The following is a 70232-nucleotide window of genomic DNA, read 5'->3' on the forward strand; positions in this document are numbered from 1 at the left end:
TGGGGTCATGTTCCTTACACGGGGGATTTTTCACTCTTTATTAGTCCGGTCGGCTAGATGCGAGTTAGAAGTTTAAGTATTGTCCCTTGGCACAAAATATCTTGTAATTAATCACAAATTGCATAATCTTCTGCACCTGCAACAACAACTGCGACATGTCAATCTACAACCTCCACAGGACCTGCCCGGTCTACGACTACAACCTCTGCATCGCCTTGCTGCCCGGAGCTCCGCAAGTGGAACTTGTGATGGCGGATCTATTTATCTCATGGCTAATTCGTTGCAGAAGAGGATGCACCATTGCTGCAGGTGAGCCTTGGACATTGTTTGTCTTCCTCAAGCTCATCATGGTTAGAGGAGGGGCAACTGCCCTAGTTGTGGTGTCCGCCGGACTTAGAAGAGGGAGGAGGGGCTAGTAGGGAAGACCGTCGGTAGTGGAGGATTGAGGGGTGGCGATGGTCAACGACGGGGACGCCGCCGGTCAGGGGCGGTGCAGGGCAACCGTGATGGGTTAGGGACTGGGTGGGGGTGCTATTCTCTCAAGCGGGGGCGGCACCGAACGGCGGATCCGGGGGCAGGAGCCGCTTGAGACGGGAAGATGACTAGCGGTAGGGACGAGTGGCACCATCCTTCTTCAGGATGGCTCACCTCATACTCGCACGTGCGAGAAATACAGGCCCTCGACATGCGAGGCAACTGCCAGCACATCAGTCACAACGAGTACCCCGACTTGGGGGCAGCGACGCTGCATAGCCTAATGATCCGGCACCGCCGTCGTCAGACTATCGGGACGCTACGATGGTGATGCCTAAGATCCTGCATCTTGTTCAGTTGGCTGGAGCCAGCCACCAGCGTTGGATGGAGCACAGTGCGTGTGTGGCAAACTGACTCGGCTCGCGTCTGTTCTGGCCCCGTTTGGTTGCTTTACGCTACTCGCGCTACAAAAAGAATCTTCCATGCATAGAGTACTAAATGAAGTTTATTTGTAAAACTTTTTCACGGATGGGTGTAACTTTGCGCGACGAATCTAATGGTGGTAATTAATCGATGATTGGCTACAGTAACTATTCTCTAATCGTACAGTCAAATGTCTCATTAGATTCGTCTCGCGAAGTAGCACAGGGGTTGTGGAGTTAGTTTTGTAAACTGTTTTTATTCAGTACCTCTAATTATTGATTAAAGCTTGCTACAATATCGTGCGCTACACAAACCAAATACACAGCACGTGAACGAGCTATTCCAGCCAGCGCTGGCGGCTGGCACCAGCCAACCGAACAGGGCCCTGGACGATTGAGTGATTTTTATGTACATGGACCCAACGCAACGATGTTAGCACAGCAACAAAACAAGCCGAACCAGGACTGGAGGTGCCCTAAACAATGCGATACCATTTGAAAGAAACGCAACACAAAACTAGAAGGAACACTACATTCCATATTCTATATGATTGGCAAATTAACCAGGCATTCGCTGCGCGGACTGAATTACCTTACCTCGTCATCATCTTTTGATCCCCGCAGGAGTTCGTCGCATGCTATCGTTCATCATCCCCAAACTGTTGGGCTGTGGACATTCATCCTGAGTTTTCAAAGCTGAAACTTTTCCTTAATCTAAAATCTAAAAAAAATCATCCCCAAACTGTATCCTGAACCACGATCCATTTGGCTGGGCAGCACGCCAGAGGTCTCTCCCTGAGCCGCCGGTTGCTTGATCCCAGACATACGCTCTTGCCGGTTTCTCGTTGTTTCTTTCCTTGGAAAAACTGAACAATCAAGCCTCCAATTTAAAAAAGCGTAAAATATCCCCAGCTCTGAAATACCCAGAATGCCCTTGCCGGTTAATATCTCGGCTTGATACGGTACGTGTGGCTCAGAGGGCAGAGCCGGTCGCCGATAAATATCTCCGGCACCCTTTTCGCCTTTAACCGCGCCTATCTGGGCATCTGGCATCCCGGCAGGTAATTTTTTGGTCATGGAGTGCAGTGTCGTGCTTCCGCTCCAGACCGGCGCCGGAGGAGCCGTCGTCGGGACCCGCCCGCGCGGCGGCGTCCCCGTGCAGGCGTTCTGGAGGGCTGACCGGCGGCGGCGGTTCGCGAGTGCCGTGGCGCCGGCGAGGTGTAGCAAGATGTATGTTCCGGGTAATCATTCGCCTCCATCTGCTCATCTCTGTTTCTCTACTGTCTGCTCCGATCCCTTGCTGGTCATCGGACAGTCGTCGGTGCCTTGACGAACGTGCAGCTACTAGCTGCTGCGAGCGACTTCACTGCACTGTGTGTAAAGCGAGATCAAAATCCTGTTCGGGACATGGGAAGAACGACACCAAGAATTTCTCATGAAACTGGCCTGGTTCAAGTAGTGTATGTTTTGCTCACTCAGTTTGGGCGTGCTGTGCTTGGCAATGGTTACTCAGGCTTTGGAGAAGGTTCGCCGGAGAGGAAGGCGGCGACTAACCTCCAGCACTTCTTCAACTACGTCGCCGTCAGGGTTGTGCTCGCACAGCTTGAGGTTGCCTTCTTTCGATTATCCTTTTGACGACTGTTCCTTTTTCTTCGACGCAACTCACGTTAGTTTGGACGATAGTCAAGTTATAATCGATGGAAAGTTACTGAATTAGTAGTACACAGCAATGGGAGGTCTAACCATATTGTTATAAACACACATAAAGAACTGCAGAGCAAGCTTGCCTTCAGTTCAGCAAACAAGAAAGAAAATTATTGCCGCATTTAAAAATAGTAATAACCAGACACTATTTCAGCAGCTAATCTGTAATCCTTTTAATTACTTGGTCTGTATGCATATGTACACACCAGACTCTCGACTCTAGGGTGTCAATATCTCAACAGATATCTGATCTTTCCTAGAGATACTTGATGTTGTGCTGGTGATATAACATCTGCTCTTTTTTTTAACCTCCTTTTCCTTTGATTAAACAATTGATAAAGAGTTACAATCGGGAAGCATATTATGAGCTGAAGGAGTTCGTCAGCCGCACCTCTCTGAATGACGCTGAAATTTTCTGCAAAAAGCTGATACGTGAGTCTCCAAGGCTGAAGGGACTAGGTGAGCCTGCTTTATTAGCTGCACGCTGTAGTTTCAATTCGCTTGATTCAACTACGAAATTCAGAACTGATTGTTCATCTCTTGTTTCGCCATGTGGAAACAAACAGCTATGAGGATTCTGGAGGTGAGCATGGAGAACATTCAGATTTGAGAACAGTCATGTTCTAAACTTGGAAACTTTTTACTCACTATTTTTCAAAGAGTTTAAGATCGACTGATGCAATACTGCAGGTCCGATCTGCTTATGTTAAGAGGGATTTCGAGTGGGACAACCTGAAGAAGTTGTCCTTCAAGGTTGGCTCAATCTTCAGTTTCATCTTTTGCTAGACTTCCAATTAATTGGTTAACAAATTATGACATCACTTTTTAATGATGCCTCAATATAACTGTACTACCTGTAATATCATTTTTTTTCTCCACATTCGTTGCTTGAAAAGCTATATTCAGCCCTCCAAGTTAGATCACATTCTTAGAATATCAGAAAAGTAGCACAGTTTCCTCTTTTTGATGCTATTTTGTCTTCCACTGTCTGCAGATGGTTGATGATTCTAATACGAAGCTCATGAGGGACTATGTCCTGGAGGTCAGCCACATCGAAGACGAAAACCATAACATCAAATGATTTTTCTTGAGCCTTGTTATGGTATTCCATACATAGAAGCCTTGTATGTTTAATTGTATATAAATGTGTGTAAGTTATGGAGCACTTGCTCATCAAGTTATGGAGCACTTGTTCATCAAACTTTACTACTGTACAGATACTACGCATAGCGGATCAGCAAGTGGCATGCGTGTACATTACTTGAATAAAAGTCCGCACACATGCACCATGTTACATTGTTACTGTCTCAATCACCCACACTGTTACTATTTGACACCATGAGGCTACCGAATATTTCACTAACATAACAAAAAATAAATAAAGTAACAGAGGAGGGAGAGACATCTATCTGCCTTAGCCCCTCAAGGCTATCCTAAACCTGGATAACAAGGCACACACGCTTTGAAAAAATGTTACTGTGGATCTGCTTGGTTGGATATCAAAATGCTGGCATGCTAAAATATGGGGATGCCAATTTTTTTTATAGCAAAATCGTCTTGGCATGTTTAGAATAGCACTTGATCAGGTGGGCTACTTTTTTAGCCTTCAACCAAACGATGCCGGTGCTCGAGCAATAAGCAATGCTAACTCTGATCAATTTTTTCATTAAAAAAACACATTTTCTCTGACAAATTTACATCATAAACACACTAGCTAAAGACTAGAACAAAATCTACATGCAGCTTCCGATATCGGCCTTTGCAAGCTGAAACGGGTCATCCCCGTTTGGAAACTCTAACCTGCAGCTTTCTACATGAACAAAACAATAGCTAGATTACACGACCAAACAAACAAAAAAAAAAGTTAAATCATTTCCTCTCCTGCACCCCCTCGCTGTGCAACAGCGCGAAGACGCCGACCATGGGCGCGGTGTTGTACGTGCACGCCTCCGTCTGCATGTAGTTGCTCCGGCGGTCGCCGAACCGGTCGTGGCGGTCCGGCCCGCTGACGATCGACCACGTTCGGGTTCGCCGCCGGCCGCCTGAACCAGTGGTCGTAGCCCTGCACGCACCCGACGAACCACCCGTCGGCGCGGCGCGACACGATGGACGCGGTCCGGTGGTGCACCCGCCGCGGGAACCGCCGGCCGTACCCGACCATGTAGCTCAGCCCGGCCGGGTTCGCGCCGAGGACGTAGTCCGCCTGCGCCCGCGCCAGCGCCAGCAGCTCGCCGGCGCCCACCGGCCCGTCGGGGCACCGGAGAACGGCGGGTTCGGCCGCCGCCGCCGCTCCTCTGGAGGCAGTCAGGTAGCGGGAGTAGGCGGCGAGGAGGAAGGCGGCGTTGGTCACGTACTGCATGTTGTTCCACTGCCGGACGTAGAGCATGCCGGCGGCGGTGCGGTTGACGTTGCCGGCGGCGCCGTTCTTGCCGAGGCACGCGCAGAGGTAGTGCTCCGCCTTGGACCTGTACTGCTCCAGCGTCGGCCGGTGCTCCGGCCGGTGTCTCCCTTCCAGTAGCAGCTGGAAACGCAGGGACGCGGTGCACATTAGAACGTGGTCAGGTGTACCATCTCCTACGACGTGCGCGGCGCACGGTCGTAGCAGATTCCTTGTTGTCTGTGATCGATCATCACCGTAGCGTGTACCTTGGCGGCGAGGATCTGGAGGCCGGCGTACTTGACGTCCCAGCTGAACTCGGCGATGGCCCAGCTGGTGCTGCCGAACTCGTCGGCCATGGCGACGGCGTAGTCGAGGTACTCGGCCCTCCCCGTGGCGCGGTGCAGCCACAGCGCCGCCCACAGCATCTCGTCGCCGTACCCGCTCACCGACGCGTAGTAGCGCCAAGCCGCGCCGACGCTGCTGTCGTACTTGCCCCTGTACTTGTCCCCGAACTCGAACAGCTGCTCGGCGTGGTGGAGGAGGAGGTGGGAGTAGTGCGGGTTGGAGCGGCGGAAGATGATGGAGGCGGCGGCCATAGCGGCGGCGGTCTCGCCGGCGAGGTCGGACCCGGGGTTGTCGCGGTCGACCATGTAGGCCTGCCGCGACGTCGTCATGTCCTCGGGCCGCTGCCATCAGTAGTGGTCGGTGTCGCCGTCGCCGACCTCGGCCCAGAGCACGTCCGGCTCGGTGTGCGCCTTGACCAGGTAGTCGGTGCCCCACTTGACGGCCTCCAGCACGTGGCGCCACTCGCTGGCGGCCGCGACCTCGGCCCCGAACTCGATGGCGCTCCACGACAGCATGGTGACCGTGAACGCCATCGGCCGGCCGAACTTGACGTTGTCGCCGGCGTCGTAGTAGCCGCCCACTAGGTCCACCCCCTGCTGCAGTGCAGCCCGTCAGCGAGGCCCGAGTGACCGAGTGGCCGCGCCACCGCACGCGCTGGTTGTAGGGGAGGTGCCCCGACCGCTGCGCCTCGAAGTAGAGGAGGCTGCTGTGGAGCGCCCTCTTGTAGTCGAATGACGGCCGCCGCGCGCCATGGCCGCCGCCGCCGGCGGCCGCCACGAGCTGCAACTGCAGCAGCAACAGCATGAGCACGGAGCAGAGCGACGCGAGCGTCTTGATGCTGCCGCCTCTCGCCATTGTCGCGGAGTCTCAGATAGTTTCTGTGCTCCGGTATAGCTAGCTAGTCCGGTTCGTCTGGTCGATCTGCTCTTCTGTTCTGTACATCTCGATCGTGGTCTCTCGTGCTCCTTTTATGCTGCGCGTCCGCGTCGTCAGCTCTCGATCATGTGCTCTCTCCTCGTTGACTATCGTGGTCAGAGCTCTGATGAGCTCATCTCTAAGTGAGAGAGTGATTTGGTTGCTAATTAAGAGTCTCGCCTGTGCCTGTCTTAATGGCAGGTGCTTATCTAATGCAAAGCATGCAGTGGTGGGGCCCGCAGTGTCAGTGAGTAGTGATGCATGCATCCATCAGCATGACTTGCATTAGCAGTGTAGATGGGAGCTGAGGAAGACAATGACAAGTTTGGGAATAAACTGCCAGCAGTGCTTGGTAGGTGGTAGGGTTGACTTGCATTAGCAGACTATGTGTGTGTGGGTGCCTTGCACATTCTTTAGTTCAGGCAGAAGCAGAATATGTTTGGGTCAAATAGGTTGTTGTGCATATGGGGGTTCATGAACCTAGAGCTAGAGCTGGAGAGTTGAGTTCATCCATTGATCGACACCTGGCTTGTTTAGGGTTAGGGGTTTTACTCGCCACTTCCCATAAAATTTTTTTCTTTTATTCTTAAAGCCTCATACTTTTGCAGAACTGAATCTCAACGGATAGCTCTTTTTTATTCTTAAAGCCTCTTAATTTTAATGGAACTCTTTTTTTTTTTTGCGGAAAATGGCACTCTATACTGAGAAAGTTAAGGACCGTTGCAACCATATACTGATATGGCATCAAACATTATTTTCCACTTTTAGGCATAACTCGTGTTCCACACGTGAAAGAATAGTTATGTTCTGATCTCTCACTTTCTATCGTGCTATTACTAATTGGAAACTCCTTTAATTTTGAGCATCCACATGAAACTACCTAGGATTTTAGGTGGACACTTTAAAAAAAAATAGGAAAATCCTTTACTAGTACTAATTGGAGGCTCCTTTTGAGGCTCCCGTGAAGCCACCTAGGATTTTAGATGGACATGCTAAAAAACTAGAGAAATCCAAGAAATTCTTATAAAAATCAGAAAGTCATCAATTCGACAACTCAAATCATAATAGTCACTGAATCTATTATCTTTCCTAATAAATTATCCACTTTTATAATATTAAAAATAGACTAAAGTAACCTTGCATCTAAATTACCCACCTCTGTAATTATAAAAAATCAAATGTAACCCCCTAATCTTATCCACCTATACCACTATAAAAATAAAGACTCTAAAATAATGCAAATAATCCCCTAAATTTGCATATAAATTTTCCAACTATGTCATTATTAAAAAACCTTAAATCTGAATCTAAATTATACAAAATATTAAAGTGCACCAATATAAAATTCTAAATTATTGTTTCTATTATTATATATTATTTATATAAAAATACTTAGCACGATATGTGTCATCATGTGTTCATGTATGATGTCTTTCATCAATTCACAAATAAATGGTTCAACTAAATATATATCAAACACACATGGAGGTGTGATGCAAAATGAAACCTATTGCAACTAGGTAATGATAAATATGTATTTTATGGTATATGTTAGAATTTAATAGATGAAAGAGTGTGTGAGATAGATAATTATAATTATTAGCTATAAGTTTTATTTTTATATTAATTCTAATTAGCCCGTGTGGGAGCAGGGTTGATAGGCTAGTTTCAATAAATCACCTAGAATTATTCCAGCAATGCTACTAAAGTATCTGTTCCTGCTAGGAATATGCATTGATTAATCCAACAAGCAACACAGATTGATCCGAACGGTGCGCTGTTCCCTTGATGCCAGCAGAGGATACCAAAGCTACAGTTGACAAAAACTGGAAGTTTGTTGGGTTGCTGCGTCTTCATCGTCGTTAGCATATTAACAAAACAAGGGAAATTAACAAAAGGGTCAATTGCAAAACTGCCCTTATTTTGAGCTGTAACTGCACGTTTGCCTCTATTTTTTAACTTTGCATGTTTGCCCCTGTTTTTTGAATCTGAAAGTTCTATTTGCCCCTGTTCCGTGAAGGAGAGTTAACGGTGTTAAGTACAAGCTGAAAAGATAAAAATGCCCTCAACATGTCAATTGCCCCTATTCCGTGAAGGAGAGAAGGGGGGGCTTTTAAATAAAAGAAGGAAAGGGCAGGGGCCTTTGGGCAATTTTGCCCTTCTTCCTCCTCTCTCCCGTGAAACAGAGGAGGGGGGTGGGGTGGGGCAGGGCGCCGCCGGCGGCCGGGGCTTGGGGGGAAACGGAGACGGGGCCGCGGGGAATCGATCCACTCCCTTAATTTGGGCGGAGGCGGCCTGTAGGGGTGGTGCGACAGCGGCGGGCGGAGGTGAGCGGCAGCGGCCATGGTGGCGGAGCTGCAAGGTTGGGGATGGGGCTAGCGGCGGCGGACGAGCTTGAGGAGGTGGAGGGGGTCCTACCCTTGCCTTCACCTCGGGCGGAGAGGCAGCGAGGTGGCCTGACCACGGCGGCGGGCGGCGGTGGCCTCCGCCTCGCTGAGCGGCCTGCCTCCGCACGAGTCCCCGCCCGCCTGCCGCCGCGCCGAGCAGCCCAAGCCGCCCGAGCTGCGCCAGTCCCCGCCGGCCTGCCGCTGCACCGAGCAGCCCGCACCGCCTTGGCCCCACCCGCCTGCCGCCACGCCGAACAGCCCGCGCCGCCTCGGCCCTGCCCGCCTGCCGCCGCGCCGAACAGCCAGAGGTGCGTCGGCCCCCACCCGCCTGCCGTCGCGTCGGTGCCCGCCCGCCGTCGCGTCGGTGCCCGCCCGCCGCTGGGCCCGTCGGGCGCTGGGGCCGCCTGCACCTCGACAAAGAGCTCATGCACCCCGCCGTCGACCGCGTCCACCAGGAGGCCCTACATCCCGCCATGAACCCTAGCACCGGCGAGTGGAAGCGTCGAGGCGCAGTTGAATGTCGTGGAAAGAAATAGAGAGGGAGGAGAGGAGATGTGTTATTTGGATAAGGGGTACTTTAGTCTTTCTCCCTTTTTCTCTTTTTTTGAAACATTTTTTTGGTCCTTTATTAAACTTCAGCTCACGGTGATAAGAAAGAGGGGCAGACGGTGCCTTCGATTTTGAAAAGCAAGGGTAAACGTGCAAAGTTTAAAAAATGAGGGCAAACATGAAATTGAAGTTCAAAACAAGGGCAGTCTTGCAATTGTCCCTTAATAAAAACGGTCAGCACATGTTGCCGCATATATGTACATACGAAGACTAGCTAGGGACGAAGTGGGGGAGCATAACCAGTGCAGATATGTCTACATTATCATTGACCAAAGAGCAATGTATATAATTAGTTTCACATATGAGTTTGCTTTCCAACATGGAATCTTAGCTGGATTATTTGTCAGAGATCTGTGCAAATAATTTTTTCACCAGTATGTGCTTAAATAATATTGTCACTTGCCCGTAAAGAAAATAATGTTATCGCTGGAGGATTATTCCATTCTTATTGATCAATCAAATTTGAAATCACCGGGGTAATAATTTCTCTGTAGCCATATTAGTTCTCGTGAGACAGATTATGTCCAGTTTTTTAGTGACAATGGTTTAATTAGAAAATGTGAAGATGTATCCATACATCATAGGTTAGTTTGCTGTTTTAGTTTAACAGGATGGAAATTTTGTCCTTTTACTTGAATGGCATGTTGATCTGTAAAGTTTTTTTTCTAAAGAATAAATTATGAAGCAATGTTACTACTGGGTTGCAGGATTTGTAGCATTTGAAAGTATAGAACTACATAGATTACAATTTGTTTTAGGATAAATTTTCAGATTAATATTCCTAACATCTAAAATTCTGAAAACAGAAAAAGATTAATATATATACCTGAAAACACCATATATTTTTCCATTTTTCTTGTCGTTTGTGTACATTCCTCGGATGCTAACCAAGATTTAAATTAGTAGATTGAATATGAATATAGTAAAAGTTAGGATTTGTGTAATTACATAAGTTTATTCTAATGATCCACTAATTGTTTTCAATATGCAATATGGTCTAAGCATTCTTATTTTCTCAATCCATTAGTTGTATCGGTAAATTAATTAATATTTTCTAGATCCGCTAATTGTTTGCACTCGGCGTATAGCCGATTTCTGGTAGTGCATCTCAATCATCACTCGCAAATTACAGAAAAGAATTTTCCATTTTCTTCCCTACCATATTTTGCACCTTATCATCTTCGCGAGTCAGCTAAAAAAATGGTGGAGTCCAATGTTGGTGCAACAGAAAAACTTCATTCACTGTAGTAGTATCTGTACTAGATAAGTATCATGGCAGCACCAGATTAAGCAACTAGTTTGATTCAGATTAGCAGCGGGTTAAGAAGAAGTACTTCAGTGTTCACGGGAGCCACAGAGATCCATGAAACATTTGTTAGGCTTGTTGCAAGGAATCTAGACATGTTGCTTATTATGACAACTTTAACATGGTAAGGAATATCTGATCGTGCGTGTTCATTTAAATAATGGTAAGTCAAATAGAATTCTGAGCAAGGCCACGAACCAAATTTATTTCTTTGATCTACTCTTGTGTGTTGTTGACCAGTTGAGCTAAATGTTCCAACTAATTAATTTTCATGCTATACATAGTTCTATACTTTGATTAGCTACAAAATTCTCCGTCTAGCTTAACTTTTCAGTTTCAGTGCCGGTGAGAGAAGTCAAAGCCTGGGAGTTGAGTTTCTTGCATTGATAAGTTGGACAGATGCTAAGTATATAGTTATCATGCTTTTCAACTGCATTGGAATTAAGAAATCTGGTACGTATTAGTGAAATGTGGTCTGAACACTGACCCAGCTAGCTATGCCAACTACGCATTTTGTAACATTTCAAACGATAAACTATGCAAGCGCATATATTTATATCGTGGTATCGATATCACACACAAGAAATAAAAGAAGTGTAACCCGACACCCAGGGGCGGATCCAGCAATCGATGAAGACTAGGGCCAATATTATGTATTGGGTTGTATGCTTAATGTGTTTCCTACGCGCACGGATGGCCGGTCGATCCAGGCCGGAACCCCCGTGACCTGCGGCGGCGCAGCTCGCCGCCGGTGGGATCAGAGCGTCACCTGCGCGTGGCAGAGCTCTCGTGTGCCAGCAACGACGCGCCATGCGGCGACGGCGCGAGAGCACATATGCGCATGCAGCAGGCGCCGTACGTACCCGAGAACCAGTGATAGTAGATGAATTAGCTCATTGTAGTACAATATAATTTTGAGATGTAAAGTTAAAATAATATCTTGGAAATAACTGAAATCATTATGAGATTATTATAAACCTTGAACCTTCCAAGAACAAACAACCATTGCTTGTGCGATGCATTCTGGGCCCAAACGCTTTTCAGCACTGGGCCGAATCCATTCTTTTCTCGATCCTAGCCCGTGTGGGCTCTCTATCTACTCATTCGTTCATTTCTCCAAAATTCCAGAAAAGCCGAATTGAGCCCAGCATCCTTTCTCTTTGAGGCCGCGCCGGAGAAGACGAGGAAAAAATATTGGTTCAATATTTTTGAAATATTAGTTTAATATTTTTTAATAAATGAATTTTAATGGATTTTATAGATAAATTGTTTACACAACGCAAGATATAAAAGAGCCCCTCCCTCCGCACTGTACCCGGGTGCGTCCGCCCACCGTGCCGCCGGCAACCCGTTGAGCCCATCCTCCGGTGAGCCTCGCCTCGCCTCCCCCATCCGCGCTCGTTTTCTAATTGTTTGCGGATGCCGGATCCTGTTCCCATGCGGTGACGGAAATGCTGCTAGATTTTTTTTTCGGTTCCATTTCGTCTGTACGTGGGGGGAACGTGGGGTCTTCGTGGGGCTTGGGGGTGTTGGTGCGTATTTCGCACTGTTGGGCTAGAGCCTCGGTGGGGGGGATTAGTTGGGGGTGTGGATTTAGGGTTTTTGTTGGGGTTCGATTGGGGGAGCCAAAGAAATCATTCCGGTTTGGGGTGTTTGTGTACGTTTATTCCCAGGTGGGGCCGCCATTGGCAAATGCTTCGGTGTTGTATTCGCATAGTTTCCATGTGGAGGGAAGTATTATTTAGATATTTATCAGCTCTCTGCATGCGCTCTTCTAGATTTAGTAACATTATTCATGTGTTGATTAGGCAAAAGGTGAAATCCTGAAGATCAGAGTCATTCGCTCCCGAAGGAAAATGGCTTTTGGATTAAGGGCTTTTTCTCTCAGTCTCAGAGAGAACTATTTATGCTTATAAGTTTCATTCAGAGCTTCCTAACAAGGTACATGGAAGGGATATTAGGTACATGGAAGAAAGAAATTCATTGCTGGCAAAGTGCAGAATATACCATTGTAGGATTTATACTCTATTAAGGCTGATAAAAGAGTAGTCCTATTGTAAGTCCTCACATCATGGGAAGGCAAGATGAGTATATTGTTTCTTGGTTACAAGCAGTTTTCCACAATCGTCTCTGATGATGGGGCAGCAATGCAGCAACTGCATTTAGGGACAGGCTGCTTATGGTCCCCAACCTTCTGATACTTGATGAGGGTCTTACACTTAGAAATCAGGACTGATGTACCGTGAAGTGGTTCTTTCAGCTACACTTTTCCAGAATCACGCCCGAGGAAGTGTTTAGCATCTTGAATCTTTCTTCACCCGAAGTTTCTCAAGATGGAATCATCCCATCATACTGTTACATGGATAATGAGTCAAGTAGTAATGTCAGGTAGAAGATCAAAAGGGATTGCTTACAGTGCATTCACTGAGTCAGTTGAAGAGACCTTGTTGATGTTGAATGATGATAACTTCAAGAGAAAAGCTCATGTTGCAGAATTGCAGTGGACCAATTTAACAACTCAGCATGTGCAAAAGTGATGTTCCGTTCTATTAGGTCATGTGGCAAGGGCATCTCTCTTATCAGCGCATCGAGAGTTTGTTACTTTATATGTTCACATGAACCCATCTGTCATCTGTTCGGTACTGGCCACTGTACTACAGAGGACTTTAATCTTGGTCAAGTTGATATTAATGACTCTAGGGATGAATTGGATCCTAAAGCAATGCGCCAGGATATCAAGGTGCTGTGTTGAAGGTGAACCCTTCCTCTCAATGTCTCGATATTGTTTCCCATACTAGTAGTCTCATCTAGAATTTGTCTTTTTAGGTAGGTAACAAGCTGTGGCCACTGGACACAATGCTGATCTTCCGAGCTGATCTTTGATCTGAAGTAAGCTAATAGTGTTGTTTCTGTTACGAAAATAAAACGATTCAGCATCTGTTTCGACTGCCGCCTCACAAGGATAGTATGGGCAACAGTTCACACAGCATGGGGGCTATGCAAACCTACCAATATAGACATCTATTTAGCGGGTGGCTTAATGGAATACCTAAACCTTATAAACCTCTTATCCTTGTAGGTGCAGCAGCCCTTTGTTGGTCTGTCTGGCTCTACAGAAACGCTGTTGTATTTGAAAAACAAACAATCTTTCTTTTTGCTAGTACTCTACATGACTACGCATTGGCTACGTACTTGGGCTACCCTACAACAACCTACTTCCATGGAGACGCTTGTTGCGGGTTCTCATTTATTGGAGCAAGTGGCCAAGGATGTTTTTATCCAGGCACATGGGTGGCGATATAGTCTAAGGATTGATAGTCACTAGTGTGTCGGTTATCTAAAACTCTTGTAAGGCTGTGTGCATTTGGCAGAGGTCGGGAATATTTTAAAGAGTTGTATCCTCTCGATGTAATGACTTGAAATTAATAAAAATTTTCATTTCCAAAAAAAGTAAGCAGATTTTCCTATAAGAATCACGCTTTACATTACATCATGATAACATTGCTCCCTGTTCTGTTGCACCTTGTAAGAGCCATGTTTTGTCTGCCGGGTGTTACGGTGGCTCCATTGTGGTGACTGGTGACAGACCTGAGTCTGCTCTAAGCTAGGAATTTCTCTACATTATGGAATGGCTCTTTGTAGTATGCGGCAACTTCAGATAGCGACTAGCTGATCCCATTGACACTTGGGTCAAGTTTCTGAGGATTAAAAGCCATTGTTTTCCCTCCTAAATTTTCGCAGGCAACGATAAACAAACTCTTTCGGTGATTGTCTGTGCGCGCTTGAATTGTTTCGTTCTCGAGTGTTGGAGGTTATGCAGCTGTTTTGTTTTGAGGTGTTGGAGCTACAGAGCGCCCTTTTTATGATGCAGGTCTCCTGCTATGAATGCATACAAATGGAAGATCTCTTTTTAATTATCGTTTCCTTTTCTGGGATACGTAAAAGAGATCTACAAGTGTGAGAGAAAGTGGTATGCAGATCTGTCTTTTTCTATGCCATACAGGAAAAAGGTAAAAGCAGGGGAAAAGGAAAGACAGGGGAAAGATGCGGTGCAGTGCATGCAGGTGACTAGGTGAGACCCTCTTTAGTTGCGCGTGCAAATTTTTTGAAATAAAATCTTTTCACATTTGAAATATTAAATATAAATTAATTACAAAAACTAATTATTGAATTTGTCAGTAAATTACGAGTTAAATCTAATGAGCCTAATTACTGTAGCAATTTGGTGTCTAATTATGATCTAATTAGACTCATTAGATTCGTCTCGTAATTTAGAAGCAAACTATGCAATTAGTTTTTTTATTTTATTTAAATTTAATACTCCATACATATAAAATTCTAAAATTCTTTTTTAATGTGATAATTTTAGAATTTTGAATTTTGCAAGGAGAGGTCACGCTCCTCTGTCGGCACGATTAGTACGTACTGGTCGTGTGTTGGCTGACGAGTGACGACCGGTTCCTTCCACCATCTCAACTCTATCGCTTCAGCTCCTGCTCAAACAACCACTTCTGAATTCTGACTCGTGAGAGCTGAAGCCGTGAAGATGTTGGCTTCTGAGTTCAGGTAGGCTGCATGGGTTGGGTACTATTAGCACCAAGCTTGCAACAGTGGTAGGTTGGCAGGCACTCCACTCCGAAGCACGATTGGGGTCGAACCAGCAGCCCTGAACCCGGAAGACCTCACCTCACGTGCCACCATCTTGCATACGACAAACAGTCGCAAGCATCCGTAGCAGTGCCATTTTCTTCGTAGAAACCAAAGGCAGCATTTTTCTGAAATACTAAAACCAAAGGAAGCATGCCACTCCGACTTTTTCCACATTAGATCTGAACTAATCTATTAATAAATACTGAAATCCATCCAGCTGCTGCTGCGGCAACGAGTCCACAGCAACACACGACATCTCACACGGAAACAGGGCGGAGCCTGCGGATCACTGTACTTTCCAGGCCATTGGCACGAGAGTCCTGCACATTTTACCACAAGCATCCAATTTGCACCAAGGCAAATTCAAAGGCCTGGCTCTGAGATAACGAAATAGGCAAATCCCTGATGTATAAGGCTGCGTTTAGTTCCCAAAAAATTTACGCAATACCGGTCATATCGAATTTTTGGACATATACATGGAGCATTAAATACAGTTGAAAAAATAACTAATTACACATGATGAATTTAATGATGCTAATTAATCCATAATTAGTATTAATTATCAAATAACAACAAAATGTGCTACGGTAGCCAAACTCAAATTTTTACACCAACTAAACACCACCTAAGATGAGGAGAAGCAGATCTTTCCAAAAAAAAAGGAGAAGAAGAAACAGGGGAAGCAGCAAGACGAAATACTCAATAGACAAGCATCAAACAGAGATCAGAAACTGAAGAAATGAACTAATTAAGGTATTATATATCGTTGTTCCTTCGCCGTATCAGTTGAATTGAATTCAGATTCACAAGAAAACAAGAGCAGAACTAAACAGGGCAATGGGCGAACCTACTGTTCGCCACACGCCAGCCCCGGGCAACCAACAAAGCTGACCAAAATGAACCTGAAAGGATCCGGTGAAGCCAACCGCCGCATCCTGATCATCCTCATCAGCCTCGCACATCGCAATAATCTATGAAGGCCGCTCCCCTCAGCAGCTCCTCCCGACTGGCCAAGCCCTCCTTTATGTACAGCTCGAGCGTAGGGTTGGGTTTATTTCCACGAGCGCGAACTCTTCTTCGTCGGCAAAATTTCATCCGGGCCCTGGATCAGCAGGCGTCCGGACAGGCGTCGGCGTCGGCCTCCGGCGGCGGGAGGTTCAGGTCGAGGTCGAAGGCGAGGCCCTTGGTGATGGATGCGCGTGTTTCGCTCTGCATACTCGGTCCCTGCACGAAACCATGCAAGGTGGATTTCAGTTAGGATAAGGAAACATACACTCAACCGACTGGAATTCATACAAAGCAGATTCATACAAAGCAGATGCTGAAAAGGAAACATCGCTAGATTTTAATGGAAAATCAATGGCATGGAGGATAAAAGAACAATGAGTTCGTCGTCGTCATCCGACGATGAGAAATCCAACACATATGGCATGGCTGAGCAGGGATAACTTAATTTCTGATTTGATAGAGGAGCACTTTCAGGAAAAAAAGTTAAGTATTTCGGCAATGCTAGAAGCTGAAAAAAATGTCCAACAGCAAGCAAACTATTGCAAAAACAGCAGTCAGCTTGAGCTGGCATTCCATCAAACACCTAAATCTTAGCAGCCCAGGGCAACAAACAGAGCCAAATCACCACCGAGCAAGCAATCATCAAACACCTAAACCTTAGCAGCCCAGGGCAACAAACAGAGCCAAATCACCACCGAGCAAGCAATCGCGGCAACAAACAGAGCCAAATCACCACCAAGCAAGCAATCGCGTCAGGCAGAAACTGCCGGCCAGGTCATGGCCGCCCGACCAGGGATGCTATGGCGACGATGTGCACGGTGTGCGCGTAGCTGCGGCGTTGGGCCGTTCGACCTCCAGCCCCTGCCGCGCCGACGCGCGTGAGGATCGGGACCGGCGCGTGGCAACAGGGAGAAGGGGAAGGTGAACAGCCAGAAATCAAACCCACGGGAGGACAGGAACTGGCTCTTACCGTGGGGATAGGCACCTCGTCGTCGGCCGCCCCCACCCGCGCCCGCTTCGCCGGCGAGCTGCAGCCTTCGTCGTCGTCGGCGCACGATGCGCCGCCGCCAGATCCGCGCGCGCCGGGCGCCCTCCGCTTGGCCCGCGGCAGCGCCGCGTCGTCCGCGCTCGACGACGCGCCGGACGCGCCGGATCCGCCGGCGCCGTAGTCCAGCGGCGTGACGGGACTGGACGCCTTCATGGGCTCCTTCGCCGCCGCCGCCGCCTTACCTTCCGCCGCGTGGCGCGCCGCGCGGCCGGCGGAGCTCGTAGACGGCGAGGCGGATCCGGCCGCCGCCTCCGCCGGCCGGCGCGCCGGCGCGGCGTGCTCCCTTCCCTCCCCGCCGGATCCCCCGGCGGCGGCTGCGGCGAGGTCCATCTCCCGCAGCGCCTTCCTCCACGGAGCCGCCGACCCGCGCCTCCCGCGGCTCCGCGGCCGGCGCACCGCCCACCCCGCCGGCACCGGCGCCGCCGCGGCGGGCGAGGAGGAGGAGGGGGCCTCGGCCGCCGGCGCCTTGAGCCACTCCGGCCGCTCCCGCAGCTCCCGGAGCCGGAGGCTGACGAGAATCTGCGCGGCGCGGACCGCCACCGGATCCCGCTCCGCTTCCACCGCCACCTTCACCGCCGCCGCCATGTGACTGCGAACCCGCCCGCCCGCCCGCCGACCACCAGCCGCCCGCACGCCGACCACCAGCCGCCGCCCCGGTGGCCTTCCTCTCTCTCTGTCCGCCGTTCCTTGGAGAGGTGGAGATGCGTCGGTCTCCAGATGAGAGAGATGAGGCTGCTTTCTTGGACAGGGCGACTAGGCGAGAGAGAGACGGGATCAGGAAGGGGAGGCGGGCGCGGGGGTGGCGTTATAAAGGGAGGTGGGGGTCGGGTCTGAAGCGAAGAGGAGAGAAGGAAACGAGACCGGGGGAAGTCGAGTCGGACTCGCCCAGACAACTTGCTGCGTGGGCCCAGTCATTCTTGCTTCCCGCGCCGGGTGGTTGCGCCGCGCTCTGCGCTGCGCTGCCTGCCCGCCACGCCTCCATGGCCGCCGCCGGCCCCGTCCTCCGATCCGGTGAGCCTCTCCTCTCCGTGAGGCTCGCTTCTGATCGTCAAGCGGATATACGGAGTGCACGGCTACGATTCCTAGTTGTTTTTTTATTAATAATATTGCTGTTTTCGGTTCATTTTATTCGTTTACTGCGGGGGGAACGCGAGATCTTCGGCGCTGTTTGTTTTCGCTTAGCTTATAATCTAAGCGTGGCCGAGAAAATCGAAGATTTTCTCGCTTCTCGATTCTCGCTTCTCGTAGTTCAAATCTCTGAAGCGGATTACCAGAGAAGCGAAAATAATCGAGGCGTTTAGTGGAATTATCGCTTATTTCTACCGATAAGCTGATTATAATCGGAAACAAACAGGGCCTTCGTTGGCTACTGGCATGGGGTGACGATTCAGCGGGGGTGGGGATTAGGGCACTGTTGCGGTTGTCCGATTCATTCCAGTTTGGGGAATTCCGTATGTTCATAGTTGGCTTCGTATGGCCTACATGTGGGTTCGGGTCTAATGCTTTGATAGTTGCGTTGCCGAAAAGGCTTGAGGAGCAGCGTACTCCCTCCATACATATAAATCTTATGTTTTGGACAAGATTTGAGTCAAACATTGAGAATATAAATCATCAATAACTTTTAAGTTGTTGAGTTTGCAAATGTGAAAATTATATGAATAGATTTGTCTTGAAAAATATTTTCATAAAAAGTATATATATACCATTTTTCATAAATATTTTTATAATAAGAAGTGGTCAAAATTGTGTTTTGGAGACCGTGTCGTTATCCTAAACGTCAAGTTTTATGGGTACGGATGGAGTACGCAAGATCTTGTTGGGAGTATGTAATAACTTTCAGTTCCATTTTCCTAAGTGCATGCTCGCATCTAAAAACAATTTCTACGTATTGTGCAACTTCTCTAATCTGCACGGCAAGGTCGATGACTTTGTGTATTCCAACTCTTGAGTCCTGCTTTAATTTTTCATTCTAGGCTGCGTACAAGAGAGAAGAAGCACATGTGTTCCTTTCACTTCCTACGGGGAAAAGCGGAGATCAGACCCCATCCTGCATGTCAGTGAACATGCAAAGCCATTCTATTCAGCTTATCTGCTTTCGGTTTATTTCGTTTTATTTTAGCTTATTCTCTCTCGCAGAGCACTATTCAGTGAGGTGAAATCAGCCTGTTTCGTCTTTCCACCAGCCGAAATTATCCGCTACCACCGCCGCTGGACAAAGAAAAAAGAAACTCTCCGTGAACTTTCCAGCCCATTGCTTAGCTGATGCTGCTGGCACGAGAGTCGTGCACAGTTCACCTGAAGCATCCTATTCGCAGCAGGACAAATTCAAATTCCAAGAGAGAATGAAAACTTGAAAAGTGCCAATCTGGCTGTCTAGCAGGATGCTGCTGAAACAACAAGTGAAACCATCAACAGCGAGAGTTGAACCCACACCAATTCAATTGAACTCAGATTCAACAAAAAATAAAAAGAAGAGCAGAAGTAAACAACAGTGCAAGGAGCGAGGCTACTGCTGGCCACACGCCCCAGCACCGGGCAGCGGACAAAAGCCGGCCAAAACTAACCTGAAGAATCCGACGACACCGCCATCTCCCAAATCCTCCTCATCAGCCTCGTCGCACCTCGTAACAGTGTCTGCGAAGGCTGCTCTTCCCGAACATTTTTCTTAGGGAGGGAAAAAAAACACGAAAACTGGTGATGGCGCGGGGCCCATGACAGGGTGACCCCACTGGCAGGGTCCGGTAGCTGCGAGACCACTGTGACGAGGACAGCACGTGACCCCCGTCGCGCGCTGCGCGACGAGCGATTGTTATAATTTCTTTCTTTGAAAACGATTCGAAAGGCAGATAATGAGCAACGGGCAAGCTGTTTCGGCAGCGGAATAATAAAAAAGAAATTCAGTATAAGCAGGATGACGCGACCAGACCACATCACGCGAAGCCACCAGATGCAAAAAGAGAAAAAGAATCGCAGAAAAAGGAACGACTGAAGCAGCTAGTACGCCGCGGCTGAACGTTGTTAGTGATTATTAGCGTGCACCAAGCGGACACGTACGCAACGTAATCATCGGCGCTCGCCTAACGCAAACCCTCGACGGGTTTGGTGGGTTGGAAGTACAGGGCCTAGGAGGGAAAGCGGTCGTGGCCCTGCACGTGCGCCGCGTGCCGCCACCGGACTCACGGGTCACAGCACGAACCAGGGGAGGCCGTCCGATCGCAACCACGCTTGTGGCCGCCGCTTCCCGCGCCCTCCTCGCGGGTGGGCCCCGCCGGCCCAGAGTCCCAAGCTGACACGCAAAACCGCCTCCATTTTTTTAGGTTCCAAGGCTTGTTTGGTTTCGCAAGATTTCTAGCTCGTATATTTTTTTGAAAAAAGAATCTCGCATGTATAGTATACTAAATGAAGTATATTTGCAAAATCTTTTTAGAAATGGGTATAATTTTTCGCGACGAATCTAATAACAGTAATTAATCGATGATTGGCTACAGTGATGCTACAATAACCATCATTTAATCGTGTGGTCAAAGACCTCATTAGATTCTTTAGAGTCATTAGCACGGGTTCTGAAGTTGATTTTATAAACTGTGTTTGTTTGATACCGTAATTACCGATCAAAATAACACGGGCACAAAACCAAACAAAGCCAAAACCGCCTCCACCGTTTTTTTTAGGTTCAAAACCGCCTCCATTTTTTTTAGGCTATAAAGATCCGTTTTTTACCCAAAGGAATTTTCTAGGTGACCCAACCGTACGCGAGGATTTACGTGAACCCTATGACAGGCGGGCCTGGTGCTTCCTTTGGCAAACCGAGCGGACCGAGTCCAAGGCGGGCCCGCGTCGGACCACAGCAGCAGCGGATCTCGAGGGATGGGAGCGAGGTCAAGGTTCTGGGATTCTTTTTCTAAAAAAATTCGGAGCCCATCGAATTGGACGAAATTCGGAAAATTCGAAAAATTCGGACCGGTATCCGCTCATAATTTGAATGAAATTTGAGCAAATTTGAACAAAATTTCTCTAAACCATCAGGCGTGTAGTGGGCTTACGGAGGATGCACGCGTCGCCGGCGCGGTACATGCAGGGAAGGCAGCGACGACGCGATTGAGGTAGGAGCCTAGCAGGTGGTGCAGATGGCACCAACGATGCCTTCAGATGTGCTCACGGCATGACGGCGGGCGTCGAGGAGCATTCATGGCGCGAGCTCGGACGTCGGGAAGCAACCGCGACTCTCCTGGTGGCCGCAGGGCGCTGGCGCAGGTGGGGAGGAGCAGGAATGCTGCTAGCGGCGGCGGCGGCGGCGGCTTGCAAGAAGGCGTTGCTGGCTAGGGTCCGTGACCGTGAGGAAGTCTTGCAGCGTTAGGGTTGTTTGTGGGCTGTTGTTGGACCCAAAAATGGACTGGAAATTTGAATTGGGCCGAAATTTTTTGACCGGTTTTGTTATATCTCGGGCCGGGCCGGGCCGAATTGGACGAATCCCAAAACCATGAGGGAGGTTCGGGTGACTTGCCAAACAAGTCAAAACTGGGTAAGCGAGACGGGTGAATTTCAACGGCGGCTGTCCTTTCACCACTAACTCCAGGGTGACATTGTGCAAGAAATCTAATGGCGCATGTGTCCCTTCGGATCGAATGGAAGGCTTTCAGGCTCTGATTGCACTAGTACGACAAAACGACATCATTAACAAACTAAGAGAATCTCCAACAGAGTAGCAATAATACTAGTTAAATTTAGAGAAAAAAAACTAGCTAAAAGATAAAAAGCTTTATAAAATAGAGGATAGACTCTTCAAAACCGGACTCTCTAAACCAGCAAAGGCTAGTAGAACCCACATGTCATCCTCTTTCCTCTCCTTCCTCTCCCCATCTCCTCCCGCGCCACCTGCCATCCCCCTCCAGCGACCGAGCGCCGCCGCCCCTGCTCTCCCCCGACTAGAGCAGCGTCGTAGCCCTCTCCGCGCGCCGGGTGCGAGCAGCTCCTCCGCGGTCGGAGGGCGGCGGCCGGAGGAGGCGTCCCCGCGCGAGCTCGGCCGGGTGTGAGCAGCTCCGCTGTCGCGCGAGCTCGGCCGGGCCTCCCGCTCGGCGGGGTCATGGCCGCGACGGCTCGAAGGGGCAGGTGGAGGAGGCACATAATGACTGGCGCGTGGGCGAGCTGCAGGGATCCGGCGAGACGAGGGGGACGCGGAGATATGGAGCCGCGGCCATGGCGCCTCTCCTCTGCCTCGCTCCCAGCCGAGGTCCAACCCCTCATGGCGTGGGATCGACGGTGCCGCTGCCAGGAGCTGCACGGACTCGATGGCGCGAGGGGGCGCCGGGCGCGGAAGCTGCTCGAGCTCGACGGCGCGCTCAGCGGGAGGGGGTGCGGGAGCTGCGGGTCTCGACGGCGCACCGGCGACGGCGGGAGGGAGCGCGCAACACGGGAAAGGAGGCTCTGCGGGAGGAGTAGGCCGAGATGGCGAGTGCTGAGGTCTCGGCTTATATGCCTAGCGAGGGGGGAGCAATTGCGAGCGGGATTGCGAGCGGAGGTTGATGGCGAGCCTGTTGGACGCCGGTTTCTGCTCTCTCTCTTTTTCTTTACCGATCCAAATACATATACCCATTCTGTTGGACATGCTCTAATCCACGAACGGTAAACGAGGTCTTTCGTACCGAATAGTGAAAGTGAAGTAACGATGGTTTCTTTGTGGGCAAAAAAATTAACAATGATTATTGACTCATCACAGACGGACAAAAAAACAGATACGATCAGGTAGCAGCACATTCACACGGAAAGCAGGTACAGAGCCGTCTGTAGGGGTCAGTGGTGGAGGGTGAAGAAAAATGTTGGGAGAGGGGGGGGGGGGGGGGGGGGGGGGTCCTAATTTTCGAGATCACTAGAAAGTGTGGTGCGGCATGAGATGGCCAGTGGAGATTGGTCGTTTTGGGCATTTAATTAGCAAGTAGGGTACTTTTAACATATTAGTAGCGTGAGCTAGCGTATGTCTTGTTTCATTAATTTTATCCTAATGAATTTGGATTCATGTCAGTGTGTCATGGAAGAGATAAAATGCAACGGAGAAATAGGTTTTGTTAATATCTTATAATCAATTTACATATCTGCTCAATTTAGTGCTATCTATGTGGAGAGGAGGGGGGTATGTGTGTGCCATTTTTTTTAAAAAAAGGTTACATTGTGGTTTGTGTATTTTCGTTGCATTTAGTTTATATTCTATTTCCAATTATACAATCATAAATATAAAGTCACGGACTTGAAATGAATCGAGAAAAGTAGGTGAAAGTAAATTAATTATATGTGTCTAGGATAGGATTAGTTGAGTGGGAAAGTAAATTAATTATATGTGTCTAGGATAGGATTAGTTGTTTACCCAATACTCAGTACCTATCACTACTATAAAAAGCATTTGTAGGGGTGGTTAAAATAGAATTTGTAGGAACGGATGCCAGATCTGTTGCTGCTTTTCGCAACTAAAAATAACCATCGTTGGAACATCCAAACGGTCTGTCAATATTTTCCGATGTCCGAATGCGAAATTTTTTATCTCACTTGCGGACTGTCCGCGTATCGTTAGCGGACCATCCGCTTCTCTCTTTTTTTTGCGTAGAACCATTTGTAGAGGCGGATCCACCCATCCGTAAAATGCATTTTTATCTAAAAATGCATTATCACCCGCCCCTAGAAATGCCACTATTTCTTAGAGGCGGGTGATTGAAAATGATGCTTATTTTTAGAGGCGGATGAGGGGGTGACCTGCCACTAAAAATAATTTTCTAGAGGCGGGTCGGATGCCTCTAAAAATAAGTAGCAATGGGTGAAACTTTGATCCATTTCTAAAAAATCATGACGTTGCTACAAATCATTTTTGTAATAGTATATGTATCCATTTAAAATGAGCATATAAAGTTTAATTGGGCTGTACGTAAATTATAACGGGTTCTACAGGCAGGACGCAGCCCGTTCGGATGGGCCAGAATGGCTGAGCTGCTCAGCCCAGCTGAACGGCTGGTCCTGAAACCGCTGGGCCCCATCGGCCACCTGGTGGACAACAGCTACAGTGATTTCCAGCTGGTTCAGCTCCCAGCCCGCAAGGTCGATGGGCAGGGCAGCCAGGCAGCACCTCCTAGGAAGCTTCGCAAGCACACTGCACTATGTAAGGAAGTAACAAAAATGATACTTTTATTAGAGACACTAAATTAATACACGTCTGTAATTTGTTATTAGAGACGTGTTTTAATAGCATGCGTCTGTAATATGATGGTCACCCTTGACCATACACAGAACGTGTCTCTGATATTGAAAAATAGAGACGTGTGCAAAGAAAACGCCTCTGCGATCCTTGGGGAAGTTATTAGAGACGTGGTCATCCGCCCACGTGTATGATACGAACACATGTCACAGACGCGGCCAAGCCAATCCGCGTCACACGAAAAATCTCACGGACCCGAAAAATTTATTAACTGCAGTAAAGACTCATCTGCCCCCGCCGCTACAGAGCGCTACCGTCCTCAGATCGCATCTCGTCCTCTTCTCTCCGGTCTCGTCTCTCTCCACCCCTCCGCTCTCTCAGATCGCATCCTCGAGCGTGGAGGACCATGGCCACCGTCACCACCTGGCCTTATCTCCACCTCCGGTCACAACGCCGTTGCCACCGCCTCGTCCTCCCCGACCGCCGTATACCTCGTCCGTTCAGGCACCTCCACATGCGACTCTCTCCCTCTCTCCTTCTCTTTCTGCTCTGACGGGCAACTCCATTCGCGTCGCTAGGATGAACTCCTCCATGCGAGGTGCTCCAAATTGGGCGTGGGCGGCCAGATCTACGGCAGCACGGTTGAGGAAGGCCAAATCTACGGCAGTTTGGTAGAGGGCGGCGGGATCCATGGCGCCGGCCTCCTGCTCCGATTCTGCTGACTAGGGTTATTGCCACCGCGGATCTCGCTGTCCTCATCATGGAAGCCTCGCCCATGGGCTCCTCCACCGCCGCCGGAGAGGCCCCGACCATCTGATGTTGGTAAGCACATCCGCATCTTATTCCCCCTTTTCCTCTAGGTCAGGTCGTATACTCTCCGGTACAAACCCGTTCGTATTTGCTGCTGTTGTATTGCCCATCCCTGCAAGCTAAGCCTGCTGCTGCTATCTATTCGTGTTCCCCTTGTAGCAAAATAATTAGAGAGTGTGCTGGCTGTATTCCTTTCCTCTCGTAGTATATTCAATCTGCAGCAGGAATCACGTGATCTTCAGTATATTCAATCTGTTATTAGCTTTGTTTGGTGTATCGTTTTATTTATTCATGGTTTGTTGTAACTTCATGTAAATCCTTGTTATCCAGGGTGATGAAACTGCATATATGATTTACAGCAGTGCGCCCCATTTGATTTAGTCCAATTTGATTTAGCTAATAGTTTGTGGTCCTTAATTAAGCCATTTGCCACTAGCTGCAGTTAACTCTAGCTCTGACTCTAACCTTGTGTATACATGTGCATTGTTTTTTTTTTGCCAAACCGATATATTAAGTGTGTTAGATCTGCAATGATGTTTTCCTTGAAAATTTAGATACATGTTTTGCATTCTTCTGGTTCCCCCATTTGAAGCCTCTGTATCATTTAGCTTCTTGGCCATGACATCTACTGTTCTTATTTTCTTTTCTTAGAGGCTCACGAATTACTTTTCATTGGTCTGACACACAACTGTTTGTGTTGGTTGTGCTTGTGGACGTGCTGCATCAGTGATCCGAGACCGGGAAGTGGGCTTTTTCTGTGTGCTTCCTTGCATGTGACATCCAAAATGAACAGGTTCACATGTTTCTCGCTTCTGTATCTAATGTTTCAAACCTCATTTTGGTCTTGCTTGCCAGTTTTGGATTTCCTTTTCCTAGAAATCACATATCTATTCTACATACATACACATGGATGCGGAGTGTTTCTGAAATTATGCATGATAATGTTAGTTCTCTGTTATCTGAATGTCTGTGGGCTTTCAGTTCTCTTCTTTAATTAGGTCATCTTTGGCATTTTCAGAACTAATAAAATTGAGAAATTATCAAGGGCCTGCTATGGAAAGCATTAGAGAATAAACAAATGCTGTCTGTTTATATCTTATATTTAGTGATCTGTTTATATCTTTGTAATATGTGACAAACTGATATCAACTCTTGGTGATTTTTTCGTATCCAATTGATGGTTGTGAGAAGCAGTAGTAGCAGTCGGCACCATTTGTGATATTCTAAACTGAATGCCTCAAGTTAGTTCTAGGAATACTCAAGACTGTTAGGCAAACTGTACTATTAGTCTGGTTAATACTATCTCCTATATTTGAAATTCATGTATTGCTTGCTATATTGCAAGGAAAATCTTGTTCTTAGTCATACCAAACTACTTTTTTTCCCTGCCTGTACCTGTAGTAGTGTTTTTGGATGTTCCATTTTGCTGTAAAAAAATGTGAAGGATCTATCACATTCTTATAATACATGATGTGTTTCTTGAATGGCATTCATACCTTCTGTTACTTTTAAATAACCTAATTCTAAATTTGTACATGCAGTAACAGAGCCTGTAAACATTTAAATTTCATATTCCCTATATTTCTTATTTGTCCAGTAACTAAGCGAATGCATCATTGGCAGCAACTTTGTCAGTCTTGGGAAAACCAGGAGTTGAAACCCAAGTAAATGATCTTAGAAAAGCATCAGTAAAGTTGAATAAATCATGGAACCTGGAAGGGATGAGATTAATGATGACCAAGTGATTCAGAAGAACAACACAGAAAGGTCAAGGTGTGTACCCTCTCTCTTGTGTTGCTATGCACCTCTATACCCAACTCCCTGCTGTTTTGGTGAAATTGAGAAGAATGTACATTTATGTCTTCAATTAACAATATGTTGTTTTGTTGTAGCCTAGGAGCAGTTTGCTGAAGCTGAGAGGAAAGAAAGTAGCTAGGAGGTATTTGTATTGCCATTTATTCTAGAGCAACCATCTCATTTTGATTGGTTAGGTGGATGCTCTATGTAATTGCTTACAATTTAATAGACTAATCAAAATTTTTGTGTACTGTGAACCATTTATCTTATGTATTTTGATCATGAGAAGTCTTACGTAAGTTCAATTTTCAGACCATTTTATTGTTTCTTTAACATCATTGTGCAAAGTCTTTTAATGGTTGAAATGTACCATTTGTGAAATATGGGATTTAGAAATGTACACGGTGGACCTAGATTTTTTTGTTTTTGCAAATTGTTATCAAAGACTCGTTTTAACTAGCTGCGTCTCTGATGTGGTTCATCAGAGAAGCGTTTTAACTAGCCACGTCTCTGATGAACCACATCAGAGATGCGTTTTAACAAGAAGAGTATTTGATGTTGGTCATCAGAGACGCGCCATCCGCGTCTCTGATGTGGTCACATCACAGACGCGGATTTCTGCGTCTGTGATGCGTTGTTATCACAGACGCAAATTTATAGACACGAGATTTTCGTGTCTGTGATGAGGTTTAAGAAGAGTCTCTAATAAGGTGTTTTTACATAGTGCTAGAAGGCACCTGCTGAATTAGGCCCCCTTTGGCACCGCTTCTCCCGCAGGAGCTTCAGCTTCGTGCTACAGTGTTGCGTCACTGTTCGGTACTGCATGGCACTATAGCACGAAGCCAGAACGGGAGTCGAGGGAGCAAAATGAACTAGCACAGTGGTGAAGCCAGAGAAGCTAGGAAACCGGGCTTCGTCAGCTTCAGCTTCACCTCAGTAGTGCTACAATAGTTCTACAGTAAATGAAGCCGAAGTACCCGAAGCGGTGCCAAACGGAGCCTTAGCTAGACTGCAGTAATTACGAGGAAGGAGGAGCCCAGCCAGGTAGGCCAAAAAGTTAGGGCAGCTTAGTTAGACTGACTCCAACAATGTAGCGCAAAATGGGAAGGCATTTGGGAGTTTGCCTCGTCTACAGTACTTGGATGGAGCAGGCAAAAATATCCGGTCTCCAACAGACCCGACGCAAAATGCTGCCCCTCCTGCTGCACCCTGGATCCGGCGAGCCCCTTCCCTCTCCTCACGTTGCCGCCGGCGGCCCGTGGGGCCCTCCCTACCAGATCCGGCGCGGGGCAGTTGCGGGGCCGTGGGACGGGCGGCGAGCGCATGACGCAGCGTCCGCGACGCATGATGGCCTCCTCGTCGTGTGAAAGCATCTAGGCCCCTAATTTGAGTTTTGGTAATTAATGACAACGATTTGTGGATTAACAATTTCATTCGAGATAATGAGCATAGGTTGATCCACAGATGAATGGGATTTGGTTGTGAACGTGTGGAGTTTTTAGATGATATGCAAAGCTCGAGCTCAAGGCAAAGGTATAAAATAGGGTTTTTGTATTTTACCGGTCCCATGGCGTTTAGTGGATGAAAAGTGACAGGATTTGTTGGATAGATAGCCGTACTATCAAGAGGGGTTGTGTACTCGTGCTTGACGGGTCTTTAGTGCCATTTTGCTCAAAATTTCTAGATGCATGCATGAGGGCTAACGACATTTTCAAAAAATTTGAAAAAGATCAAGTTTGAGAGCTGACTGCACAAGTGCGGACAGTCCGCCTCTGTGGAGCGGACGGCCCGCACCCGTACCAGAGATCCTGTTGAACCCGAGTGGGAATTTAAATTGGCTGGCGGACAGTCCGGCCCAGGTGGGCGTACGATCCGCCGCTCTAACTCAAAATGTACCAGAGAGGGTGTTTTCTCTGGTTGGGGCGATGATCTGTGCGGCGGACGGTCCGCCCCTGGGGGGCGGACGGTCCGCCCCTGGGGTGCGGACGGTCTGCCATCTATTTGACAATTTATACCAGAGACATTGTTGTCTCTGGTGGATTTCAAGGATGTACGGCGGACGGTCCGCCCCTGGGGCGCGGACGGTCCGCCGGCTAATTTCAAAGTTGTACCAGAGGCGATGTTCGTCTCTGGTGGTGCGGAACACATAACTGTAGACGGTCCGCCCCTGGGGAGCGGACGGTCCGCCATGGCTATAACGGCTAGTTCTGACACGCATTAAATGCACTCTGACTCACTGGCTTATAACGGCGGACGATCCGGTTTTTGAACCGCAGATGGTCCGCGACTTCGCATAAAAGAGTGTAACGGCTAGTTTTTGAGGGGATGTCTATATATACCCAATGCCCGGCCATTGGGTCACTCTCTTGGCCATTTGGACTGCATACTTGACACTATAGAGGTAAGACATCCCTCTCTCACACACACTTGCTTAGAGATTGCATTTTTGAGAGTGTGAGAGCATCCTAGTGCATTGCATCAAGAGTTTGAGCTTTGTGGCACTAGGAAAACTTCAAGCAAGCATCAATGACTTGTTACTCTTGGGAGTTGCCGCTCCCTAGACGGTTTGGAGAAGTGGATTTCGTGGAGCACCTCTAAGGAGATTGTTGAGGAGCCCCGATTTCGGTTATGAGAGGTTTTGTGCTCACCTCACCAGAGTGGTGAAGAGCAACTCTAGTGGAATCGAGGTGTGGAGCAGTTCCTTCATTCAAGCCGGCTCAAGATCAAGAGAGTTCCTGATAGAGGAGCGGTTGATTCTTGGAATCCACCTCAACGTGAATTAGGGGTGACCGGTAAGTCATCGACACCACAGGATAAATTCGTGTGTCTATCTCGGTTACATCTCTTGCTCATCTTGTTTAGTTCATTTACTTTGAGAAATTTACTTTACTAGAGCTTGATTTGTATCTTGTCACCCTAGGTTGCAAACCCAACTAGAGTTAGTAGTAGCATGATATAGGGTTTTCTTTTGTTACTAATTAAATTTCTCTAATGTTGTTGTTTTTAGATTTTAAACCGCCTATTTACCCCCCTCTAGTCGGTGTTCTTGATCCTACATCGTGCCTCCTCTGTCCTCCGCCGCCAGCCACCTCCGTCCGCGGCGCCCTCCATCCGTCCTCAGCCACCTCCATCCGCGGCGCCCTTTGTCGGATCTCCTCGCGCTCGCCGGCCATGGACACAGTGGATGTGCCGGTCGCGGGATGGAGAAGTGGAGCGCCACTGCCGCAGGCTGGTATAGCATTGGAGGAGGAGCTCGATTCCTCCGCTCCTCTGCTCCTAGCCGATGAGCAGAGGAACGGCAGGTGGGGCCTGATGGTGCCGGCGAGCGGGTAGAAGCGGCAGAATCGGGCGGCGGCGAGACGCAGATCTGGTCGAGCACGCGCACGGCCGGCGGGGACGATGGAGGCGCCATCTGATCTGTGCCGGCCCGGAGAGGGAGGGAGGCGGCGGGAGAAAGAGGCCGGGGCTGCTCGATCCGCGTAGGGGAAGGGGCTGCGCCCGCCGGAGTTGAGCAGGGGGGCCACGCCGGCGGCGCGCACCCGCTGCAGGGCCGCGCGCTCGAGCTCTGCTTCTCGCTGCCGGCCGCGGCCTCGGCGGCCGCCGCGGTGGCGCAGGGGGCGGGACGGAGGAGAGAGGGGAAAGATTTGCCTCGGTGGTGAGAGGTGATGCAGTTATGCGTCGCGGTGGGAGGCAGAGGCAAAATGCCTACCGCGTTTGCGCTGTCTGTTGGAGGATGTTTTTCAACGCAAAAGTACTATGCGTAGCGCATTTTTGCTTTTGCCTTGCTTTGTTGAAGTCGTCTTAGGGGCCTAAAAATATCTGGCGCCAATGTATATGTATACACGCAGATATTTCACCTTAATATCTATCCCAGTATTCCTATCTCTCTACTTCTTCAAGTTAATAATATTTGCCAAACAACCCAGACTCCAAAACACATAGTGTCTTAGTGCCTATATGTTAATTAGCTATTATTCCATTTTCTCGCTTGTTGTTGATTGCACTGTATTTATTCTGCTATATTTTTATTCATCAATATAAAGATCTGTTAATGCTAAAATCAACACGAGGGTTTTATGGACCCGGAATGGTCTGTTTTGTTCTTTTATAATTTCTGTTGTAATATTTGCATTGATCTGATCGAAATATATAAAATTTACATTATACAAGTTGAAAAACGAAGGGTGTGTTTAGTTGGTGAAAATGTTTGAGTTTTGGTACCGTAGCACATTTCGTTGTTATTTGACAAATAATGTATAATTATGAATTAATTAGGATTAAAAGATTCAGCTCGTGCTAATTAGTTAGACTATATAATTAGTTATTTTTTCAACTGCATTTAATACTCTATGTATATGTCCGATACTGTGCAAATTTTTTTTGGGAACTAAAGAAACGGTTGCAGACACGAAATTCGGAGTTATCGGTGAGAGGCCCAGAACCCTGAAATGGCCTCGCGGTCTTGCCTGTGGGCCTTCAAGGCCCTGCTCCTGCTGCAATGGGCCGCGCGGGTCCACCCACAAGGCGGCCCCAGTGCGTATCGCAGCGGGTTTTTTATTTTATATTTTTATATTTTGTTTTTTACAAAAATATATTTTCATTCTCAAAATTTACAGAAATATACCCCGGCCGCCCCATTGCCGGGCGGCCGGCACCTGGTCGCCCCGCTGCCGGGCGGCAGGGGCTTTTCTGCAAAAGTTTTCGCGAAAAATTTGTGCGCGGGCCTCTGGAGGACAGGCCGCCCGGCAGCGGGGCGACCAACTCCCACAAGTTATATATAAGGGTTGGCTGGTCCCCCCACCCCTTATTTGCATCACTAAAATTCCAGAAAAAAAGAAAAGAGAGGGAGAGAGGCGAAGCCCTGCCGGATTTTCAAGCCGGCGATTGCAGGTAACCAAAATTCTTCTACGCTTTACAAATAATTTATATTGTAATTATTTTTATTGACACAATAGATTAGCAATCAGTTTAATACAAGTGTTGATACAGTACATTACGTCCTCAGAATCCACCTACATTCCATGGAGTAACGTGACGGCAACAGTCCACCAAGGAGTCCAGATGCCTATGTGCTTTTGCCTTTTGCGGATCCTTGTGCAAGCTAATGAAATCAAGAATTTTGGGGGACGACTTTGGCATGAGGTTCTTCATGTGCGATAATTACGAGTATGACCCGCCCAAACAATGCGGCAAGGATCGAGCAAAGGTACTACAAAACACTATCAGAGTTTGCCACTTTCAGATCTGGTAATGACTTCTAATATGATTTGGGGAAAGACTCCACCGCCTCTATGTGATTTCGTGCAGTGGTTAGACACCGAGCAATCTCAGCAGGATAAGGACCACGTTGAGCGTCAAGCAAGGTGGGTTGCACAAAGGTGGCAATGAATGCTGCATGAAAAACAGATGGAGGAGAAGCGCAAGAAAGACCAGGAAGAGATTCAAAAGAGGATTGTAGAAGTGGAACGTCAGAAGGCAGAGGAACGTGAAGCTGATAGGGAGAGGAAGCGAGAGAGGGCCCGTTGTGCTAAGGAAGCAGGACCTGAAACTATTAGGAAGGGAAAATATCCCCGGTGCACTCAGTAAAGCACCACTATATAATTCCGGCATTTTACATTTCCTAAGGCATGTTAGGTTTACTCACAACACGAGATTATCGTGTTGCACATGCCACTGCTTTTCATTGTTCAAGTACCTAGTAGTACGAACGTCTTAGGCCTCTGCTTTATAATCGTAGCATTGTTTACAAAATTGTATTGCGAACCAGAAGTTTATGGTTCGTAACTACCCTTCTATTTTCAGTACACTACATTCAGTGAACAAAAATAATTACAACATAAACAGTTTGTAAAGCGTAGAAGAATTTTGGTTACATGCAGTCGCCGGCTTGAAAATCCGGCAGGACTTCGCCTCTCTCCCTCCCTCCCTCTCTTTTATTTTTTTCTGGAATTTTAGTGATGCAAATGAGGGGTGGGGGACCAGCCAACCCTTATATATAACTTGTGGGAGCTGGTCGCCCCGCTGCCGGGCGGCCGGGGGCTGCCGCCCCGCTGCCGGGCTGAGGGGCCGGCCGCCCGGCGGCCTGTCCTCCAGGGGCCCGCGCGTAAATTTTTCGGGAAAACTTTTACAAAAAAGCCCCTGCCGCCCGGCAGCGGGGCGACCAGGTTCTGGCCGCCCGACAGCGGGACGGCCGGGGTATATTTCTGTAAATTTCGAGAACGAAAATATATTTTTATAAAAAATAAAAATATAAAATATAAAAATAAAAAAACCGCGCGTATGGCACCCTGTCTGAATTCAGCCTCTGAGGATTGCAGGTGTTTAGCTCAGTCTAGTCTCAGTGCACATATTGACATATGCCACAATTAACTAGATTGAAAACTAGATAATTGTGTTCGATGAGTTTTATGATGATGAAACTTTTCTTATATCTCATAAATTTTATCTTTCTCTATTCTTGCTATGTCAGCAAAATTAATGATATTTAATATCATGAAACTCTACATAAAACCTCTACTGAGACTGACCTTAAGTGTAATAGTATCTCCCTTTGCTAACTTGCTCCTTAGAGCAAGCACAATGTATATGGACCAAGTAGTTTATATGGACAGCTTTTGTGTCAGTAGTCCATAGTTATTGTTGTCTTCACAATGTATATAGACCGGGTAGTCCATATGTGGGAGGAAAGATAGAGAGAGCCAGTAGAGAGAAAAATTAGTTTTTTATTCTTTATGGGCAGTCCATAGGACTATGGGTAGCTTTAGTTATGGACTGCTCTATGGACTACATCTACAGTGTTTCAGCTAGCTGATACACAATATTAAAATCTCTATAGACTAATTTGCTACAACATGGCGTACGTGCAATGCATCAAAAATGACCTTAAGTGTAATAGAATCTCCCTTTGCTAACTTGCTCCTTAATTTCGGATCTTATTAATTTTTTTGGTGAAAATTTTTGCTAAATGATTCCGGATTCTAGCTTATGTGGCGTACGCGCAGGTGACATCACCATCGTCTTTTCGGAGTTACGAGCACTGACTACTCCCTCCGTCCCAAAATAAATACAATTCTAAAACCAAACATGCAAATTAATACTAGATCTAAAATTACAAAAATACTCTTTTATCTTTTGTGATGAGTAAATGAGGTGTTAGTTATTTTTTGGAAGAATCTTCCAAAAATTATTTTGTCTTTTGTGGTAGGTAGATCAAAGTTAGCAATTTTTTGGGACAAATTTTAAATTCTATAGTTACAATTATTTTGAGACGGAGGGAGTACTAGATTAGCCATCGAACTACTTGGCACTTTCCGCAAAATTAGTGGGTTGAAAACTCAGTTAGTTTTATAGCCTCGATCCTCTGCAGTACTTTTGTCTGCAGTTGAGTCACTGATATATGCATCCGGGTCCACACGTCAGTTACTCAAGTGCAGTAGCAACTACTCCTACATGAGTTGAGTAATTTTAATTTATGCTCCGACTCTCTAAATTCAAGCATGCTGAACTTCCTTGTTTTGTTTGAGGCAATTCATTGAAGCTTATGTGCTTTTGTGACGGAAACCATCCACGTGCTACGACTGATGGATTCGGCTATTCTGGATGTTGATGTCCGGGTGCTCGCAGGGGCGGAGGCAGCACTGGCTCCAGCCCCCCTAGACCCCAAAAAACAATGGAGCCCCCCTTGAGCCATCCCTCAAATTTTTGAGAAGAAAGTATGAGGAAGAAGGAGAGGAAGAAGAAAGGGAGAGAGATGAAGAAGAAATCAGTCCCCCCTTTAACCATTTCTAGATCCGCCACTGGGTGCTCGTCGCCCTGTTCTGAGCGCGGGCACGCCCTGCACGCACGCACCAACGTTTGCAACCAGGATTTAGCCACCTTGATCTCATGGGACCCTGCAACACTAACGTACGGTCTCATCAGGCCCGGTGGCCAGCGATACCCTGTTTGGCTGGGCCAAACAGCCGGCTGGAGCTCGCTGTTCCGTACTATAGCAACAGCATTTTTATGAGGGGAGCGCCCAGCAGCTGCAGCAGCTGGAGCTGGCTGATTAGCCCAGCCGAACGCCTAGGACGAGGGTAGATGATGACTAGCGCCATCTCCGTTCCATCCACCACACCAGTGTGTGCCAGCAGTCAGATCTCCATCAAGCACGCACGCCAAGCTCCTCCTCCCTCCGGCTCCGCCGCCCGCGCTCTACCCATTAAAACTAGGCACACCAGCAGTAGGCCGCGACGCGGATCATATATTCATATCGGTCGAGACACTGGAGGGATGGAATAAAAAAAAGAGACACTGGAGGGATTCACACGCACAAAATTAAATCAGCAACTGATCGATGCCGGGCGAAGCTCGTGTCTGGCTCGCGTCCAAAAAAAGCACGGTGGCTCCACGCAGGCCGCGGCGGCGTCGCCCGTCTGCCACCGCCAGCAGATCGAGACGCTAGCTGCATGCTTGGTTTCTTGCTGGCTGCTTCCTCCAAGACGCGTGCTCGTCGACGTTCTCAGCTACCGGCGGCGTTGCCGTGGTGGGGGCCGGGCTCTCCATGCCTATGCTTGATTGCCTTCCCTGTCCGGTTTTTCCATGCCACGTAACGACGTACGTACTACACGGTCCAGTCCTGCTGGTTGCCTGCGAAGCTCCTCTAATCCAACATCTTCGATCTGAACGGAAACGTCTGGAACAACTGATGAATCCCCCGGCCCGCTGTGGCCATATAGGCGGCCATGCATGTCCTAAAGCTTCGAAGCATCATCCCATTAACGTTAGGGCCAGGGCAGGCCTAGGCGTAAGGGCGTGCAGCACGTGCGACCGTCACTACTACAAAAAATATTTGTAGCAACGTTTTTAGGGGTGGGTCACCCCGACTCGCCCCTAAAGATGTCACACTCACCCCTACAAATAATTTTTAAATTTATTTTAAAAATTCATTTAATTCAAATAAATAGCAAAACACATAAAAAAGTGAAATTTATATCATAAGCCTATTATGATCTGTAGGACTAGAAAAAAACTAAAAGTATACTTCGCTGTACATAGCGATTATAAGTGTGAAAACCACAAAATAAGTCTTAATAGGCCGTTATATAAGTATGAGATAGTAGAGTGAGTGTGTCATATAATATAATTTCACACTCTTAACCGTTATATAACCTGAAATATAGTTTTGATATTTTTGTTAAATTCTACATGTCACAATAGGCTTATATGGAAAAAATTTCATATTTTTTGAAGTGTTTTGCTATTTTTAATAAATTAAACGATTCTACGGAATAAATTAAAAAAACTATTTGTAGGGACGGATGGGGGCCTCACCTGCCCCTACAATCATCTTCAAAGTTAATATAAGAATACCATACCCTATGAAGTGACAAGTAAGTGATTGTGTGGTGTGGTGGTAAGGAAGGAGCGTGCAAGGCATAAAGTAAGTGGTTCGAATCCCAGGTGATGCAAGTATGTATTTTTCATCAAAAAAAATGGTACCTCGACATTACAGGGCGGTGGTGGCTGGTTGCCTGAAATATTTTTTCTTTTTCTATTTTTAATTTTTTTAATTTTTTTGTTTTCAAGATATGGATTTATAGGGGTATGGATTTGTAGGGGTGGGCCATGGCATGGCCCATCTCTAAAAATAATTTTTAGGTTAAAAATGATTTTTAGGGGCGGGTCATGGCATGACCCGCGCCTAAAAATTGATTTCAACCCACCCCTAAAAATCGATTTCTAGGGATGGATCACACCATGACCCGTCCTTAAAAATCATTTTAGGGGCGGGTGTGTTATCCGCCCCTAAAATAGAATTTTTAGCAGTCAAAGCTAAAGACGGGTGTGAAGTCCGCCCCTAAAAATAGATATTTACCCGCCCCTACAACGATCATGTTCATAGCTCAATAATTATTAACTATCTCCCTTTTTCCTCACTGCCCGATCCAAATGTGACCAGAGGTGGTAACGAATCATGTTTGTGATAGTCTCTTCTCAACCAAGTTTGACCCAAATTATTTTTAGTTAAAATTGTATAAGGTTAGAGTTCAGTATTTTTAGTGCCCCGCCCTTAGATTGTCTAGCCGGTCGGTCCAAATGTGACTAGGGCTGGTAATGGATCATGATCATGATCCTGATAGTCTTTTCTCAATCAATTTAGTCCAGATATACTGCAGGGAGATCAAGAAGCTCGAAATCAAGTTTTACGGCCTGGAGTTCCACCACGTCCCCAGAGACGACAACGTGGCGGCCGATGCACTGTCCAAGCTCGGATCTAGGCGATCCATCGTACCACCCGGCGTGTTCGTTCAAGCACTCAACAGCCCTATGGTTAAGATGGAAGAGGAACCTCCCACAAAGCCCGACTTGGTTCCGGCCACGGGGCAAGAGGTCCTAACCCTCTACACCGACTGGCGCTCCCCAATCATTGACTTCATCAAGAACAACAAAAGCTACCCAAAGGGAAAGGAACACGAGAAGCTTGCTCGCCGGTCAAGCAACTACGTCATCATAGGAACCGAGCTGTTCAGGCACTCGGCTTCCTCAGGAACCATGTGCAAATGCATTGCACAGGATGAAGGAGTCCAACTCCTTAGCGATATCCACTCGGGTATCTGCGGCAACCACGCGGGCGCCTCTACCCTCGTGGGGAAAGCCTTTCGATCAGGCTTCTACTGGCCCACGGCTCTGGCCGACGCCCGAAACATCGTCAGGCGATGTCCTGGGTGCCAGTTCTTCTCCAAGCAACAGCACGTCCCGGCTCAGGCCTTACGTACTATACTGCCTTCCTGGCCCTTTGCTTGTTGGGGGCTCGACTCGGTAGGACCCCTAAAGACGACAGTTGGCGGATACAATCACATATTCGTGGCGATCGACAAGTTCACAAAATAGATCGAAGTCAAGCCAGTGACAACCACTACAGCAGCCAAGGCAGCCAAGTTCATTGAGGAGATATCACACTGATTTGGGGTGCATAACCGGATCATCACAGATCTGGGTATCTCATTTACGGGCTCCAAGTTCCGGGACTACTGCCAAGAAAGCTTCATCGACATCTACTATGCCTCCGTGGCGCACCCCAGGTGCATTGGCCAAGTTGAAAGGGCCAACGGCTTGATCCTCCAGGGGCTCAAATCCAGAATTTTTGACCCGATCAAAAAGTACGGTGCAAAGTGGCTCCAAGAACTACCCAGAGTAGTTTGGGGACTCCGCACACAAAGAAGCCGGGCCACCGGCTATTCACCATTCTTCATGGTGCACGGTTCTGAAGCAGTCTTGCCATCGGACATAGCTTTTGGTGCTCCGCGCATCCAGAACTACGACGAGAATGAAGCTGAAACAACTCGATGCACTGACATCGACTCGGCAGAGGAGCACTGCTTGACGGCCTCCATTCAGCACGCGAGATATGAGCAGCAGCTCCGGCGCTATTATGATCGCAACATCCACGAGCGCGACTTCAACGTCGGCGACCTAGTTCTGCGACGAATCCAGTCGACCACCGGCGCTCACAAGTTTTCTTCCCCATGGGAAGGCCCCTTTGTAGTCAGTGGGATAGTGGTTCTAGGAACCTACCACCTACAGAGGCTAGACGGTACAGATGTGGGCAACCCATGGAATATCGAACACCTGCGTTGCTTCTATCCGTAGAAGCGTAGGAAATGCAAATCTATGTACCCATCTACTCATTCAATAAAGTTTGTTATATTTCACATATTGCATTCTGATTACCCTTCGTTCTTTACCGAGTCATTTTCAACACGCTCGGGGGCTGCATCTCGGCCACCCAGCCAACCCCACTCAAAGTCCGACCAGTCGGACAAGAACAATCCGGTTCGTCTTTACTGAACCCAGCCGAGTACGTTCAGGAAACACTCTGTGTCACCCTGACCAAACGTGCACATTGATGATCTGCTCTCAAGCGCTACTCAAAGGGCTCAGATATCGCTTTCCACCTACTCGGCAAATTCAAAAAAGAATTCGGACCGTGGGCATAACATTAACATTAAATAAAATTAAAAGCATTATTTACATTGTTCTTAGTTGGTCCACTCTGACCAACTTCCTTTGCAGCAAAACAAATAAAACAAACTCCTGGAGACCGGCAGTCTACAGCTCGGCGACGATGCGCTCGGCGATCTCCAGGACGGCGGCATGGTTGGCCTCCCATTCTGCGTCAGAGCAATCTTCGGGGATGCCGTCTCCCACCGGGTCCAAATCCTCTTCCGGGAGGTGGGTCTTCACCCCAACGTATGCTGCACTGCATACTTGGCAGCTCCCCTGATGCAGGCCTGTAGCCGGCCGCGGGACGCCTCCAGCCTCTCAGCCAGGCTCTCGGCAGCCGCCACGCCCTCGGGCTCGAAAGCCCCAAGCAGCGCCTCCAACGGCCTGCTCGCCTGGCCTTGCGCCACCTCTTAAATTGTCTAGATTAAATTTTAAGGCCCTTTAGCATACTAAATGTAAAATGCCTGCTAGCTTGCCCGGTTGCTCTTGAGTTTTGGCGGCTGTTGATTCATCTTCACACAATCACGCTGTCACGATTCGCGCTCACAGATTAATCTTTTGTGATATAAAGATCGCTTAAATTTATATCTTCTGCAAATTGATCTAGAAAATATGATGCTGTCAAATGCACTTAATGATTTGGTCATGGTAGCACTTGACATTGAAATGTTGAGAAGATTGATTATGTACCATTGATTATTTTATTTTAAAAAACATGACAAGAACAGAACTGTTCAAGTAAACTCTAAACCCTACACCCTAAGTTTCGTTCTATATATTATATTATATTATATTATATTATATTATATTATATTATATTATATTATATTATATTATATTATATTTCGTTAGTTTTTTAGATTACACAAGTACAACTCGGACACTCACAACACACGCACTCACTCTTATGAACACATGTACGCAAATTTTATATTTATAAGTATCTTCGAGGACTGAACCGGCAAATCCTCGAGATTGATGAAGTCGCTGCATACCTAACTTTAGAATTTTAAATAGATCCCAACTTTATACCGGCACGACGCTGCATAGGGCTGGTAGCATAACTAACACCGTAGGTCCTGTAGGTCCTGCAGCAAACTACACCGTCAATTGCATGCCCACGATCGAGCCCCCTAGTACTAGTAGAAAAGGCAGCTCTACTGTGCGAGCGGAAGGATGCCTCGCAGGTCACACTGTATCAGACTTGAGATCAATCGTCGCTGCCAATGCAGCTCCTATATATGACATGGACAGGCCAACCATGGCATGAGCATGGCTGCATGAGGCTGCTCGCATTGGGTCCGGTAGCTCATCCTATATCGGCTACTGGAGTATACATTTACCGTAAAATCGCCTGCATCGGATACTCTAAAATCATCCGCTACTGTCCCGGACGGTCTCCGGGACTGGATATCCAGCGCGGTACGGCCGAGACGCTAAACCGTCTGTACGCTTCATCCGTCCCGCCCATCCCCAGCCACTGCAACTCCGTACCTCCACCTCGCCACAACTCGGTGCCGCTCTGCCCCGCTGCGCGTTCAGGCGGCCGCTGTGGCATGACGCCGGAGGAGAGCCGCACTAGCCATAGTGTTCCTCCGCTATCGGTACGCGTGGCGCGGGCCCCGTGCTCCCACAGTCTTCGCGCGCCATTCGAGCCGCCAGCCTCGCTCCGGCGCACGCGCGTCGATCCGCCCCGCCCGCGACGCTCCGCCTGTCTGCCCTCGCCCTGCCTATGACGCTCCACCGCCGGCTCGCCCGCTGTAGGCGCGCGGTGGAAGCCAGGTCCGCGGCCGGCGCGGGCAGATGGAGCTGGGACCAGGGCCGCGCCCAGTGTGCCGATGGAGTTAGCAGGGGCCGCGCCCAGCGCGAGCGGAGGGAGCAGGGCCGACGGAGAGGAGGCCGAGAGCAGCTCATCCGCCGCCGGATGGAGGAGGGAGCGGAGGAGAGGGAGAGAGAGCAGAGAGGAGAGGGAGTGGATGGCGAGCAGCTTGTGGCGAGGAGGTGGAGGCAAGTGGAGGGGCGCGGGGAGGAGGGGGCACCGGGGGGTGGGAGGCGAGAGCCAGAGGGAGGTTCGGTGACTGGGGATGGAGGGAGGAAAAAAGAAAAAAAATCTAATATGTGGATCCCAGTAGTTGATATAGAGAAAGATATAGAGTATGGATGTGGCTGCGGAAGAACTGGAGATAGAACAAAGAATCTCGATAACTAGGCAAAAATATTTTTTATGATGGTTTTAGAGTACGACAAGTGCAGACAGGCTCATATCGTGATCCATGCATCATGTCGTATAATATATAATGTGGGTGGCCACGTTGTTAGAGCAAGACTAATAATACAGCCAACAAGCCGGCTGTAAGGATCCTTGCAGCCTTCTCTCAGTCCGTCTGTAAAATAGTCAGTTCTTCACAATTAATACATAGCTCACTTATCTCTCTCACAGATTTTCTTGATTCTTGTGTCCAAATTAATTATAAGCTTACAGTCCGCTTCTCCTCTCTCTCTTTTCCTATCTCCTCCACCTCATCATTTAGTCAGCTTACAGCCAACTATAATACTTGCTCTTATATATAAGGATCCTAGAAAGTGCACACTCGTGAATGATAAACCCTTGAAAGCATCAGACGCCCGGCGTCCGGCGAATCGGGGAGGTGCCTCGACCCAAATACAAGCTAGCTACTGGCTGCTGTATCCACAAGCGATCGATATACACGTGGCGTGCCGTCGACGACGATCGATGAATGTCCGTCCGGTCCCCTCTATGCATCAATGCATGGACGACCATAGCGATCGAGGAAGGCACGCCATGGATCTCCATGAGCAGCTATAGCTAGCTCCTAGCTTCTGACGTGATGGTTGCACAGCGCCCAACCGGGTCCTGGGCTCACACGTGCCCTCCTCCCGGCCTCTTCTTTCGTCGTACAGGAATCATGACATCAGGGACAGATAGATGGAGACCAACACGATGCGATCGATCTGACGTCGGTCGTCCGTACGGGGTGCGTACAATGCATCAAAACGTGGCCACGAAATACATGGCGTGTGACACCGCCACGGCGCCATCGGCCAGCCGAACAGGGTTAGGTTTCACTGATGACGTTCAGCACATATATACGTGGTTTCACTGATGACGTGATCGAGTCTAATGGAGACAGCCAAAGTTTGATGGTGGAAGGTTGAGAGAATGAGAGACCATGCCACACGGTAGTTCCATCATGAATATTTGAGATGCGTCAGACACTATGTGTGCTGGTATTTCTCACTGTAGTTGTAGCAAAGCCGACTACAAATATTTGTGGAAGCCCTCGCCAATTCGTGCTTCTTAAAATGGATCGTTTGCTCGATCATTTGTGCAAGTTCTCCTAATGTTTAGTCTTTTTTATTTGAAGTATTAGATATCCATAGAAAAGTTGCTAGTTCAAGTAGCAACTTGTATAGACATGTCGGTGTCATAAACAAAAGGGAAAAGTCCAGTTCACGCCATCGAACTCCCATGAAAGTCTGATTTTCAACTTTGAACTACAAAACCGCATAACGATGTCGAAATCGGACAAGTTTGGCTCTTAGGTCTTCTCCAACAAAAAAGTCAGCTGTAGCTCATGGCTACAGTATATATCCCGACGACACTGTTCGCTTGTCTGTGGCTGGTGGCTAGTGCTGATTTGTTATGAAAGAAAATTACTGGTAGCTGGTTAGTGAGGAACGAGAGTACTCTATCCTGCCTGTGATGAGTGAATTGTCAACCGTGCGGTGTGATCGTGCGCTTGGTCTTTGGATTGCAGGTACACGGGCGTCGAGTGTCGACGGGGAGCTGCCGTGGAGGTGCTGTGGCCGATGGACCGTGCGGTGGACGGCGGTGAAGGGTAGCGGGGACCGGAGCTCGGACCGGGCGGCAGCTGTGGCGTCCACTCCTGGATCAAGGGTGCAAGCGGCGACGGAAGGCGAGTTTCTTGGTTTGCGCCACAAAACCAAGGAGGCGGGCGGCGGTTGAAGACGCCAAGTCGTGGAGGCACGCGCGTCGGTCTCGGGACTGACGGAGGCGACGGGCGTCGACGGCGTCTAGGGCCTCGCTGCGGGCGAGGAGGTGACGGGTGTCGGGCGGCGTCTAGGGCCGTCAGAAGGCCGAGGCGGGAACGGCGTCTAGGGCCACGGCGTGGAGGCGGGAATCTCCCCGCGCGTGAGGTTTTGACGGTTTTCTCAAAACCGTCCACCTACTTGGGTTTCGCGGACCCTCCAAAACCGCGGACCTGATCTTCATCAAGATGGCGGCATCGCGGAGAACACTTCGTTTCGAAGAAAGAACCTCGGCCGTCGGATGAGATCGTGTACAGTGGGTGCTGCAGGCCAACCATTCTGACCGGCCCCTGGCACCGGTCTGACCGGTCCAGCGTACCGGTCTGATCGGTCCCGCGGGTATAAATACCCCTTCACTTGTGTTAGGTTAATTGCGGCTTTTGTAATCAGTTCGTGAACTCTTCTGTTCTCCAGGTCGCCGCCCCTATGTGTCCCTCCCTCTGTTCTTCTCTTTAGAGTAGATTTGGTTGATGGATTTGAGAGACCTTGTGTGGATTTGATTGGGAAAGGAGGCCCTAACCTCCTCGTGCCCTCTGGGTTTTTTTTTTGAATCAATCACATCTCCTCGTTTTGTGCCTTGTGTGATGGATTTTCGACTTCGTTTTTGACGCACTTGATTGCGAGGAGGCTACGAGTTCTTTGCTGTGATTCCCGTGTTTCTAGCCCCGTTCTAAACCCTCTAGAATCACTAGCTTTTTCGAATTGGAGTTCTTGAGTTTTTGAGAAAACCCCAATCCTTCTTGATTTCTCCTCGAATTCTCAAGATTTGTTGATCTTTAGGACGAGATCTCTTAGGGATATGTTCACGGGGTAGGGGCGAAGCTATCCCCCAAGTTTCATCGATTTTCGTGGTCGTTTGGTTGAGAATCATTATTTGAATCCAAGTTTTCGGGGGTTTTTTGGGTGCCACCGGTCAGACTGGTAGGCAAGACCGGTCAGACCGGTCTGCTAGTTTTTGAACAGCCGCGACCGGTCAGACCGGTCCAGCGCACCGGTCAGACCGGTTCTGGCAGATCAGTTCTGCAGTTTTTTCGATTCGCTTCTGATTTGCTTCGTGGTTTCGCTCGCTTGTTCGAGGTCTTTTGTGTTGGTTTAGTTTTTCAATAGCTACTCCAAACTTTAGTCAGAACGCTTGAGGGCTTTGGTGATTTTAGGACATAGGCCGACGATTCGAATTTCGAAGAAATTTTGATCGGCTCCCATTCACCCCCCCTCTGGTCACCCGCTTCGGTCCCTCAGTTAGTGGCTGGTGGCTGGTGCTAATTTGCTATGAGAGAAACATACTATTAGCTAGTTAGCTGTTAAGCCAAGGGAACAGAGTGTGAGAGGGACAGCAGGAGGCCGTGGACTGGGGGTGAGAGGGAGGGCATCGAGAGCGTGCGAGCTGATCACGCCATTTTCGGCATTGTTATTTTGCCCATTAAAAAACTTATGAGCTGGCATAAGAGTCAGGCGTTGGACACAACCTTATGGTGGTTTCAACTGTGCTTTTGTATTTAAAAAAGTTAAAATAAAATCAAACTAATTCATTTTAAATCAGAAAAATATGAAATATGTATCAATTTTTTCTAAATGTATATCCTATATATTATTGATCTATTTGAAATGTTATTTATTCAAAAAGAATAGGCATCACTACAAGCAAACAAATATTAGGAACATGAAAAAATTGGATCCGAATAATTGAGAAGTAGAGTGTCAAAAATAGATTACATTTTAAGAAAACTTTAATACTACTTTCATATTCTCAATTTTCATTATTTAAAATAAATTACTTATGATTTACCAATTTAAATTTAAATATTCTTAATTTTTATGAAATGAAAAATCGCCTTTGAAACCACGTAAGGTCCAAACTTGTCTAGTTTCGATAATTGGGTGGCCTCAGTTACCCGATTTTATAATTAAAGGTTGAAAAAAGGACATTTATGATAATTTGAGGGTGTAAACTGAACTTTCCCTCAAACAAAAACAGCTTGTATTCTTATCATTACGGTGCCCAACAATGTATCATGATACATGTAAGTTGGGATAGCAGGTTATACACCCATAGATAAAAAAATGATCCAGCCCCTGATTTACATTACGATGCTAATTGCATTACAAATCCAACATGTGGAGCGCACGCTCTCGCTCCTTCATACGCGCCATGGATGCCTTCGAAATTCTGTTCGTGAGCCAACTGACGTATGTACCAACACTGGCATTTTTCCAATGCCCATTCACTGATCAAACCAAATACGCTGACAGTTTCTGTGTAGAACCTCACAGAATTGCCAACTTAACAATATATATGTCAAAACACGATTAGGTCCTAAAATACATGAGCACGCAAGTGAAGTGATGGCAGATTAGTTAGAGGTAGCTGCCCTGCTTCACAAACTTGTCGTCAGCCAAATTGTGAAAGCATGTTGCTAATTGCTATTCAATCATGCCTACTTGCAAGGCCATGGCCCTATATGCTGAAACCTGAGGCCATGAATTGCTGCCCCTGAAAATATCTAGCAGCTTCGTAACCACCAACAGTATGATGCGTGGCTGTTGTTAGTTGACATTGCTGATGCCATAGGGCAGTTAATATTCAGGGCAGTGTTTATCTCTTATCTTCTGAAGTTCTGATTGATCTATATATCTCTGAAAACCAAAGACATCCGACAAGGTCACTCAAGGCCAAGGCTAAGGCTAAGAAACGTCGTCACGGTTTCTGGATACATTTTAAAATGCATTGTCTGATGAGGGCTGACAAGTTCCTAACGCCAGTTGGAGCATTTAAAATCTGAAATATCTGACATTCACTTGTGTCGAGAATACTTCACAACATTATCATTGCATATCCTTTTGGTAGGTCTCTGATGATGATTAAACTTCAGCAGAGAAAATGTGTCTTCAAAATAAATCATGGTAACTAGCGTAAGCAATAAGAAACAAAAATCATCGATTAATCCTCGGATTCCATATCTTCATCAGAGGAGAAGAACAGGAAATTTACATGAATTTTTGCCTGCAGATACAAAAAAAGGCCAAAACAAGAGGCTTTCATCTTCAGGTAAATCATCGAGGGCCTATTTTTGAAAAAGGATTCAAGAAAACAAGGCCTTGTTGTGAACACTCTCTAAAATTTACAGCATCTACCCGCAAAAAAAAAAAATTACAGCATCTCGTTTGTTAATTGTTTCAGAGGACAGAAGCCTGCAGCTTAGTTAACCATGCTTGCTTTCCACCACCTCACACACAGCGTAGAATTCGGCCCTCACCGGCCGGTGATCGGAGAGCCGGTAGCCACCGCACCGCTCGTACCGAATCTGCCTCATCCCCTTGCCTCGCCAAAGGATCCGGTCGCACCTGCAAAAACAATTGGTAGAAGCAAACAGCGTCAGAACGAAACCATATCTCACCAGCAAGATCATCGATTCAGTTGGGCGTGTCAGAGTCAGATCGACCATGCCGGCGCGCGGTGCTGCTTGTCGCGGGCGGCAGCGCCGCCGTCGGCGCACCAGCAGAACTGGTCGGAGTTGCGGTGGTACTTGTAGGTCGGGGCGAAGGTGACGTGGCCCTCGCGCCAGCCGTCGAACTGCCGGCCCCCGGAGAGCTCGAGTAGCAGCTCGTCATTCTCCAGCAGCATGCTCCATTTCCTGGCCCTTACCAGCTGCCGCGCCTCGGCGTCGTCCATGGCGATCCGGTAGTTGAGGTCGCCGAGCAACACCACTCGACTGCGAGAAAGAACACACGACACGAGAACAAAGAGAGGCAAGGCAAGGATTCAATCAGGGAGCTGCCGTCTGTAGCTGCCACTAGGAGGTTCGCTCAGGCGACCTACTCATGGTCAAGAATCTTCTTGGGCAGCTCCTCCGGTGCCGGTGCCCGCCGCGCGCCGGCGGAGTTGAGGAAGCTCGTCCTCGAGAGGATGCCCGCCGCGTTGGCGTTCCGGCGTAGCGCGTCGCCGTCCTCGCCGCCGGAGGCCAGGTGGCAGCAGACGAAGCAGAAGCTCGTGTCGTGCAGCAAGAACCGGACGGACACCGCGCCCTGCGTAGGTAGAAGCGCACGCACGCACGCCGTCATGCCAGTTCTTGCTCTCGTGTACCGTGCGCGCGTGGCGACTCCGCCCGCCGCCTACCTTGTTGCCGAGCCAGCCGAGGACGCCGGCGCCGACGGCGGAGACGCCGGGGTGGCGGAAGTGCCGGCGGAGGCCGCTCCTTGCCCAGACGGAGACGAAGATGCCGACCATCTGCTTGCTCACGACGCACCTGAACACGCCCTGTCCGTGATCCATGGCCGCTCCTTGCGCCGCGTCTTCTCCATCCTGCACGCTCCTCCCGCCGTTCAGTGCGTCCCCGATCAGCCGCTGCCACTTCATGGCTGCCGATCTCTGCTTGGGGCCGAGCACGCTCCTCGCATTCAGTGGCACCATCTCCTGGAACCTGCACCGTGTAAATCAGCGTCACAAATCTTTCTTCACTGCAGCATCTTGACGACGACACTGCTGATACATCATGATGGATCGGCAGGATCACCAATAGCGAACTACCCGAGAACGTAGATGTCGTCGTAGGAGCCGGCCTTGGTGTCCAGCCAATCCTCCAGGTCAAGATCATCCGGCGGCGCCTCGCCGCCGACGTTCCACGTGCCGGCGAACACCCTGCATCAACCGGTCGTGGTAAGATTTCGTATACCATCGCAATTGAATTGACAAGCAAGCTCGATTCATGGAAAAGTGCTGTGCAATGGCCGCCCACACCTGTAGTTGACGGTCTCGCTGTGCCCCTCTTGCATGCTGCTCTTCTCCAAGCCTGCGAACTCGGACTCGGAGACGAGTCGATGAGTAGTACTTCACGTCACTGGGACAAGTCAGCACGTACAGGTTGGTGGCTCTTTCAGTGGGGAGTAGCAGGGAGCCTTGAGGGATTAATGGGAGGGCCTGAGGTTGCAGGGAAGGTTCAGGTATGCAGAAGTAGTCTTGCGTAGAAGATATATAGGTGCGGCAAGTTAGAGCTGGGACAGGGAGAGATCAGGCAAATAAGAATGGGCAGTGGGGCACTAGATTATTAGATAGGATTGTGGCAAGAGCAGGAGGTGCATGTTGAGTATCCACACATTTGGTAAGGAGCTGTCGAAGTCTCCGTGCCAGCAGGTTTTGTTAAGGAACCAAGACCTAACAAAATCTGAAGTTTTTCATTTCCCATAAAAGAATTAACTCTTTTATTACAGGGTCATAATCTCACACGATAGATTTTGGTCGACTAGCGGACTAGGTGTGCAAAAACTTGTCAAATGTGTTTAGATATCACTACCGGAAACCCGACGTTTGCCGCGTGCCGAAGGCTTTGCCGAGTGCAAGATATCGAGCACTCGGCAAAGTTACACTTTGCCGAGTGCCTACCAAAAGGCACTTGGCAAAAAGTCGACACTCGGCAAAGTTTGGCTTTGCTGAGTGCTTGATTACAGACAATCGGCAAACCCACCTTTGCCGAGTGCCACGCGGGCAGCACTCGGCACACAGCCTCACGTGTGCACCGCACACGCCCGCCGAGCCCGTTACCCGTCACGGCCGTTATTGTTTGCGGAGTGCCCGCAAGGGGACACTCGGCAAAGACTATCACGTGCGCCGCACGCGACCGTTACCCCGTTGCCACGAACGTTACACCGTTGCGAAGACCGTTACCGTTATCATTTGTCGAGTGCCAGGTTGGGGCACTTGGCAAAGATTTGTTATTACCGAGTGCAATTATCGTGGCACTCGGCATTCAAACTCTTTGCCGAGTGTCCTCTTTAGCTCTCGGCGAAATAACAAAAAAATTTCTCCAACACAGTCCAAACTTTTTTCTTAGCTACTATACTATACAAAACACTGCATATTAGAATTTCGTACATTTTTTGTTATGTTTACTATATTTAGTTAATTTATTTGATTAAAAGGATATTTTGGGGATAATACAATTTTGAACTGCAAAATATAGTATAAATGAACTATAATGAATGGAAAAATGATTTTTATGTTATTTAGTCTAATTTGAGACATTTTCAAACAATTGAATGGGAAAGTTAAACATCTTTATCCTAAAATGGGACAAAGTGCGCTATGGACAAATTGGTTTTTAATTTATAAAATCAAAAGTAATCAGAAATTCTTGAAATTTGTCATGACATCATGGCTTCATGCAGGGTATCTATGGTAAAAATTTGAAATGGTTTTGGAAAAGTTGTCATGTATGTAGTTTACGAAACGAGGCATCTCCAAAGAAGTTTCAGAGAACTCAGAAGGATTCTTTGAGATTTTGAGTCAGAGTGATGTTCGAGTTGGAGTTTTACTTGCAATTTTTTTTTGTAGTCATAAGATATGAAGAATTGTGTAATGTTAAATTTTGGCGATTTTTTGAATTCACTTGACATTTTTTATTTTTTTTTCCGAACTAGAGTATTTAAATTGAATTTGAACTAAAAGTGCATGAAATAATGAATTTTTTTGTTGTAGCATGCTAATTTTTTTGTTTATGCAATATACTACATAAATTGGTTCATGTTAAATTTCGGTTATTTTTCAAATTTGTTTTGTAATTTTTATTTTTTTTGAAATGTAAAGAATTAGTTCATATAAATTGAAATATATCTAATAATAGTGATTGAAATAATGGAAAAAAGTTTCGGTAAAGCAAGAGTAAGAATTGTTGTGTGAAATGGGCAATGAAATTTTCCATTATTTGAAGAAATTTGTGAAATTTTAAATTGTATTCAAATAAATTTCTGAAAACAAATTCAGAAAGGCCACTTTGCCGAGTGTCCTGTCAGGGCACTCGGCTAAAGTTTAGTATGCCGAGTGTCCGGTCAGGGCACTCGGCAAAATCTGACTTTGCCGAGTGCCCAGATCTGGCACTCGGCGAACTTTCTCTTTGCCGAGTGCCAGATCGGGGCACTCGGCAAAGTCAGCGACACTTAGTCGTGGCGCCCGCACACGCGCTCTCACACACACACACAATAGATGCACGGCCGCCGCACCCCGCCCCCGCCGCCGGAGGATGAGGACCTCGGCCCGGCCCCGGCGCCCCGCCCGGCCCTCGGCGCGCCGCGCCCCCGGAGCGCCGCTGTCGCTAAGCCAGAGGAGGAGGAGCTCGGCCCAGCCCCCGGCGCCCCAGTGCCCGCCCCCGGCGCGAGCCGCCCCCGAGCGCCCAGGTGCCCGTTCCCGGCACGAACCGCCCCCGAGCGCCACCGCCTCGAGGCCGCTGGAGGAGGAGGAGCTCGGCCCGGGCCCCGCGCGCCCCTCCCCGCCCCCGAAGCGCCGCGCGTCGCCCCCGGCGCGCGACCCGCCCCGGTAGCGCCCTGGTGCCCGTCCCCGGCGCGCGTCCCCACCCCCGGAGCGACCGGTCCCCGACCCTACCCCCGGTGCGCCGCGACCCCGCCCCGGTGCGACCGTTCCCTCCCCCGGTGCCGCCCGTGACGTGTTCGGCGAGAAGTCGGAACCGCGAGTCCACTCCACGCCGGTCACAACTACACCGCCGACCCTCGGTAAGCAATGCAACCGCCCCCGTTATTGATAATGTTCGTAGATTATGGAACCGCAACCTAGTTAGGCGTCTCCCGTTCGGAAGAAATACAATTGAGATATGCGGATCTTTGCATATCTATAATTGTATCTATTTCGAATTGTCCACGTTATTTGGACAGCCCGAGGATGCGTAAATACGTTTAGTTTTCATGGTCCACTCCTATCCGAGACAGAGTCTCGGCATCACCTCCCCGTTGTTCTCCGGATACACAATCTCCCTTTCGGGACGTGTATCTGGATAACAGCGGGGAGGTGCTGCCAAAATTTTGTCTCGGATGGTAGTGGACCATGAAAACTGACCGTATGTATGCATCCTCGGGTGGGATTAGGACCTACCTTCACCTATTAGAATGTAGGGACAACACGTAGTTGCATTTGACTTTTATTATCACTCCGGTCTAGAGGATGGATGACCGTCATTGGATGTACACGGGCCGTCCAAGTCAGGCTACCATGACCGATGAATGGATTTGAAAGACCAATGGTTTTTAGGAAGCCACGTGGAGTCAGGCTGAAGGATCGAGTTTCTTGTGGTGTCCGTGCAATAGATGTGGAAATAAGAAATGGAAAACGAAGAAGGTTATGGGCCAACATCTTTGCAAGTATGGATTTACGCCGTACTATACCCAATGGATCTTTCATGGTGAAGGCCACCGTATGAGGGACGAGGTCGTGAGGCAACGCATCGATGATTGTGATGCTGATGGTGGGGTTGGAGACATGTTACATGACTATCATGAAGCACATTTCGGTGAAGGACCGCAGGAGGAGGAGCCAGAGGCATCCGCAAAGGCGTATTTCGAGATGTTGGAGGCTGCACAGAAACCACTTCACGGTCATACAAAGGTTTCACAGCTGGATGGCATCGGACGGCTAATGGCCTTGAAGTCTCAGTTTAGCCTAAGCCGAGACGCCTTCGACAGTCTATTGACCGTGTTTGGAAGCATGCTTCCAGAAAATCACATTCTGCCAAAGTCAATGTATCAGGCACAGAAAATTCTCGGTGCACTTAAGATGCCATATGAGCAGATACATTCTTGTCCAAATGGGTGTATCTTATTTAGGAAGGAGCATGAGAAAGATGCTTACTATCCAAAATGTAAAGCCTCTAGGTTCCTCGAAGTGGACTCTGGTGATGGTCAGCCTAAGAAGCAGCTCACGATTCCCGTGAAAATCCTACGCTACCTTCCTTTCATTCCGAGGATCCAACGACTATTCATGACTGAGGAATCCGCGCAACAGATGACCTAGCACAAGAAAGGTGTTCGATACAACCCTGACAAGATGGTGCATCCATCCGATGGTGAGTCATGGAAGAATTTTGATTGGATTCATCGTGACAAGGCTAATGAAGCTTGTAATGTACGTATTGCGCTTGCAACAGATGGGTTCAATCCTTATGGGATGGTGGCCGCCTCGTACTCATGCTGGCCTGTGTTTGTTATCCCTCTGAATCTCCCTCCAGGGGTCCTATTTCAACGACAGTCCATATTCGTGTCGTTGATTATTCCAGAGCACCCGGGGAATAAAATGAGTGTTTACATGGAGCCTCTGATTGATGATTTGGTCAAGGCATGGGACGAAGGGATGTGGACCTATGATCGAGCAACAAAGACAAATTTTAGAATATATGTTTGGTACCAATTCTCCCTGCGTGACTTACCCGCGTATGGCATATTCTGCGGATGGTGTACTCACGGGAAGTTCCCTTGTCCAACATGCAAGGCAGCTCTGCAGTTCATCTGGTTGAGGAAGGGGGGGGGGGGGGGTAAGTATTCGTCGTTTGACAAACATCGACAATTCCTCCCCGCTGACCATCCTTTTAGACAAGACGTTAAGAGCTTCACGAAAGGTGTAAAAGTTACAGAAATTGCACCGCCGATCATGACGGGTGATGCGATTCATGCTCAGATAGACGCTCTCTGAGTCAACGATGGCGGTGGTTTTGTTGGGTACGGTGAGGAACATGCTTGGACTTAGAAGTCTGGGCTGTGGAGGCTCCCTTATATTGATGATATTCTGCTTCCACACAACATTGATGTGATGCATACTGAAAAGAATTGGGGGAGGCACTTTTTGGAACAGTCATGGACATTTCTGATAAGACGAAGGACAACATAAAGGCAAGAGAGGATCTGGCAATGTTGTGCGATAGACCAAGATACGAAATGAGGACTCCTGGACCCGGGAGGAAATGGAAGAAGACACAGGCCGACTTCGCCCTCACGAGGGCCCAGAAGAAAGAAGCACTAGAGTGGATCCAAAAGTTACAATTTCCCGATGGATATGCAGCGAATCTTAGGAGGGGTATGAACTTGACTACTATGCGAATCAACGGGCTAAAGAGTCATGACTACCATATATGGATTGAGCGGCTTCTTCCGGTGATGGTTTGAGGCTACTTACCTAATAATGTATGGCTCGTGCTACCAGAGTTGAGCAATTTTTTCCATCAGCTTTGTGCTAAGGAGTTATCTCGGGCTGTTATTGCGGACATGGAAAAAATGGCTCCCGTGTTGCTCTGTAAGTTGGAGAAGATCTTTCCACCAGCCTTCTTCAATCCAATGCAGCATTTGCTTCTGCATCTGCCTTATGAGGCAAGAATGGGAGGGCCTGTGCAGTTCCGTTGGTACTATCCAGTTGAAAGATGCCAGAAGGTTCTTCGAACGAAATGTAAGAATAAATGCAAAATTGAGGCTTTGATTGCTGAGGCATATATTTTGGAGGAGGTGTCAAACTTCACGACTAAATACTATGGTGAGAAGCTTCCCAGCGTGCATAATCCACCTCCTCGTTACAATGCTGGCGATAATGAATCGAGTCTCAGCATTTTCCGAGGGCAACTTGGAAGTGCAAGTGATGCGAGGTACAAGACCCTGAACCATGAAGAGTGGTGCCGTATCATACTTTATTTGCTGACCAACCTTTCTGAGGTGGAGCCGTACATAGGGTAAGTTCTCATTTTAACGTGTTCACGATGTTCCATGATTCAACATCTCATTTAACATCTTCTTGCATTTGCACTAAGCAGCATCCAACCCCTTGATCATATTTCACACAGGCAATTTCTTCGTCAATTCTGGCGTCGCTCAAGGTCTCCGACCCAGAACGAATCGGAGTCTCTTCTTAAAAATGGCGTCAGAAATTCTCAGCCCGATTTCATTTATTGGTTGCAACAAAAGGTAAACTCCGATTCACAGGATCTTTGCTGTAGCTATAGGTTCAAATCATTTAACGTTTCGAACAATATGACGAACTTTGTCCCTTTCGCTTTCAGGGGCAAACCGATTCGTCCATGAGTGCCGAGTTGAGACAAGTGGCTGATGGATTTAGCTATAGGGTTAAGTCATTTAATGTTTATGATGTGAATGGATATCGCTTTCACACAACAGGATACGAGCAAAGTCGGCCCAATCGAAAAACCACTAATACTGGAGTCTTTACGCCAGGCCAAGATGGGGTCGAGTATTATGAAAGACTTGAAGAAATATACGAACTCAAGTTTCAAGGTTCCGTACCACTGACTCCCGTTATTTTCAAATGCCATTGGTTTGATCCTACATTAACCAGGCGGACCCCAAATGTTGGCCTAGTCGAAATTCGTCAGGATTCAAAGTTACCAGGCGACGATGTCTACATTGTGGCTCAACAGGCCACACAAGTTTATTATCTCTCATATCCGTGCCAAACTGACAAATGTTTTCAGGGTTGGGATGTTGTGTATAAGGTATCGCCACACGGCAAACTTCCTGTCCCAAACAATGAAGACTACAACAATGGCAGAGAGTTCTTTCAAGAAGAAGGACTAGAAGGGAGTTTCGAGATAGACTTAAGTGACGTGATGGGAATGGAAGTGGACAATGAAAGGATTGCTGACGAGGAAGTTGGAGACGAGGTTGAAAATGCTCATGACTTAGAATTACTCGAGCGGCTGCGTTTGGGCAGAGACAGTGAAGATGACATTCCTCCTTCGAATAATGCTGATTACGTCGAGGAGCCTAATAGTGATGATGAGGATTATGATCCAGCTAATCCCGATCATGATGACTATTTCTAGTACATGTATGAACTGAATTATTTAATTCTATGTATATATATTATTTTATTTTGCTTAATTTGCTATGAACCGAATTGTTTAATTCTATGAACTGATTTTGTATATTTGTAGATATATTTATTGTTTATTTTGCATAATTTGGTAAGTACATATTGTTCATTTTTGCTGATTCGTTTACAATTATTCATTGCAGGTTATTGATTCGAAATGCCAGGCGGGGGCAAGATTGGTTTCCTGAGCGCCTTGTACAGGAGTAGTGGTGGAGAGCAAGAGGCTCCTGAGGGGTCCAGTGCAGCAGGGGGGTCCAATGCCTCAGAGGGGTCCAGGAGGCGTTGGGGACAAGGGCCAGGGAGAACGAGAGGAGGTAAGACAGGTGGTGGAGGCTAGGGGAGGATGAGAAGGAGCAGGAGGGAGAGGACACCTCCAGATTTGACGACGACGGCGGCGGCGGAGGAGGAGGAGGAGGAGGATGAGGAGGAGGAGCGGGAGCAGGAGGAGCAGGAGCGGGAGCAGGAGGAGCCGAGACAGGAGGAGGAGGACCAGGAGGAGGACCAGGAGGAGGAGGAGGAGGCAGCAGGAGATATGAGGGCGGTGTGGTTGCGAGGACTGTCGCAACTGCCGCAGCGGCCGATACCTCTTGCGAGACGCCCGATGATTCGACCGGTACCGGACATGTAATACTTTATGTTATGCACAATGGCATTTATTTTTCAATTCATATGTTCAAAATGAAAAGACACTAATACTTTATGTTATACACTTTTACAGGTATTGGATGCGCGTGCAGGCGGGTGCCCACAAAAGGAAGCCCAACGGCATCCTGGGAACCCTATGCAAGGAGCTCTTCCCTGGGCTAGTGATGCATGCCGGGATCCTGGAGTCGGCATACACGTGGGACCACTACATCGCCGTCTCAGATGCAGAAGATCGGGAAGGGAGGTCCTTCGGCAACAAGGCGAGACGGGTGGTGGGAGAATTCTGGGTAAGTCGTCGCACTATATTGGTGAATAGTTACCATATATTTGAAACTCTTTAAATATTGACTGCAATTATCGAGTCTATATGCAGGATTTCTACAGGTGCGAGCCAGGATATGAGGCCATAGCGGCTCAGGTGGCTGACACAGCATGTCGCAAACTAGTGAAGGACATGCACTACGAGACGCGTGTTCAGACGGTAATTACCTACTGCGCCGATGTGGAAAAAAGAAAGGTCGGCAAGGATGTAGCAAGAAATATGTTCCTCACGCGGGAACAATACTTGAGGGTAAATGACGAAATCACTACTCATTTCTTTTGAATTTCGTTTTCGGAAATGTCATCCACTTTGCTTCCATTACGTGTAGGTGCCTCCGAACTGGTGCGTCGGCAAGGGCGCGTGCTGGGAAATGATGGTGGACATGTGGCTTAGCGAGGAGTGGATTCAGCGGCACAACTTATGCCGGGAGCGCCTCTTGTTGATGCAAGGTGTGCCACACCATCAAGGCAGCCGAGGCCTTCTCGAGTACAGGGATGTTTGGGTAAGTCATTACACTTTTTGGTACTTTCAAACTCTAAATTCTGCATTCTCACTAATCATTGTATTCTTTCGCTTTGCTTGCAGTCGGAGTCACATGAAGACCAGGAATGCAACGACTTCCAGGCATACTGTATGGCGCACAAGGGCAGGGCGACGTCCGACGTCTCCTACAACCCGGCGGATCCTCCCGAGGCATACAGCAACCCGAGCGTCCACACGCGCATCACTGAGTACACGGAGATGGGAAAGGCGCTCCATGGGGACACATGGGATCCGGCCACCCAGCCCCTTTCTGGAGAAACCATCATGAAGGCAGGAGGAGGGAAGAAGCACAGCCGTCACTGGATCGCCAACAGCCTTGTCGACACAGCCAGTACGCCGACTCTCTCCTAGCTTCGGGCAAGGACCACCGACTCGACCCCGCCAATACGCCCATCGCCAGCGTGCATGCAATCCATGTTTTTTCTGCTCCATTTGTCGTTCGTTGCTTTTAGTTATCTTTTGTTCGCATTGTAACATTTGGGTGAAATCTTATAGGCCCGGATGGGCGAAGAGACGAAGACGCGGGAGGAGATCGAGGCGAGGCTGGAGGAGGAGCGGACGCTAAGGCAGGAGCGAGAGCGCAGGTGGCAGGAAGAGCGGATGCAGGAGCGGCAGAGGATGGAGCAGGCGCTTCTTGCTGAGTGACAGTCCGCGCAACAACAGATGCAGACCATGTTCTCATACCTCCAAGGCCTTGGCGCGACAATCAACTATCAACCGCCGCCAACGATGCCCTGGCCTCCACCACCGCTGCCACCGCTAGGCCTTCCTTCTATCTTTCCTCCATCTGGCGCTACAGGCACTCATGTGAGTATGATATATAGATTTACTTTGCTTGCACATACTGTCACAAAACAGTCCAAATAATACCGATCAAGTGCACTAATTAACCTTTTAACTTAAACCTCCGCTACTGCACTTCACCAGTACACCCAGACTGCCTGCTTTAACCAGGATCGATTGCATAGGAACTCTCGCCAAAAGACGAGCACAGGTGATTACAAGCAACAACAGTTTTCAAAATTAACTTACAACCATAGTTAAACAAAAGTCTTCAAAAATTAATTTACAAAAAAATTTTACAAGCCAGGGTTACATATCACAAACAGAGTTCACACGCAGCGGAAAGTACAACTAGTTTGAAACAAGCTTCAAAATACAGTACGATAAATAACGTCGATGACCAAAAGACGAACTTCACATCTTGCCCACTGATGTGAGGCTCACCTGCCTGCACTTCACGGAGAAGACGGAACCCACTCGACTGTCCAACCTGGAGGAAGAGGCTGACCACTCCAGGACGCACTGATTTCCTCGAAGTCTTCCGGAATATAGCCTGCTAAAAAGGGTTACAACCAAACCCTGAGTATTCTAATACTCAGCAAGGCTTACCCGTCTATGGGTATACTTAGCCCATTACCTAGACATGCATAGCTCTTTGGCTCTGGGTTATTTTGCTGAAAAGCTACTAACACTGGATCCTTACTTTCAATATTTTACCTCCAATTGTGTTGATAGCTAGAAACTAGGTTTGCCTAATTCTCTATAGCACAAATGGTTAATCATATTATCTTTTCGAGAACATCAACAAAAGTCCAATTTTTCTCTTTCTGTCCATTCAATCCTTACTACGATGCGACGCATTGACCAAGGCTCTCATATCCGCGAGTCACGGCGAATCGATCCGATTTAACCTTGCAAGGTGGACCTAACCAACACGGCACATATATGCCCCGTCGGGCTATACACACCAACCCTTCACATATGCACACCGAATAGGCGAACTGCCCTGCGACCCGGGACTGCTAGCCCCACCGATACCAACGAAGGGTCAGCCATGAGTTTCTGTACTAGCTCCACTGGTGAAGACAGTATCAAGTCCGCCTACCAGTGCGCATATGGTACTGAGCTTACCGGTTTCGACTACCTCCTACTTCCGGCATGCGGTTAGTACTGTTCAATCCTCAGTCAAAGGGCCAACAACAGAACGGTCCTCAATCGACACAGGCGGAGGCTTACTTTCCATAACTTCCATATCCATAACCAATCCATCTCCGCCCGGTCTCCATGTTTCCTTTCTTTTTCTCAAAGATTCATGCTCCAGTAACTTTTTCATAAGTAAGAAGACCTAATTCTCGCGAGTGACAGGAATCACTCGTCTTCTACCGAATCCTAATTAAGCATTGCAGTACTAACGACCTGTATACTAGCAGAGACACTGAGGAACCCTAGGGATCATGCATCTAAGGTTTCAATCAACTCCTAGAAACTTAAATGCACAATAATTATATAACAAAAATTGAATACTGAAATTAAGGGTTATGCACCGGGGCTTGCCTTGCAGGTCAGCAGGGTTAGTGGTTTCTCCGGGAGCTTGATTAACGACTTCTCCTGGCTGCGGTTCTCCTGCGAAAGGCTCCTGGACCGGCCCGGCAATCAGCTCGTAGACGACGTCGGTTTCAGCGTCTACACGAATAAAATATGCCATGCATGAAACTCATGAAAAGGTACAATGAAATGCAACACACACAGTTAAGGGCATAGGCAAGACTGGTAAACAACATTCCAAAACTATGGTTCAAAGGAAAGGTGCCGTGCTGAAATGGGGTTTCGGTTGCTAATTCCTTTTAGCCCGAAGTGTTTTCCTTCGAAACAACCACTATTAAACTCGCTTAGAGCAGCAGGGATCAAAATAGAAACTTGCTTTGATGAGGTTACACATGCATGAAAATTAAATTAGCTAACATCATTTATTGACGATCGAGAGCATTCATTTTAACCCTAGAAAAGAAATTAAACAGCAACAGATCCACGAACATGCACATAGGTTATGCACCTGCAAATTTTTCAGTGGACCACACGTGCAAAGAGTAAGATAACATAAAATTTTCATGATTTATAGACAAACCAACAACCGATACAAAATAACCTAGCTTAAACGCAAACCCTAAATTTAGCAGGGGTAAAAGTGACATTTCACCTGCACAAGTATTTTTCATATGAAGATCTTGATTTTAGAAACCTAACAAAATTTGGATTGCATTTTTAGGATTTTTCCTTGATTTATTAAGCAATTACAAAGTTTCAGCCGAAAATAACAAAGAAATAAATAACCCCACCCCTAATCCTCTGACCCGTGGGCCCCACTTGTCATTGGAACAGAGGGAGCAAAAGGGGGCGCTCCCCTGCTTTGCCTCGCACGCGCGCCAGGGCCGTGGCCACAGCCAGGCTCGGCGGTGGTGCGGCTCCCGCCCGACGGCGGCGGCCGGGCAGCGGCGCGGCCTGGCCGGGCCGCGGTCAGGGCGGGCCAGCGGAGCGAGGGCGCCCGCGGGGCGGCGCAGGGGCGAGCGCGCAGGCGGCCCGCGGCGGCGCCAAGGCCAGGGGCGATGGCAGCTCGCGGCGGCGCGCGGTGGCCGGGCCGTTCCGGCCATGGCGAAGCAAGGCGCCAGCGGGAGGGGGCGGCGCAACGACGAGGGGTGCTCGGCGACCTCGGGGCGCTCGGCGGCAACGAGCAGGCCCACGCAGGGGTGGCGCGCGGCGTGCGCCGGCGGTGCGGGATTCAAGCGGGGATGGGGTTGGGAAGGGAGAGGAGAGCACGGAGAAGCTCACCGGCGACTCGATTTGAGCGGAAGGAGGCCGGAGAGGGGAGTTCGACGGCGAGGGCGAAGTTCGGCGGGCTCGGTGATGACGGCCGGCGGTTGGAAGGCCGATTCGGCCGCGGAGCGGGTCGGTCGGCTCGGGGAAGAGGCGTTGGAGGTGCGGGGTGAGGCGAAGAGGGTTGGGGTGTGGGGAATCGAGAAGGGGCGCGAAGAACAGCGGCGCAGGACGGCCGGAGGACGCCGGCGACGACACTGAGCTCGAGCTCAGCTCGGCGTGCACGCGAGGAAGGTTGGAGAAGGGAATGGTTCGGATAGGGACGGGCACTGGAAGTGGATAAGACGGCTCATGGGGAACGAGGTTTGCCGCGACGGCCGACGCGTGGCGACGCCAACGTCGAGGGCCGGCGGTGCACTGAGCACAAACAGGGGAGTCCCAGTTGACCGAGATTGAGTGATTTTTAGCCGACTTTGACCATCCAAATCTCGAAATTTGATATAAGAACTTGAAATTTGGCCAAAATAGAAGTTGTAGAGAACGATAAGAGCTACAACTTTTGTTTTGGGCGAAAGTTGCTTCGAAGCTCGGATCAGAGACAAAAATGCGATCGAACACTGCTAAATCGATGTTTACCGCGCGAACACGATTTACGCTAACGACAAGATTAACTCCTAATTAGCGAATCTAAGCTCATGATTAGCGCTCAGTAACACTGGGGTGTTACAGCCTTCCCCCCTTAAAGGAATCTCGTCCCGAGATTCACGCGCGTAAGTGACAGATAATGAGGGAAGATATTCGTTAACCAAGGATATTAGCACTATCCTAATCTTACCTTCCCCAAACTGACTTACCTTCGGAAACTTTCTTAGGGGTAGCGCATTCAGCGTGAACCATCCCTTCTCGATGGTACCATGTGCCGGACTTGTTTCTATCGCATTGCTTATTTGACCTCTGACCTTGTGTAGATGGTTCATACTGTGCAGCTAACATCCGAAGCAGATTGCTTGAGTCGCCTCCTGACATACGAACACTGGATAGTATCTTTGCCCAGTTCAGATTATTAGAGGTGCTAACCGAATTCAGTGGATCTTTCCAAGTGGATGAACGGCAGTCCCGGATAAAATGGCCGTATTCGCCACACTTGAAACAAGGTTGACACCCGGTGCAACGACATTTCTTCTTTGATCTCATTGAACTCCGAACCGGTGAACGAGTTCTTGCTCTTATAGCTAGGTCGACATCAGTAGTACTCCTAACTTGCCTTCTACCACGTGGAGAGAAGTCTGTGCATGTAATTTCCCATCCACTCAAGTCTATACTGCCTGCGCTGAGCTTGGGAGTCCGACAATTTACCTGGTGATCTTTAAATCCCATCGGAAGTCGCGATGGTGGCATTAAGGAGTCCGAATAAACATTCTGCGTCTTTTCTTGCTTCCAATTTATTTCCGGTCTGGGGTGAGTATATTCTTCAAGTTCTTCGCTGTGCTCACTTTTCTTTTCTTTGGAGCTGCTTCGTAGACAAGGGCGGTCGTACATCTTGCAACAGTGGCAAGGCTCAAATTGCCTCATTGGTGCTTCGGTTATCACGACTTCGGAGGGTAGAAGGTTGATGTGCCCCTGACCAGGGTCCTTCCTACTACTTCCCGCTGCATACTCCATTATTCACTTGAGAAACAGAATAAAGTGGAGGCATCTTTAGCAGTAGGACAACTTCTATTTCGGGAGGACCCACACAACCTCATACACATAAATAGCTATACACAACATTGCATACACGAGTTTCTAGCCCAAGTAAGCAAGGTCGTTTAGGGAACTCAAGATTACACATGCAGTCCAAAACCAGAATTTCCTACTAAGGTGAAAGGAACTTTCTCTAGCCAGAATTCGCACTTGCTGAGTTTAGCATATAGCTGATGTTCCCTAAGACGCTGGAGTACTATATGAAGATACTGAGCATGTCCTTCTTCTGTCTTGGAATAGATTAAGATATCATCAATGAATACTACGACGAATTTATCCAACTCTGGCATGAACACCGAATTTATGAGATACAGGAAGTAGGCTGGAGCATTGGTTAATCCAAGGGACATGACCATATACTCATAAAGACCATAACGAGTGGAGAATGCTGTTTTTTTTGGAATATCCACCGGTCCGATTTTTATTTGATGATAACCAGATCGTAGATCTATTTTTGAGAATATATTAGCTCCAGCTAGTTGATCATCTCGGTAAATTAACCAAGGTCCTTTGTCTACCACATCTTGTAGTCTTCTAGCATTTTCGTCCATTAGTAGTTCTTTGAAAGATCAAACCCCTTGGTAACTTCGGAAGAAAGACTCACTAGATTTAGGTCCGGTATAGAGATTTTTAGGCAAAACGGCGAACGATAGATGCGGGAAATGCCCATGAGGAAATATCACACCAACACAGTGGTATAAGGGATCATAATCAGCAATCTCCATACCAGCGTGTGTCGAGTAGTATAAGCATGTGTTGATTGCTCAGAGTAGGCTCTTGGTTTCATTGTGGCGCCGTCAGGCATACTTTCAACGAGCATCTCTTGTAGAACATATAGATCGTGCATGTATAAGCATTACAAGATGGAGGGATAGCAAGGAGGTGATCCAAAAACGGGGCATAACAAGAGAGCAACAGGGATTAGCTGCCACAGACTGCAGAGAATAAGATTCTTGCTTAAGCGTCACATACAGCTTGCGTCCACCGATGAGATTACCTGATTACCGATCAACAGGGGATTCGGTCTGGTTGGACAGTAACATGAGATCAAGTCCGCTAACCATTCAGGAACCTACGGAAACTATAAACGAAACCAGCAGACACCTGGAACAAAACTGATGTACCTTCCAGAGACTTACCTGATAAAGCAAAGGCGTGATTTACCACGGAACGATTTTGACGCTAAAGGAGAAAAGGAGATTAGCATTACACAAAACCATTCTTTACATGCAGTCAGGGACGCCTCCTGATGACGACAAAGATTTTAAGAAACAACCGGACTCAATTTCTGCGAGACTCTTCGAGTAGAATAGATAATTGAGTGATGTAAGATTTTCTGTTCAAGAAGAAAAGGTCAAACAAAGCAAGGAATGATGCTGAGACAAGGTAATCAAGCCATCGTAGCGCAGAGATCGCAACACGAGGAGAGCAAATGTCATTGAGATTCATCACAAGGCTCATGAATAACAAGTGAGGGTAAAACGGAAGGATGGCTTAGGAGGTGTTTTCGGAATATCCTTGCTCAGGATTATATTATCTGATGAATTACACAAAACATGCTCCTTTATGCCAGTACAATGCCACCATACCAAGGAATAAAGATAAAATGTTTCACCCATAGTGCAAGGCTTGATGGCTCGGATAATGATGCACTTTGGAATGCATGATTGCAATGCTGGTGCAACACGAGGATAAAATGTTCCATGCACAATGGAATGGTGTATATGAATTGATGCATTAGTTATGATGCTGGCCCAATGATGCATATACCATGGTGCAAAGACGATGATGCCCATGTTTTATGCATATAGAGGTGCATAAAATATGATGCATACACGCATGAGTTTGCGATGCACACAATACAACACGCGTCTTAGGACCGTTCTCTTGCGCGAAACTAACCTCTCGTTAACCCTATACCCTTGAGAGGGATTAGAAGTTAGGACACTAGTAAGGTTGCATAAAAGGGGATTGCAGTGAGTTATGTCACATATACCTTGGCACCAGCGCGCTCCTAGTGGTTCAATCATGTGGCTGCAGCACACATGAGACCCTAGGTTCCGTCGTGGCATCAGGGTTATGTAACTAAACACAACTGCAAGAGAAATCGATAGTAGCAACCCAACAGTGCCAACAGCAAGATAAATTAACGAAACCGAAGACACCCGAAGTGTACTCGGACGCATATCCATTAATCAGCCTACGCATTCCCGATCATGATGCAACACAATGCACTGACCAATGAGGTGATGCAGGATGTTACAATGACTCTACCCAAGAGTTATCATTGTCATAAATCTTTGTAATTTCTCCAAAAATTAACTGAGCAAGAACGAAGGTACACGATTTCAAATGTTGGAATCAAAATGCCCAACATTGAGAGATACTAAAAGATCCATTGGAACATGGATCGAAAGGTTTTGTTGACCGACATCAAAGTTTAGACAGCCAAAAGAGAAAGCAACAACACTTTTGCTGGAATAGATTCAAGGTACAGATCCAGAGTTTGGATTTGAACGACAAGCTAGACTACTGGTAAGGTTCTCACAAAAACTCGAATCCCCTAACTTACAAAAGACCTTCCCAACTCAAGATTAAACTAGCAGATTACGTTGGCCTACTACCACAACACGAACCTAGGAAGACATTCAAGTAAAAACAACACATTTTAGTAAAACAATGTAACAAGCAAGGTGATCAACCAACCAAAGATGAGATGATGCATGCACGTGCTATCGTTTCTCACCCAAGCAAGTACCAAATATGGTATACGAATACGACTAGTGGCACGAATACGTACTCTCCTTATATATACTAGTCGTTCCTACGATCAAGGATTTCATAACACGCTTAACGAAGTTAGTGTTCCTGCAGACAAACCAAAACAACAAGAGAGATATAAATATCCATTTCTGGACCCTTCGTGCCAGCACACACGAACGGCCCCCATGTGTTCTACGCCACACGGGTAACGCATATGCAGTTTCCCACATATTCACCCATACATTACCGTCCACTATAGAGACGGCACCCAAACGTTCGACGCTGAATGGGCAGCGCTGCATACGTCATAACAACGTATTCACTTCCCGTACACTCGCCTTACGGGACATCCAAGGGTAGACGTGTCCCAAGGGTCACGGTCATGGCCAACCGCATGACAGGTTTACATCTCGTAACATTGCCTTACGAAATGGCCGTGATTACAATCACACGATAAGAAATCCGCACTCCATATCAGGCGGCAGATAGCGACAGGCTCGTTTGAATTGAGCCTTATCACCTCCTCGTATGCTCATCATACGGGACCCGCGCACGTATGAAACACGTGGGCTATTCTAAGGACTACCAGAATGCTTACATTGCTTACCTCAGCGTAGGTGCGTCGTTACAATATAGTAGTTGTGCACAAAAGTAAAGTTTAACGGGAAGTAATTGCTGGAAGTGCTGGAATAAATAGATACTTAGATGCCACCTAATTTACAACACATAATTAGGGCATACGAACTATCTATCCTATTCCTTAGCGCATCTAGCGTCAACTTTTCGAAAAAAACCCAAAAGTTTTGTAGTTAAGCACTCAAGTAATCACCCCCCAGTGCAATTAGCTCTGATGCCAGCTGTCACAAAACAGTCCAAATAATACCGATCAAGTGCACTAATTAACCTTTTAACTTAAACCTCCGCTACTGCACTTCACCAGTACACCCAGACTGCCTGCTTTAACCAGGATCGATTGCACAGGAACTCTCGCCAAAAGACGAGCACAGGTGATTACAAGCAACAACAGTTTTCAAAATTAACTTACAACCATAGTTAAACAAAAGTCTTCAAAAATTAATTTACAAAAAAATTTTACAAGCCAGGGTTACATATCACAAACAGAGTTCACACGCAGCGGAAAGTACAACTAGTTTGAAACAAGCTTCAAAATACAGTACGATAAATAACGTCGATGACCAAAAGACGAACTTCACATCTTGCCCACTGATGTGAGGCTCACCTGCCTGCACTTCACGGAGAAGACGGAACCCACTCGACTGTCCAACCTGGAGGAAGAGGCTGACCACTCCAGGACGCACTGATTTCCTCGAAGTCTTCCGGAATATAGCCCGCTAAAAAGGGTTACAACCAAACCCTGAGTATTCTAATACTCAGCAAGGCTTACCCGTCTATGGGTATACTTAGCCCATTACCTAGACATGCATAGCTCTTTGGCTCTGGGTTATTTTGCTGAAAAGCTACTAACACTGGATCCTTACTTTCAATATTTTACCTCCAATTGTGTTGATAGCTAGAAACTAGGTTTGCCTAATTCTCTATAGCACAAATGGTTAATCATATTATCTTTTCGAGAACATCAACAAAAGTCCAATTTTTCTCTTTCTGTCCATTCAATCCTTACTACGATGCGACGCATTGACCAAGGCTCTCATATCCGCGAGTCACGGCGAATCGATCCGATTTAACCTTGCAAGGTGGACCTAACCAACACGGCACATATATGCCCCGTCGGGCTATACACACCAACCCTTCACATATGCACACCGAATAGGCGAACTGCCCTGCGACCCGGGACTGCTAGCCCCACCGATACCAACGAAGGGTCAGCCATGAGTTTCTGTACTAGCTCCACTGGTGAAGACAGTATCAAGTCCGCCTACCAGTGCGCATATGGTACTGAGCTTACCGGTTTCGACTACCTCCTACTTCCGGCATGCGGTTAGTACTGTTCAATCCTCAGTCAAAGGGCCAACAACAGAACGGTCCTCAATCGACACAGGCGGAGGCTTACTTTCCATAACTTCCATATCCATAACCAATCCATCTCCGCCCGGTCTCCATGTTTCCTTTCTTTTTCTCAAAGATTCATGCTCCAGTAACTTTTTCATAAGTAAGAAGACCTAATTCTCGCGAGTGACAGGAATCACTCGTCTTCTACCGAATCCTAATTAAGCATTGCAGTACTAACGACCTGTATACTAGCAGAGACACTGAGGAACCCTAGGGATCATGCATCTAAGGTTTCAATCAACTCCTAGAAACTTAAATGCACAATAATTATATAACAAAAATTGAATACTGAAATTAAGGGTTATGCACCGGGGCTTGCCTTGCAGGTCAGCAGGGTTAGTGGTTTCTCCGGGAGCTTGATTAACGACTTCTCCTGGCTGCGGTTCTCCTGCGAAAGGCTCCTGGACCGGCCCGGCAATCAGCTCGTAGACGACGTCGGTTTCAGCGTCTACACGAATAAAATATGCCATGCATGAAACTCATGAAAAGGTACAATGAAATGCAACACACACAGTTAAGGGCATAGGCAAGACTGGTAAACAACATTCCAAAACTATGGTTCAAAGGAAAGGTGCCGTGCTGAAATGGGGTTTCGGTTGCTAATTCCTTTTAGCCCGAAGTGTTTTCCTTCGAAACAACCACTATTAAACTCGCTTAGAGCAGCAGGGATTAAAATAGAAACTTGCTTTGATGAGGTTACACATGCATGAAAATTAAATTAGCTAACATCATTTATTGACGATCGAGAGCATTCATTTTAACCCTAGAAAAGAAATTAAACAGCAACAGATCCACGAACATGCACATAGGTTATGCACCTGCAAATTTTTCAGTGGACCACACGTGCAAAGAGTAAGATAACATAAAATTTTCATGATTTATAGACAAACCAACAACCGATACAAAATAACCTAGCTTAAACGCAAACCCTAAATTTAGCAGGGGTAAAAGTGACATTTCACCTGCACAAGTATTTTTCATATGAAGATCTTGATTTTAGAAACCTAACAAAATTTGGATTGCATTTTTAGGATTTTTCCTTGATTTATTAAGCAATTACAAAGTTTCAGCCGAAAATAACAAAGAAATAAATAACCCCACCCCTAATCCTCTGACCCGTGGGCCCCACTTGTCATTGGAACAGAGGGAGCAAAAGGGGGCGCTCCCCTGCTTTGCCTCGCACGCGCGCCAGGGCCGTGGCCACAGCCAGGCTCGGCGGTGGTGCGGCTCCCGCCCGACGGCGGCGGCCGGGCAGCGGCGCGGCCTGGCCGGGCCGCGGTCAGGGCGGGCCAGCGGAGCGAGGGCGCCCGCGGGGCGGCGCAGGGGCGAGCGCGCAGGCGGCCCGCGGCGGTGCCAAGGCCAGGGGCGACGGCGGCTCGCGGCGGCGCGCGGTGGCCGGGCCGTTCCGGCCATGGCGAAGCAAGGCGCCAGCGGGAGGGGGCGGCGCAACGACGAGGGGTGCTCGGCGACCTCGGGGCGCTCGGCGGCAACGAGCAGGCCCACGCAGGGGTGGCGCGCGGCGTGCGCCGGCGGTGCGGGATTCAAGCGGGGATGGGGTTGGGAAGGGAGAGGAGAGCACGGAGAAGCTCACCGGCGACTCGATTTGAGCGGAAGGAGGCCGGAGAGGGGAGTTCGACGGCGAGGGCGAAGTTCGGCGGGCTCGGTGATGACGGCCGGCGGTTGGAAGGCCGATTCAGCCGCGGAGCGGGTCGGTCGGCTCGGGGAAGAGGCGTTGGAGGTGCGGGGTGAGGCGAAGAGGGTTGGGGTGTGGGGAATCGAGAAGGGGCGCGAAGAACAGCGGCGCAGGACGGCCGGAGGACGCCGGCGACGACACTGAGCTCGAGCTCAGCTCGGCGTGCACGCGAGGAAGGTTGGAGAAGGGAATGGTTCGGATAGGGACGGGCACTGGAAGTGGATAAGACGGCTCATGGGGAACGAGGTTTGCCGCGACGGCCGACGCGTGGCGACGCCAACGTCGAGGGCCGGCGGTGCACTGAGCACAAACAGGGGAGTCCCAGTTGACCGAGATTGAGTGATTTTTAGCCGACTTTGACCATCCAAATCTCGAAATTTGATATAAGAACTTGAAATTTGGCCAAAATAGAAGTTGTAGAGAACGATAAGAGCTACAACTTTTGTTTTGGGCGAAAGTTGCTTCGAAGCTCGGATCAGAGACAAAAATGCGATCGAACACTGCTAAATCGATGTTTACCGCGCGAACACGATTTACGCTAACGACAAGATTAACTCCTAATTAGCGAATCTAAGCTCATGATTAGCGCTCAGTAACACTGGGGTGTTACACATACATATTCAAATTTTGAGATACTTTATGTCAATATATCATGTGCTATATCTGAAAGAACATCTAGACTCACTTAGTGGTTGGTTGATTAATGACATATGCTTTAATAAGAATGATTAGAAGGTATCACAGCTGATATATACATGAGCTAAGTCAAGGATATGAAAGTTGAAAAGCGGCTATTCATTTAATATTTTATCTTTTCAAATTGAGTTTAGGAATGTCATACTATCAAGAGGGATATGAACTCTTACAATTTTCTCAAGATGTAATCCTATGTCCATTTTTTTTTTGCAGAATCAATCGATTGGGGGTCAAATGAGCCTCCGGACGAGAATTCACCAGCACCGGCGGCGTCGCAGTGGCCACCTAGCTGATTTAGAGTTGTTCATGATATTTGTTCTACAGACTTGTGCTTGTTGGACTAGACTTGTTTAATTTGTTGGACTTGTGCTTGTTGAATGTTAAAATTATGGCATCGATGTTGGACTTGTGCTATTTGTGATATTCGTGCGATGTAGCGTGAGATATTTGTGTTATTATGTGATATTTGTGGTGGACGTGCCTTATATATGCTGTATTAAATGTCCGGAATGTACATATGTTGTATTTGTGATGATGAATGTGGTTATTACACAATAAACAAAATAAATAAAAAAACAGCAAGCTTTGCCGAGTGTGTTTTTACCCAGACACTCGGCAAAGCAACTATTTTTCTATTTACTAGAAAAAGGGTTCGCCGAGTGCATTTACTTAGGCACTCGGCGAAGTTTGAAACTTTGCCGAGTGCCAGAAGCGTGGCACTCCGCCAAGAGCCAAACTTCGCCGAGTGCCAGTGTGGCAGCACTTGGCAAAGCTCGAAACTTCGCCGAGTGCTGCTAGCTTGGCACTCGGCGAAGTTTGAATCTTTGCCGAGTGCCACGCGTCTGGCACTCGGCAAAGTTTTCGACCCCGTCCCGTTCGTCCCGTTCGCCCGTTCCATTCGCCAGTTTGCCTGTTCGTCCGTCCCGTTTTAACTTTTTTTGCCGAGTGCGGCTTGGCACACGGCAAAGGTTTGCCGAGTGCCTTTCCGGCTTCGCCGGTAGAAGAAATGCCGTGTGCGCTTCGACGAGTGCTACACTCGGCAAAGAAGTTGCCGAGTGTTTTTCGGCCTTTGCCGAGTGTCTGACACTTGGCAAAGTACGCGAGTCCGGTAGTGTATGGTCACAAATACTCCACATGGATGTATATATTTTGCCACATTGGCACATGGTGTGGACGGTTTTATCCATGTAACTCCCTATCCTCTTCACTCTCATCTAAATTTTAGCCATGCATTTCCTGTATCTTTGACATCAATGAAAATATTTAAAAACTTTAACAATGGGTGACAAAGTGTATCAGTTTCTTAAGCCAAGTTATGTGCTAATCTAACTTTGACGAGTGAATTATATGTGCATAATAACAGTAAAGTCTAAAATTTTTGCAATTTCTCTGGCTTTACATATGGTTGATTACGGTAATTAGATAAACCTAGTACTAGTATATTAATACTATTTTTACTTTTTTTTCATT

General features: G+C 47.9%; 5 protein-coding genes, 2 long non-coding RNA genes and 1 pseudogene across 10 annotated transcripts; 5 read left to right on the forward strand and 3 right to left on the reverse strand.

Moving 5' to 3' along the window:
- Positions 1-1918: 1918 nt before the first annotated feature.
- On the forward strand, positions 1919-3896 carry LOC120679354 (chaperonin-like RBCX protein 1, chloroplastic). Its single transcript, XM_039960924.1, has 6 exons — positions 1919-2137; positions 2410-2504; positions 2942-3059; positions 3167-3183; positions 3291-3353; positions 3595-3896. The coding sequence occupies exons 1-6, from the start codon at positions 1972-1974 to the stop codon at positions 3679-3681; spliced, it is 546 nt and encodes a 181-aa protein (XP_039816858.1). The 5' UTR covers positions 1919-1971; the 3' UTR covers positions 3682-3896.
- Positions 3897-4469: 573 nt separating this feature from the next.
- On the reverse strand, positions 4470-6180 carry LOC120678131 (annotated as a pseudogene).
- A 2429-nt stretch (positions 6181-8609) lies between these two features.
- LOC120678132 (basic proline-rich protein-like) lies at positions 8610-9104 on the forward strand. The gene has a single exon (XM_039959286.1). It carries the CDS (start codon positions 8610-8612, stop codon positions 9102-9104), a length of 495 nt encoding a protein of 164 aa, XP_039815220.1.
- A 6815-nt stretch (positions 9105-15919) lies between these two features.
- On the reverse strand, positions 15920-18072 carry LOC120679873 (dynein assembly factor 3, axonemal homolog). The gene is made up of 2 exons (XM_039961534.1): positions 17171-18072; positions 15920-16416 (listed from the first exon to the last, which is right to left on the reverse strand). The coding sequence occupies exons 1-2, from the start codon at positions 17831-17833 to the stop codon at positions 16300-16302; spliced, it is 780 nt and encodes a 259-aa protein (XP_039817468.1). The 5' UTR covers positions 17834-18072; the 3' UTR covers positions 15920-16299.
- Positions 18073-24713: 6641 nt separating this feature from the next.
- LOC120679519 lies at positions 24714-27365 on the forward strand. 3 transcript variants are annotated; one of them, XR_005677218.1, is made up of 5 exons: positions 24714-24919; positions 25004-25247; positions 25963-26028; positions 26859-27008; positions 27128-27365. It is a non-coding gene; the product is annotated as an uncharacterized LOC120679519 (long non-coding RNA). The 3 variants fall into 3 exon arrangements; XR_005677217.1 differs by having other exon boundaries at positions 24714-25247; positions 26833-27008; XR_005677216.1 differs by having other exon boundaries at positions 24716-25247.
- Positions 27366-32051: 4686 nt separating this feature from the next.
- LOC120679822 lies at positions 32052-32465 on the forward strand. Its single transcript, XR_005677331.1, has 2 exons — positions 32052-32238; positions 32310-32465. It is a non-coding gene; the product is annotated as an uncharacterized LOC120679822 (long non-coding RNA).
- Positions 32466-45999: 13534 nt separating this feature from the next.
- LOC120679918 (type IV inositol polyphosphate 5-phosphatase 9-like) lies at positions 46000-48092 on the reverse strand. 2 transcript variants are annotated; one of them, XM_039961582.1, is made up of 6 exons: positions 47824-48092; positions 47614-47724; positions 47203-47499; positions 46906-47111; positions 46529-46798; positions 46000-46430 (listed from the first exon to the last, which is right to left on the reverse strand). In XM_039961582.1, exons 3-6 carry the CDS (start codon positions 47494-47496, stop codon positions 46289-46291), a joined length of 912 nt encoding a protein of 303 aa, XP_039817516.1. In that variant the 5' UTR covers positions 47497-47499; positions 47614-47724; positions 47824-48092; the 3' UTR covers positions 46000-46288. The 2 variants fall into 2 exon arrangements, with proteins under 2 accessions (XP_039817516.1, XP_039817515.1); XM_039961581.1 differs by having other exon boundaries at positions 47203-47506; positions 47824-48086.
- A 1969-nt stretch (positions 48093-50061) lies between these two features.
- Positions 50062-50517, forward strand: LOC120678133 (translation initiation factor IF-2-like). Its single transcript, XM_039959287.1, has one exon. It carries the CDS (start codon positions 50062-50064, stop codon positions 50515-50517), a length of 456 nt encoding a protein of 151 aa, XP_039815221.1.
- The last annotated feature ends 19715 nt before the right edge of the window (positions 50518-70232 follow it).

The sequence above is a fragment of the Panicum virgatum genome, chromosome 6N (assembly GCF_016808335.1).
Source record: "Panicum virgatum strain AP13 chromosome 6N, P.virgatum_v5, whole genome shotgun sequence".
NCBI classification, from domain to species: domain Eukaryota; kingdom Viridiplantae; phylum Streptophyta; class Magnoliopsida; order Poales; family Poaceae; genus Panicum; species Panicum virgatum.

Coding starts and splice junctions, on each gene's coding strand:
- LOC120678132 (XM_039959286.1), top strand. CDS start 8,610: ATGGGGCTAGCGGCGGCGGACGAGCTTGAGGAGGTGGAGGGGGTCCTA.
- LOC120678133 (XM_039959287.1), top strand. CDS start 50,062: ATGCACGGCCGCCGCACCCCGCCCCCGCCGCCGGAGGATGAGGACCTC.
- LOC120679873 (XM_039961534.1), bottom strand. CDS start 17,833: ATGGCGGCGGCGGTGAAGGTGGCGGTGGAAGCGGAGCGGGATCCGGTG. Junction 16,417..17,170: donor ACGAGGTGCCTATCCCCACG/GTAAGAGCCAGT, acceptor GGTTTCGTGCAG/GGACCGAGTATGCAGAGCGA.
- LOC120679918 (XM_039961581.1), bottom strand. CDS start 47,858: ATGCAAGAGGGGCACAGCGAGACCGTCAACTACAG. Junction 47,725..47,823: donor AGCGAGACCGTCAACTACAG/GTGTGGGCGGCC, acceptor CGGTTGATGCAG/GGTGTTCGCCGGCACGTGGA. Junction 46,799..46,905: donor AAGAAGATTCTTGACCATGA/GTAGGTCGCCTG, acceptor TCTTTCTCGCAG/TCGAGTGGTGTTGCTCGGCG.
- LOC120679354 (XM_039960924.1), top strand. CDS start 1,972: ATGGAGTGCAGTGTCGTGCTTCCGCTCCAGACCGGCGCCGGAGGAGCC. Junction 2,505..2,941: donor TTGTGCTCGCACAGCTTGAG/GTTGCCTTCTTT, acceptor CAATTGATAAAG/AGTTACAATCGGGAAGCATA. Junction 3,354..3,594: donor TGAAGAAGTTGTCCTTCAAG/GTTGGCTCAATC, acceptor CACTGTCTGCAG/ATGGTTGATGATTCTAATAC.